The 55,768-nt window shown below is 31.9% G+C and overlaps 2 protein-coding genes across 6 annotated transcripts; both read left to right on the forward strand.

Moving 5' to 3' along the window:
- The first annotated feature begins 2,218 nt into the window (after positions 1–2,218).
- LOC139511313 (long-chain specific acyl-CoA dehydrogenase, mitochondrial-like) lies at positions 2,219–21,103 on the forward strand. Of its 2 annotated transcripts, XM_071297950.1 has the most exons (10): positions 2,263–3,211; positions 6,421–7,008; positions 9,091–9,303; positions 10,949–10,979; positions 11,344–11,450; positions 11,857–12,021; positions 13,978–14,209; positions 14,612–14,827; positions 15,834–15,961; positions 20,117–21,103. In XM_071297950.1, the coding sequence occupies exons 3-10, from the start codon at positions 9,200–9,202 to the stop codon at positions 20,292–20,294; spliced, it is 1,161 nt and encodes a 386-aa protein (XP_071154051.1). In that variant the 5' UTR covers positions 2,263–3,211; positions 6,421–7,008; positions 9,091–9,199; the 3' UTR covers positions 20,295–21,103. The 2 variants fall into 2 exon arrangements, with proteins under 2 accessions (XP_071154050.1, XP_071154051.1); XM_071297949.1 differs by lacking the exon at positions 6,421–7,008 and having other exon boundaries at positions 2,219–2,395; positions 9,154–9,303.
- A 9,631-nt stretch (positions 21,104–30,734) lies between these two features.
- Positions 30,735–55,427, forward strand: LOC139511314 (KAT8 regulatory NSL complex subunit 1-like). Of its 4 annotated transcripts, none has more exons than XM_071297955.1 (8): positions 30,735–32,620; positions 34,632–35,425; positions 42,336–42,435; positions 43,346–43,437; positions 45,012–45,128; positions 45,882–46,128; positions 49,172–49,229; positions 51,387–55,427. In XM_071297955.1, exons 1-8 carry the CDS (start codon positions 31,458–31,460, stop codon positions 51,957–51,959), a joined length of 3,144 nt encoding a protein of 1,047 aa, XP_071154056.1. In that variant the 5' UTR covers positions 30,735–31,457; the 3' UTR covers positions 51,960–55,427. The 4 variants fall into 4 exon arrangements, with proteins under 4 accessions (XP_071154056.1, XP_071154052.1, XP_071154054.1 ...); XM_071297951.1 differs by having other exon boundaries at positions 30,761–32,620; positions 45,885–46,128; XM_071297953.1 differs by having other exon boundaries at positions 30,761–32,620; positions 43,355–43,437.
- The last annotated feature ends 341 nt before the right edge of the window (positions 55,428–55,768 follow it).

Raw genomic sequence — 55,768 nt, forward strand, 5'->3', positions numbered from 1 at the left:
TACGAAATTATGTAACGATAATTTTCATTGGTAAAACGAAGAAAACCTGGGATCTCTAAGCACGTGAGCAACGACCTTTTTAAGCTAGTGTTTTGGGCTATTCGTCAGTTGCCATGAGATCTCAGTTGTAATAAAATATAGTTATTTTGGAATTCTTCGTTTTTACCAGGTAATTCATTATTAATATTTTAAAGCATTCTTTTTATGAAAATTACATTTCACATTTACTTTTAATTAAGTTTTATTTATTTAGTTCTATTTATTTAAAATGAGCGTTTTTAGTTTATTACATTACGATTAAATAGATGATTTTTTAAGTGAAATATACAGTAAACATAAATTCCGTAAATGTTATTTATTTCATTAATTTTCATTATTACATGCAAATTTGTTTACAGGAGATTTGTGAATTTGACGCATAATTTATTCGTAGTAAAGTTAAATTCTGTTATTTGGTTATATTTAATATTCAACGAAGTTTAAAGAAATCTTTGTTTGTCACTTTGGTTTACCTTGACAACGCAACAGAACACAAAGAAAATATTTGTTGTTTCATGTATATTGAAATCGTACCGATGCAGGATTGATCTCCAGAACAGAAATATTTGCGTATTACGTAATAGCAAGAAACATCTCATATATTACAGATTGACAATATTATCTATGTATGATGAACTATATATTGTGAAAAAAAATTTTTAAGGTTAAAGAAACATGGATAAAAACTAATCCATGGAGGTTTCATATTATTTTTATTTTTTTTATCTGTAAAGAGAAAGATTAAAGTTCGTGAAATGAATACGCAGACAGGACTGCCCCCTTCCGAAGACCAGTACTTCATTTGTCAGTCTACTTATCGTTTTTGGATTGTACTAATGAAGTTATATGCAATACTCAGACTCTGTTCACAAAAAAACTAGTTTACTAGAATTATTCCTTATTTACCTTCAGTGTCGCTTTTCCTTTTTCTGCAAGAGCCTGTTTTTAACTAAAAATCCATTATGATTATCGTTACTAGGTTAATGTAATCGAGAAACATCTCCCGTTGAGATGCTGAGTTATATCCAGGAAGAATAGTTTAAAAGGAATGATGACAAGTTATAAAAATCAAGGTTGAGACAGAACAACAAATGACTATTATATATATATGTATAAAAAAAAATCAGTGTCGAAATTTTAGTGAGGCAATTGCCTCACTTGCCTCAAGGGTTGCTACGGGCTTGGATATATTTGTATTGGGGTTGAATTAAGATATAGAAATTTTACAATAACAGATGATATGCACCATGAAAGTTAAACATCCTATGATAAAAGTTTTGCACATTATTTATGGAAACCGTATACATGTACTTCCGTCCAATTTTTCCTTCCTACATTACGTGCGACAGTAAGCACTGCATTTTTAGGTGAAATAACTTAAAAGGTAAACATTATTAAATCGATTTCCACAACTTGAAGTAATTTATGATAAAATGATATCACAAAAAGAACAGAACCAGAATCAACCAACAACATATAAAAAAACGAATAAAACTTGCAAAAATGAATCAAAGTCAAAAACCCTCTTTGACGCCGCATTTTTAGTGTAACGTCGTGTTGTAGGAACATCGTGCACAACGTGAGTATTTAAAGTAAACAAATTGGAATGTCTATAGGAAACATTTCAAATTACAAAAAATATGCGTGTTAAGAAGAAGTTTCGTAGGGGACAAAAGTCCCCTACGAAACAGTACACAAATTATGAAAATAATATCATTTTAAAGAATATTTAAGATTGCACTTTTTGTTTACAAACAGGTCTATGATAGAGGTATTCAAAATAACTCTTGAAATTAGATTTTAGACAAGTTGATTTTCCATTTTTTTTAGGTCTGAAAGTTACGCTTTCATTTAAGTCCGTCAGAAAATTAGTCAGAGTATAGGTCAGGCAGCAATGTGGTTATGACAAGCTTTGTCCAAAAATTTCCAGAGATAAGTTTTTATGCTCTTAAATAAATGGTGAAATCTTAATATTATAATATATCTGGTGAAGAGGAACCGTGAGGATCCTGTACCGGAAAAAATCATTAAGTTAAGTAAGTATTCAATTATGGAGATCTCGTTCTCGTTAATGGTGTAAACTGAATTCGTTGCGGTGCGTCGTTGTTTAACATTTTATATTAAGACTAGATGTTTCTGAAATGATACTGTCCAGCACTAATCTTGCTATACCTTTATCTTTTTAGAATTTTATGACCAAGATTTAAGCGTTGTCTCGACAGTGATTTACAGACGCCAGGGAGAACAACACGATGACTACGCTTGGAAAATTGACTCAAAACTTGACCCATGTCTTGAAAAACTTAAATACGACATCATGTATTTCTGCTACAGGTTTATCAAACCAACAGAAAAGGTCAATTATATAGCTAATATCACTTACGCGTATTTTCCCGCGAAACACACACACTGTGGAACAGGTCAAAGTCCAAAACTGTCAAACACGTATTACAAAAAAAAAATCTCCCAAAAAACTAACATAATTTGATCGAGCACAATTTTTTAAAAAGACATAATGCAGTAATTCTGCATTAACATGGTATTTAAATATTGTTTTAAGAAGTAAAATAACAATTATATGATGTATATAAAACTTTTTACTGTAGTAGCCACCAAATATTTTATTTACATAACTTGTCAAAAGCAGTGTTCCAGCTAGGCCGTTTTCAGAGGGGCAGCGCCCGCCCCGTGCCCTTATTACAGTCTTCAGGGTAACCTGCCTTTTTTGAAGATCGATTGTATATTATTTTGTTCGTATTGATATGATCCGCTAATTACTAAATTTTCCTGGCGAAAAATTTATGACTTTGTTTAGGACCCCAAGCTAATCAATGTTACAACTAGTGTCATAATCTGTTGTTATAGGTAATCCATATATTCATTCAAATAGAATCGGTCAGTCTGCAATTATATTTGAAGAAATGTACATACAACAATTTGGGCACAGTTTGCAATGTTTACCGTAGTTTCATGGAGAAAATATAATGACAGAAAGTTGAAAACCATAATCAACTCGTTGCAGACATCGTGTTACTTGTTTTCCATGAAATAAATAGCAAATTCACACGTATTTGTCATTGACTGCCCTCATTTTATAAGAAAATAACAAAATCAGCCGCCATATTGTTGATCATATAATTTACATCTTCTACGTACTGTTTATATTCCTCCGGTACCTCGAATGACCGAATAACACTGTTATTATCCAAATAACACATGTAATGACCGAATAACTCTTCAAATATCAATATTAACACATTTGAGTGACTTTTAAAGATATATTATTGAATAAAATTATAAAAGAAGTGTATTTTATAACCTAAAAATGATTTAAAAGTTGCAGGTAAGTTAATATTGATCATTATAAATTTATGGATATCGGTGTGTACTTCCAAGATGGCGACCAAGGAAATCGTATTGAATGAATAAAAGAAAGATTGCATATGCCTTCAAAGGAAAACGCTATGAAAATATAGTATTAAATAATTTACTGTATATACAGAGAATTGTCTAAGAGAGGGACGAAAGATACCAAAGGAACAGTCAAACTCATAAATCTAATAATTGTTTTTCAGAAAGGATTTGAAACTTTAATCAGTACATCAAAGCAATGCAATTACTCCAATCACTAATTACTTTTCATAACAATTTACTCAACATTAAATAAAATGTAATTAAGAATTTTCACATTGAGAATGTGTTGATTGCACCATTCAATGCAGTTGTTGTGGTCGTTGGGTTCACAGTGCTTGTGTCCCAATGGATGATGCATTGTTATTGGCCTGGTCAGATGTGTCTCTAAAGTTCCTGTGTAAGGACTGCTGCTTTACAGACAACAAGTATGACCTGGCCAACCGTTTATTATAAGGTATACAAATGTGAAATTGGGTTTTTATATTATTAATAGAGAACAAAACATGGTACTAGAAGAATAAAATAAAATATTTAATTTCAAAGAAGACAATCTTTCACTTAGTTTATAATATTTCATTTATTTCTTATTTCATTTAAAATGTATTAAATTTACTTAATTTAAGTTACTAAAAAATCAGAAATAAAAGTAATAAAAGGAAACTCAATTAATATTCTTCTAAAATTAGTATTTACGGTTTTTTTATTGCTACTTTCCTTTATTTTCATACATTGAATAAGTTCCAATAGTGAAATGTTCAGTACCAATTATATAATTTAAAAGTGATAATGAGTTAATTAGTCCCAATAAACAAAATAATCATTACCTCACACTTCTGTTATATTGTTAATTCGATTGTTGTTTACTGACACGTGCCCATTACATAATTAATCATTAAGAGATAATGAAATGTTTTCAGGTTGAACTGGATGAATATATTTTTTATATATATATAGTTATATAGACTTGATGATACAAGAATGTTGAGCAAAATTTGGAAATATTCGGCCCGTCGACGCAAAGGATGGACGTTCATGGTAAACAAACTGATAGAGAAGATTGATAATAGCGTAGTGTCTTGTACCAATTAGTTCATATCATATGAACTAATTGGTACAAGACACTACGCTATCTACAAAATTAGTGATGAAAATTGCAAATGAAAAACTCTCAGAATTGGACAATCAAGAGTGGCAAAAAGATATATTCAGTGACAAAGCCAACGAGATAAACGGCTATAAACTACGCACATACAGACTTTACAAAAACAATGTATCTGTGGAACCATATGTTCGGCAAAATTTAACTAGTTCGAAAAGAAGACTTATGGCTATATATATATATATGTTCCGCGCGGGTTCGTTACCGTTAGCGCTTGAAACAGGACGTTACTCCAGGCCGCCAGTACCGGTTCAAAACAGACTTTGTCAATTCTGTAATTTAAGCGAAGTTGAAACCGAAAAACATTTTCTAATGACATGTGACTTGTACAGTGATTTAAGATTTGAAATTTTTTATGAAGCTTCAAAACATATTGCTAACTTTCAAAATATTAGTATGGACGAAAAATTTATTGAAATTATGAATTGTGATACGATCCAACAACTATTATGTAAACAACTGCATAAATTTTTCACTCGAAGGAAACTGTATCTAGATATCTGATCTAAAACTTTTGTAAACAACCTTTTATCAAAGAATTAATATTTAAAAGTAAACAGCATATTTTTATTAACTAATTTATCTTGTTTAGTATTTTAAATGACAAGTCTATAAATTTAATTATGGAAATGCTCTGTCAATCACATGATTTTTAATATTTCTTTTCTTTTGTTAATTTTTTTTTTTTAAACCTGCAAATTTGCTTTTGTTAGCCAGTATTTTAAAAAGAATATTGATGAAACATTTCAATGCAATTTTTAAATGGTTATTTGTATACATGTTTATAACTTTGTAATATATTTTTACAGTGTCTCATAAGTCAATTTGTTTGGCTGGGTGTTGATTATTTTAAATATTGTATATGTTTTACTGTATATTGTTCAGCTGTTAATCAATACGTGACACTTTAATAAAAAAAAATATTTATTATTATATTTTTTAACAATTCTAAATAAAGTATTTTCGCGGACTATGACAGATAAGCCTGTGCCTTGTGCAGGATATTTTAATAGTTATAAATTTGTTACAATAAATTCTAAATAAAGTATTTTCGCGGACTATGACAGATAAGCCCGTGCCTTGTGCAGGATATCTTAATAGTTATAATTTTTTTACAATAAATTCTAAATAAAGTATTTTCGCGGACTATGACAGATAAGCCCGTGCCTTGTGCAGGATATCTTAATAGTTATAAATTTTTTTACAATAAATTCTAAATAAAGTATTTTCGCGGACTATGACAGATAGGCCCGTGCCTTGTGCAGGATATCTTAGTAGTTGTAATTTTATAGTTTTAAAGGGGCTTGGTTAACATCCATTTCTAAATTAAAAATATAATAATGTGATAAAGATAATATTTTTTTTAATAACTAAAATTAAAACAAAAATTAATTTAAACAGTTTACTATTCCATATTTTATTTGAAAAAAGGCCCACCCTCACATTGTTCATTGCCTTGAATTGGCGTGAGGGCTCCACTTTGGTGGTCTAAGATGAACACGTTGAGGGATTGTATGCAATCTTTCTTTTATTCATTATTCATTCCATACGATTTCCTTGGTCGCCATCTTGGAAGTACACTCCGATATCCATAAATTTATAATGCTCAATATTAACTTACCTGCAACTTTTAAATCATTTTTAGGTTATAAAATACATTTCTATTATAATTTTATTCAATAATATATCTTTAAAAGTCACTCAAATGTGTTAATATTGATATTTGAAGAGTTATTCGGTCATTACATGTGTTATTCGGATAATAACAGTGTTATTCGGTCATTCATGTTACCCATATTCCTCCAAAGAAGAAGCACACCTGAATAAAGAAAGATAACTCAATCTGATTTTTTCCTAGCATTGAGTAACCCACTTAACATACTTTTTGCTTAAGAATATAATGTTTAGGTATTTTGAGTTATGGGAATTTAAGTTAAAGAGGGTCTTAGTAGCAGTGTTGGTAGGGTGCCTTGGTCATCTGTAGTCTTTATTTTTAATACAAATTTTCACTGTTGCTATATCCTAACATTGTTCATTTACTGATCACAGCTGTTTTGTGCTGTATTGCCATTAAGCACAGCAGAGGTAGAAAGGTGAAACTGTTAAAGTGTGTCAGACCATAGAAACAGAATGAAGCAGGTCACCTTTCAAAACATACTGCATATAAAGCTCAACCGTGCCAAGCAATGATCTAAAAACTTGTGTGACAAGCTGCTTGAAAAGTTTTTCAGTCTAAAGTAGAAAGATAGAGTTTTATATGGGCTTATGATGTTGTTCTTGTATAACCAGTGATTCAACGAATAAACACAATGATTGATAAATATCTTTATTAAAACACATGCCCTTTTCATATTATCATATCACGTGTCAAATGTTCTTTTCAGGATTGGCACCCTGCCCTTTTGAAATCCTAGCTGGAACACTGAAAAGGCATAACTAAAATGGAAAGATAATCTTTCACAGAGTCAGGGGTGTCATTCGTAGCTGTTACCTGTTCTTCTCCTTTTGGGTTTTCAGTAGTCCTTCCTCTAGCTGAAGTTATTTACTGTTTTGGGCAGTGTGGCATATAGGAGGGGGGCAATAGGGGGTCCATTAACTTGTTAACAACACATGATTTTGGCAAAAACAGTTAACAAAAAATAAAAATTAAATTAAGTAATTCTTGCCAGCATTTTTTTTTTTTAAAGAATTTCCTTTTTAGCTCACCTGGCCCGAAGGGCCAAGTGAGCTTTTCTCATCACTTGGCGTCCGGCGTCCGTCGTCGTCCGTCGTTAACTTTTACAAAAATCTTCTCCTCTGAAACTACTGGACCAAATTAAACCAAACTTGGCCACAATCATCATTGGTGTATCTAGTTTAAAAATTGTGTCCGGTGACCCGCCCAACCAACCAAGATGGCCGCCATGGCTAAAAATAGAACATAGGGGTAAAATGCAGTTTTTGGCTTATAACTCAAAAACCAAAGCATTTAGAGCAAATCTGACATGTGGTAAAATTGTTTATCAGGTCAAGATCTATCTGCCCTGAAATTTTCAGATGAATCGGACAACCCGTTGATAGGTTGCTGCCCCTGAATTGGTAATTTTGAGAACATTTTGCTGTTTTTGGTTATTATCTTGAATATTATTATAGATAGAGATAAACTGTGAACAGCAAAAATGTTCAACAAAGTAAGATCTACAAATAAGTCAACATGACCAAAATGGTCTGTTGACCCCTTTAGAAGTTATTGCCCTTTATAGTCAATTTTTAACCATTTTTCGTAAATCTTAATTATCTTTTACAAAAATCTTCTCCTCTGAAACAACTGGACGAAATTAAACCAAACTTGGCCACAATCATCATTGGGGTATCTAGTTTAAAAATTGTGTTTGGTGATCCGGCCAACCAACCAAGATGGCCGCCATGGCTAAAAATAGAACATAGGGGTAAAACACAGTTTTTGGCTTATCACTCAAAAACCGAAGCATTTAGAGCAAATCTGACATGTAGTAAAATTGTTTATCAGGTCAAGATCTATCTGCCTTGAAATTTTGAGATGAATCGGACAACTCGTTGATAGGTTGCTGCCCCTGATTGGTAATTTTAAGGAAATTTTGCTGTTTTTGGTTATTATCTTGAATATTATTATAGATAGAGATAAACTGTAAACAGCAAAAATGTTCAGCTAAGTAAGATCTACAAATAAGTCAACATGACCAAAATGGTCTGTTGACCCCTTTAGGAGTTATTGCCCTTTATAGTCAATTTTTAACCATTTTTCGTAAATCTTAGTTATCTTTTACAAAAATCTTCTCCTCTGAAACTACTGGACCAAATTAAACCAAACTTGGCCACAATCATCATTGGTGTATCTAGTTTAAAAATTGTGTCCGGTGACCCGGCCAACCAATCAAGATGGCCGCCATGGCTAAAAATAGAACATAGGGGTAAAATGCAGTTTTTGGCTTATCACTCAAAAACTAAAACATTTAGAGCAAATCTGACATGTGGTAAAATTGCTTATCAGGTCAAGATCTATCAGCAACAACAAAAGAAAGAGAGTTTTTAACGACCTCAGCTGGCTATACAACCCTTGCACAATCAACTGAATTTTGCAGAAATCATTAATAGGATAGATTGCCCTTATATGATAATTTTTTATTACCTTTTTGGTTTTTTGGCAAAGTGGGGGGGGTTGCGCAACAACAAAACTACTTCACAACTTTCTCATTACTTTGCATTTCTTGTTAGATAAATTTTAAAAAAAATCTCCCCTGAAACAACTGTTGAATTTAAACAAACTTGGTTTAAATCACCACTAGGATATCCAGGGACCACTGTGTATGATGACCCTGCCTGCCCACATGGCTGAAATAAAACATAGGTTTCAAATGCACTTTTTAGTATCTAAACGACAGTACAACAGTTGCGTTTATCATGCAACAATTGTAAATAAAAATATCAGGTGAGCGACACAGGGTCCTTGGACCCTCTAGTTTTAATCATGTTAATATTGAATTTAAATTTGCATGATGAAAAATTATTATATATGTTTTCAGATGGACTGGAAATTTATCTCGTCCAGAAATTGCCCAAGCTGATAACATGATGGCCGTTGGGAACAGAAGAATATTTTCTGAAGAACATGACATGTTCAGAGAGAATGTCCGAAGATTTTTCCAGGAAGAAGTGCTTCCTCATCACTCAAAGTAAGATTTTATGTATGCTTGTAAATTGAAGATGGATGCATGGATGACTAGAAATACATTGTAAGGTATACTGTAAAAACATTGATTTCTGTAAAGTTAAAAATTATAGTTTATTCCATCGTACCTCAGTGACAGCATAATAGTAATAGTATGCTACTGTAGACATATTTTAATATTTCAGAAAACCTAAAAACATATTTCCATTTTAATTGCTTCCGTTCAATCTATGTTATAATTGTCTCAAATCTTTTTGAAGAGACTTTAAGTACAAAATATGTTAATGATTGAATGGAATTATAACAATAAATGTACAAGTTGAGTTACAGTACCTAAAACCACTGACAGGGTTTTAACCCTTTCAACGCTATACACGGCATATGCCGCGATGACATACGCCGTCCGCCACTGCTATTGGCGGCATATGCCGTGATGACAACGGATTTTTCATAAGGACTCTTAAAGCATTCGGTTTTCATTCCGGTCCTCTCTAATTTTTCCTTGTATGAATCGAGGATATGCAAGGTCTCATTTGCGCTTGAAATCCCGGCAATTTTTATTGTAAAATCATGCAGTAGAAGGAAAATTGAAGGAAAATAAAAACAAATATTTTGACAAATGCAAATGGCGGAAATCGGAAACGAAGCTGTAAATATGGAAATATTTCAGCATTTCTATGGCGAAACTGATGACGAGGATTAGTTAAAAGGTTTCTTGTTATCTCAATGTGTTTATTACATTCAATTCGTGTGGGAAATATGATTTGATCGATCATTACGAGATGTAGAAAAAGGGGGGAAAACGGAGGTTGACTGAAAATTTTGAGGACGGAGCCACTGATTTGTGCCATGATTACATAATACATTGTGTATGGTGCAATACGCTACGGAATCGAGCAATTGGTGTCTTCTTTATTATATGGCAGATAAAAAAAACAAAATAGATGAAGACGAAAAGTAGTTTTTATTCAAAATTCAACACAAATGTAACAAATTACACCTTTTACCTGTTAATTACCTGAAAATGCAGGTAACCTGATACAAATTTTACTGAAATAACTGCCTAACATTACAGTTCATACTCTCCTGAGCATTTATCATGCAATAACTTTTTCTGTATCTCTTACAATAAAAAAGATACAGCAGTCTGAAAAGAAATATACTGTTCTAATGAATGAACACAAAAAAAATGCAGTAGCAGCAGCCATTTTTCTATTTTTTTGTGTAGCGTTGAAAGGGTTAAACTGCCTCATTTATGTGTTTTTTACTTAGCCTTCTATTATTACATTGATCAATGGAAAAACAAAATTTGTATAGAATTAAAAAAAGTAAAACTCAAAACACTTTAATACATGTATTTGGATAACAGGTAAAAAGTAAAATATACTTAAATGCACCATACCAATGAATGTCTAGGGTTAATGAGCTCAAATTCATTATATCTTATTTGATGATTTAGAAACAAGTCAATATCTTCCATGGTTCTTCCGAATAGATGTCATACAATCAGACATGCCCATCTAATTTATTTGGATTTCCCTTCAGTGGTGTTATCCATTACTAAGGGAATTGCAGATTTTTAAGATAACTCCCATTTGTCATGCTGTAATTTGTAGGACTATTAATATTAACCTTATCTTTTTATTCAGATGGGAAAAAGAAGGACAACTCAGCAGAGAGGTTAGTTTTTGAATATAAAGTTGTTAAAAACAAACATATTTACAGGCTTGGCACAGTTTTGTCCTGTAAATATAAATATATAACACATTTTACCCTTCCATCCATAATTTTATCTTCTTATGTAAGAGAAATGTACTAACTTCCTGTCCACTTCTATTACCCAATGGAAAAAATCATGTGGTGTCTAAATCTCCCATAGATTGCTTCTCAAAATAGACTTTACTTGTAAACTACATGTAGTTAGGCATAAGAAAAAATGTGATAAAGATTGATGAATTGTTCTTAATATTGACACATATACCAATTAGATAAACAAAACCTAAATTGTTAACCTCCCAGCTATAACATTTTGGCTGTTGTTTAGGTTTGGGAGAAAGCTGGAGCCAATGGATTACTAGGAGTGAACACACCTGAGAAGTTTGGTGGTGTTGGCGGAGATGTTCTGTCAACTGCTATCACATGGGAGGAACAGTAAGTCATCAATCATACAACGAAGGCTACACATGACAAAACAAAACTTAGGTTGTTGCAGACTTTTCTATCAAATACAGCATGTTCATTTATTTAAAAGGGTACTGATTTTCATGAATAACTTTGCATTGATCTACACCATATTTATTTTTTTAATTTTCTTTATTAAGATTAATTTATCAGACTGACACAAGTAAATGATGGAATGAAGCCAAGATCCTCAAATTACTTACAGAATACAAATGATATAACCAAATAAAGAAATTTTTCTTTTTCAAGAAAGGGCCAATTATTTCATCACAATCGAGAAAATAAGGAGATGAGTAAACTGAGAGTTCATGAACTCATTCTCCTGTCAAAGATAATGTCTTAAATCTTGTTGTAATATATGTTTATTGGTTTACAGGATGTATGTAAATTGTTCAGGTCCTGGTTTTACTCTACATTCTGATATTGTGATGCCCTATATAACACATTACGGTACACCAGAACAAGTAGAGAAGTTTATACCCAGAATGGTAGCAGGAACATGTATTGGTGCCATAGCTATGTCAGAACCAGGGGCAGGAAGGTAAGCAGAAAAAAAATATCTTGCAGCAAAATTAAAGTTGATAATATTACATGTACATTTTTGCAATTTTAAGAAGAGCTGCACTACATTGTGCATCCAGCTGTCAACGTATATCTGTTCCGCCTAACAGAAGTTCCAATGGAAACTTCGTTATAAACATTGTCATAATATCTATTCCTGTTGGAACAAATATTCTATACCATTTATTCCATTAGGAACATATACTGTAATATTTATTCCTGTGGAAATAATATTCCAGAATATATTTTCCTTTTGGAACTTATATTATGAAGGAACTTATATTCCGTGACACTGCACTATACCATATTTTGAAAATGTTGCAGGATTAGACATTTACAATTTTTCCACAACTGCAAAAATCGAAAATTGTTTGGTCGTATATTGGTATTACGTTGGCGTCGTCTGATGACATTTGGTTTTCGCACTCTAACTTTAGTAAAAGTAAATAGAAATCTATAAAATTTAAACACAAAGTTTATGACCATAAAAGGAAGGTTGGGATTGATTTTGTGTGTTTTTGGTCCCATCAGTTTAGGAATTAGGGGCCAAAAAGGGCCCAAATAAGCATTTTTTTGGTTTTCGCACAATAACTTTAGTAAAAGTAAACAGAAATCTATGAAATTTTAACATTAAGTCTATGACCACAAAAGGAAGGTTGGGAATGATTTTTGGAGTTTTAGTCACAACAGTTTAGGAATTGGGGGCCAAAAAACAGGTCCCAAATAAGCATTTTTTTTTGGTTTTTGCACAATAACTTTAGTATAAATTAATAGAAATCTATGAAATTTTAACACAAGGTTTATGACCACAAAAGGAAGGTTTGGATTGATTTTGGGAGTTTTGGTCCCAACAAATTAGGGGCCAAAAGGGTCCAAAATTAAACTTGGGGTTCTTTGATATGCCAAATCTAACCGTGTTTTCAGATTCTTAATTTTTTGTCCTGTTTTCAAATTGGTCTACATTAAGGTCCAAAGGGTCCAAAATCAAACTTAACTTGATTTTAACAAAAATTGAATTCTTGGGGTTCTTTGAGATGCTGAATCTAAACATGTACTTAGATTTTTTATTATTGGCCCAGTTTTCAAGTTGGTCCAAATCGGGGTCCAAAATTATTATGTTAAGTATTGTGCAAAGGCAAGAAATTTTCAATTGCACAGTATTGTGCAATAGCAAGAAATCTTCAAAGCTGCGCCCTGCAGAGCATCTGGTTGTTATTATGAAGGAACCTGTTTAGTGTCAAAACTACTATAAAAAAAAGTCCGTTTGATTTCTATAAATCTTCAAAAATTAATTCTTAAAAACTAATTTTTACTAATAAATATTTTCTTTCTTCATGTGTGTTAATGTATGATATATACAAACTCTGACTATGAATATCATTATTTTGAACCAGTAATCAAAAAAGTTACTCATTGGCTCTCTATGTTACTTCTATTTTTTTAATACAAAATACTCAATGGAGTAAGTATGAGTAGTGTAACAGCCTTCCATTCAAAAAAAACATTAGACATGTGCTTTAAACCTGTTTTATTGTACTATGTGACTTTACTCATTTAAATAACTCTGGTCATGTGATTACTGAGTTTTCTGTTTGCATGCTTTTGTATTTCTCATTACATACAGAAAGCTCAGTAATCACATGACCAGAATTAAAGTCACATGGTACAATAAAACAGGTTTAAAGCACATGTCTAATGTTTTTGTTTTGAATGGAAGGCTGTTTATAGATTTATAGAAATCAAACGGACTATAAAATTAACACTTGTTTGGCCCATAAAATTAAAAATTCACTGGATAGAATGTTGGCTATTATAATTTTTAATGTTCCAGAGAAATTATGTTCCGTCCAGTTATATAAACAGGTGTACACTAAGTACTGATCTAAGCATAAGAAACACCAAGAGCACTTAAAATTGGAATTATATATTTTTTCAGTGATCTTCAAGGTATCAGGACCAATGCCAAGCAGGATGGTGATGACTGGATATTAAATGGCAGTAAAGTCTTTATAACCAATGGTTGGATGGCAGATGTGGTTATAGTCGTAGCTATCACAAATCCTACTGCCAAATCTGCTGCACATGGAATCAGTCTGTTTCTGGTCGAGGAAGGCATGAAAGGATTTGTTAAAGGAAGGAAACTGGAGAAGATTGGTTTTAAAGCTCAGGTATAAAGATAAGGAGATGTAGTATGTTTGATAATGGGACAACTATCCACCTGACATGGATGTTAGTAGCTTTAGGTCATTAAACAACCTTCAACGTTTAACATGCTCCTGACTTGAACAGGCAAAAAAAGAATGTGGTAGGGTTATATTTGTTTGTGAATACTTAATACCTCCTCCTTACCTGTGAGAGTGATGTAAGAACATATGGAATTGATTGAATTATTGATGCATATGATGAAAAACTGAATTAATCTTTGCTACAAGAACTGGAATAATGGGATAGCTTATTTATATTGAAGATAAAAAAAAAATTGATGTAATTAAAAACTTACAGATATTTATTTTATTAGGTAAAAAAGAGTACAGAAGAAAATTAATGAAAATTTTTTTGATTTCTTCTAGGACACTGCTGAGTTATTTTTTGAAGATATTCGATTACCAAAATCAGCCTTACTAGGAGAGGCAAACAAAGGTTTCTACTACCTCATGCAAGAATTACCTCAGGAAAGACTTCTTATCGGTGCTATGGGACTTGCTTCATGTGAATTTATGTTTGAAGAAACAAGAAATTATGTTAAAACAAGGAAGGCCTTTGGTAAAACATTGAGTCACTTACAGGTAAGAAAGTTCAAGGGAGATAATACATAATTAAAACTTATAATCTCCCATTTATGCCAACTGGACCCTGAAAAACTTTTCTTAAACTTTTTTTTTTTATGCCCCACCTACGATAGTAGAGGGGCATTATGTTTTCTGGTCTGTGCGTCCGTCTGTCCGTTCGTCCGTCCGTCTGTCTGTTCGTCCGTCTGTCCCGCTCCAGGTTAAAGTTTTTGGTCAAGGTAGTTTTTGATGAAGTTGAAGTGCAATCGACTTCAAACTTAGTACACATGTTCCCTATGATATGATCTTTCTAATTTTAATGCCAAATTAGAGTTTTTACCCCAATTTCACGGTCCACTGAACAAGGAAAATGATAGTGCGAGTGGGGCATTCGTGTACTGAGGACACATTCTTGTTTGCAATATTTTGATATGCGGGAAAAGATTTGAAGAAAAAAAATATGTTAACCTTTGTAAATTGTTAAAGTATTTTTTTTTATTTTGGGAATTCTATATTCATATTTTCATAGTTAACAATTTTTATAAGAAATTGATTTACACCAATTCTTTCTGTAATACAATTTGAATGGAAAGTTAGAAAATAACAGTTTAAGTAAATTATTAAAATTTTCAGGAACTAAGAAATAATATACAACAAAGATTTCAATAATTGTACAAGTTATAATGCAATTTTGTTAGAAGTCCATTGAATTAAGATTTCTTATAACATTAGCTTCTTTATTGCAGAATAAGGTTTAGTTTAAAAAAATGTCTGCCTCAAATGGCACAGAAAATAGGAAAAGCATAAAATCATTTTATTGTGACCTGATAATTTTGTTTATTTAACATGCTTGATAAATTAGGCATTTAGCAGAGAATGCTGTATATAGAATATTTTTGATCAGACATTTTTGTAAATAGCCAAATAAATACTTTTGACTAACTTTTAATAAAGATAGTACAGAAATATTTCCTTTTGTCTAATCAGTTTGAATTACAATAAATAAATTTATGTTTAATTTCAGACAATGCAACATAAACTAGCAGAGTTGAAGACAGAGATCAGTGTAGGAAGAGCTTTTATGGACAATTGTTTAGAGATACATAATGAAAAAGGACTGGATAATGTCATGGCTTCAATGGCTAAATATTGGTAAGACACCATATGAAACTGGTGATGAAATTTCTACTTGACCCTAGGTCCATTTAAGATCATTTAAATCACAGCTTACCACTAAAACTGGTGCTAAAAAGTTCTAGTAGAGACAGTATATTATTGGTCTAATTGATTCAGTTGATACTATATTTCTTTACTTCCTATTGAAATTACGAGGCGTTATATTGGTCACCAATTTATTTTCAAGATAAAAGAAGTTAACAGGAAAAAAATAATAATTGCAAATAAACTATATGGAGGTGAAATGTATTGGTGGATATGAAATAAATATGATCATATGGTTTCTCAGAGGTAAACATGGTTTTTAGAATCTTTTTTTCAAAATTTGATATATCATGCACCAAACAATAGAAAAACCATAAGACTTTGTGTAAGTTACCATGACCCAGATTGGTTACTATAGGGAAAAAACCTTGTGGTACATCAAAATAAATAGTTCTGCTGTCTACAATCCTAAAAAGAACAAAAAAATGGGTTATTGCAATGAAGTAGGAAATGGTTCACATGAAAATAATTTTTGAACTCATTGCCACAATTATTTTTTTTAAATCAATACAGAAAATTATCTACCTTAATTCTACATGGTATTTTAAAAATGCCATGTACGGTTTCCTTTTGTTTACTTTGGTTTATAGTATGCATCTTATCAAGTGAACAGCAAATTTTCTCCCTTGAAAGTTGTATTCTATCAAGTGAACAGCAAATTATCTCCCTTGAAAGTTGTATTCTATCAAGTGAACAGCAAATTATCTCCCTTGAAAGTTGTATTCTATCAAGTGAACAGCAAATTATCTCCCTTGAATGTTGTATTGGCCCGAGACCACAATTAATTCTCCTATCATTTCTTTATAACGTTTTGTCGCATTAAAAAAAATTGAATTGTTCTTTTTGTCTAATTTTTTGTGTGAGTAATGTACAGTTCAAGTCCCAAAACATATGCAATTTTCAGAAAAATTGCATGTTTACATCATACAAATTTGGCCAATACACATCCATACCCCTATAGGCAAGTCAAGAGATGTTCCGAAAAGTGTAAATATAACCTTTTTGCACCTGGCCTAATCACTCTTTCCTTATTAAAATCAGTTAAAATAAAACATCCAAAAGTTTATTTCAGCTCTCTTCTTTCATTCCCACCCCAGAAAAGCTAAGAAATGAATGAGAAAGGGAAAGAAAAAAAATAAAGAAAAAATACACTATAATTAAAGGGAACTATATTCGTGAACAACGAAAAGCGGGGTCATTAATTGTGGTCTTGGGCCTATTAGGGGCCAAAAACTTGACCAATTCCAATAAAACTTGGCATGATTTAAGCTTAGTGTTTTATGAGTCAGTTTACAAAGTTTCATAGCCATATGATATATATTTTAGAAAATGTGATATTTTTTATATCTCAACTTTGGTTGCTGAATTATGACGTATAGATAGAAAAATTTCAACTTTCAAATTTTGGCTTCAAAAATCCCCCCAAAACACCAAATTGCACTTTTTTATGTCTCAATGTATAAGATATTATCTATTCAAAGTAAAGGATAGCATACTTAATGTATGAGACTTATAAAAATTTGACAAAAGTTAATTTTATATGTGCCTATGCCAAAAAATAGAGGTTTTCAAATGAAGCGAGGCCTTATATGAAATGTAATATTTTCCACTTACAACAATTTTCTGAAGTTGTTAAGTTAAAACAAAACATTTAACATATCATAAATATTCTTTTCATGTAAATATAAGTTTCAAATAGTATAACACATGAGTTTTACTTGGTCTTAAGCAATGTCAAGCTTAAAATAACAAGTTGTCAATTTAGGCCGTTCCCTGTATTTCCATATTTAATTGCATATAAATGATATTGGAGATGGAAATATGCTTCTTTTTGCCCAAATCCTTGCTAAGATATGATCAAATATGAAGCATGGATGTAACAAGACTGTTGCTTTTAACTATATATGTAGACAGTATGGTCTGAAGCAAAGTTTTTTCAATTTACTGTTTAAAACCTGCATGAAATTTCAGTCTTAAAATGCCAATATTTTAACCACCAGCCATCCAAAAGAAGAAAATAAAGGTATTCTGTGAAACAGACAAGTTTGAACAACCAGTAATAAGTGCTTTTGATATAGATTCAGTGCAATCTGTTTAAAGAAATACAATTTTTAAGTGCATAGAACTTCATATTTCACTTGCTTCGTACGGACCGCTAGACCTAGACTATTAAAACAGCACATTTTGCACTCTTTTTATGCTTTTATCCACCTTTCTTTATGTTCAGAGTTCACAAATGAGTAAAACACATGAAATAAATACCACAAACACAAATAGATATCAGAAAAAAAATGTCAGAGAAAAATTAAGAATGCTGCTTTTGCAAAAATATTGAAAAAAGTGAAAAAGCTACTTTTTGGGCATATTAGCTGAAAAGTGACTTTTTTTACAAATTTCTATCAAATAAAAGTGGAAACCATTTCTTCTCATATAGTTTGACAAATAAATACCAATAGATCATTCAGAGAAGTTGTCAAAGTATAAATTCAAAATTTGCTGAAATGCACCTCTTAGGCCCGAGACCACAATTAATTCTCCTATCATTTCTTTATAACGTTTTGTCGCATTAAAAAAAATTGAATTGTTCTTTTTGTCTAATTTTTTGTGTGAGTAATGTACAGTTCAAGTCCCAAAACATATGCAATTTTCAGAAAAATTGCATGTTTACATCATACAAATTTGGCCAATACACATCCATACCCCTATAGGCAAGTCAAGAGATGTTCCGAAAAGTGTAAATATAACCTTTTTGCACCTGGCCTAATCACTCTTTCCTTATTAAAATCAGTTAAAATAAAACATCCAAAAGTTTATTTCAGCTCTCTTCTTTCATTCCCACCCCAGAAAAGCTAAGAAATGAATGAGAAAGGGAAAGAAAAAAAATAAAGAAAAAATACACTATAATTAAAGGGAACTATATTCGTGAACAACGAAAAGCGGGGTCATTAATTGTGGTCTTGGGCCTATTCTATCAAGTGAATAGCAAATTATCTCCCTTGAAAGTTGTATTCTATCAAGTGAACAGCAAATTATCTCCCTTGAAAGTTGTATTCTATCAAGTGAACAGCAAATTATCTCCCTTGAAATTTGTATTCTATCAAGTGAACAGCAAATTATCTCCCTTGAAAGTTGTATTCTATCAGATTGAAATAAACAATTAATTTCTCCATAGGCTACAATGATAGCCTTTTTTGAGATACAGACTTTAGAAAGTTGATTTTTTGAACGAAACTTGCAAAAATTACAGAAAAGTTATTCAGACAGTATATTTTGGTCCAAAAAATATAGGTTCATGTTGCTTTTCTTAACGTATTTTGTACTTATCTCCTATGTCTATCAATTTTGCACTTAAAAAAACGTGTCCTGTCCTAGCGTTGAAAAGACATCTCATTTCTGTTAGGGCTAAGGAAAATATTTTGTTTGACCTATGATATAATGCAGAATGCACAAAGTCTCTAAATAATAAAAAAATACGGGTGCACATATCAACCAATCAGAACTAGCCATACTCTTAATTCTGAATACCATGTTATGCTCATAAAATGGCTGTGCCCATACAATCTAATGGTGTATTGTAACCATCAAGTGAACAGCAAATTATCTCCCTTGAAAGTTGTATTCTATCAAGTGAATAGCAAATTATCTCCCATGGCTAAAAAACAATAGCTCGACACTTTATTAAAGTTTACATCCTTTATCTGGATACTACTTCAAATAAACTTGTATAATTTTTATAAATACCAGGAAGAAAATATTGTGAATATTGTACAAAAGATTTACAGTTTATTCTGAAACTACAAAAATATAGATTTTTAGATTTTGAAGGCTTTATTTGTATGTAATTTATCCTGAATTTTTGTAATTTTTCAAATTCTCATTTATATTAACACAGAAATTTCTGAATTTACATAATATGATCTCTTTTATAAGGTTATATCAACAAAGACGCATAAAATAAAAGTGTCTGAGCCATGAACAACATCAATTGGTTGTTACTCAGTATGTTGTTCTGTTTCAATTTCATGGCCCTAAAGGGAATTATGAATATTAACTCTCTAATAATATTATATTTTACTATTTTAATAGGGCATCAGATTTACAAAACAGTGTGGCAACAAGATGTTTGCAGATGCATGGAGGCTGGGGTTACATGTGGGAGTATCCTATTGCACGAGCCTTTGTTGATGCCAGAGTTCAACCTATCTATGGTGGAAGTAATGAAATAATGAAAGAACTTATAGCCAGAAGTATTGTTAGTAACTGAAGACAGAGAATTTGAAGTGTTGTGACAATCTTTTGTTAACATTTGAATGAATCACTTGCCAGGGATAATTCATTGGATGGTCTGCTACATATACTATTTATAAACTTATAAAAGTTGGGAGCTTGTATTAAATAAACAAATATATCCTTCATATCAATAAATTTAAAGAAGACTTTTGGCATGTTAGCTATTAATATCTAGTATATTACACTTATGATTGATTGTATACTATTGATAAATATTTTATGGTCAAAATATGAGTATATTTAAATCAGAATAACAGATATATTTAACTTTAGAATAACTAAACTTTTTATGGAACAAGTTTATAAAATATTGGTTAAACCTAAAAGATATGCATAAACACCTGTAAATTTTAATCAGGGAAGGCACTTTGAGAAACTTTTATGTTGAAATTGCAGGTTAAATATTACAATTTCCTCTTAAGATAAGTAACATATTTTTTGTCGTCAACATATTGTGTAATTTAAATGAATTAACCAATAGATTCTCTGTGTTCTGATCAATTATAAACGATGGGAACAGTGTTCCTAATTTCTGATACTTATAATCAGAGTTATTAGTTTATATATCCTAGAAAATTGTTACAAACTAATGTTACTTTATCTGTGATAGTCATCCTCTATTTTCTACATGCATTCTATTTCACTTCATAATATTTATATAGTGGTACAAAGCCAGACTCTTAATACTACAGTGTTTGTTAAACAATTGTATTTTGAGATGAAAATATAATTTATGTTACCTGTAATTATTCTTTAAAAGAAAATACAGAAAATTATGAATTCGTTCTTGTGTTTTTGTTTTTGAACCAGGGCATATATATTAGTACAATGTATATGGGTATTAATGAATGTGTAAATAACTGATGCATATTTAGAATTTGATATTTAATATATGGCATTATCATCATGAATCTTTTAAAATACATGTATCAGTCATCTTAAGAAACAATATTTTAAGTTATTTCATGAATGTGCTTTATAGTGTACCATTGATAGTTTGTAAGTTATTGTATATGGTTCCACTTATTTTAAGTTAGAAATGATAAAGCTGATGATAGACCAATTCCATCCAAGTTTCAGATCCATTTACATTGCTCATCTTGCATATTTTAAGGTGGTACCCAACACTTTCACTAAAATTAATTTGGCTCGTTTAATTTTCATAAAATTTTGTCAAAGTATTTTCTTTGACCCTTTAACAAAAATAAAAAAAATTCTAAAATTTTGAACCAACCGTTTTGTCAGTAAAATTACACTGGTTATATAGCGATTTGACAAACACCAATTTTGATCATTGAGATGCTTAATATTCCTTTTACAACACAGCGTAATTAAAACGTTTAGCTGACTTTACAGAGTTATCTCCCTGTAGTGTTAGGTACTACCTAAAGGTTGGACCTTCTATGTCATAATTTTTTTCATTTGACTAAATATCTTGGACAAAATAACTGGATTTATTATTTCCCATAAATTCATACAATTACATACATATAAAAAAGAAGATGTGGTATGATTGCCAATGAGACAACTCTCCAGTCTATCTAAAGGTTCTTTATTATGCTCCTAAGAAAGATTTGAGTGGAGCATATAGACAATACAGTAATTTTCTGTTTGTGTCTGTCTGAAACAATTTCCAGATAAAAAGATGATGGTTTATATGGAAAAGAGGGACGGAAGATACCAAAGGGACAGTCAAACTCATAAATCTAAAACAAACCGACAACGCCATGGCTAAAAATGAAAAGGACAAACAATCAACAGCACACACAAAACAACATAGAAAACTAGAGAATAAACAACACAAACCCCATCAAAGAACATGGGGTGATCTCAGGTGCTCTGGAAGGGTAAGCAGATCCTGCTCCACATGTGCTTATGTGATAATAAATCCGGTAAATAGTCTAATTCGGTAGGTCACATTCATGAAAGGGAATGGGATTGTAGTTACGACGTAAGGAACATATCCGATATCATTTGTGAAACGGTTATTCCATAACGGTCAACCAACTCATGATGGCGTCCGTAAAATTTACAAACGGATGATTTCAACTTCACCATTTGGAACTCTTGGTTTAATAGCTTCCTTGTGAGCAGCAACCCTCTATCAAGAAAATCCTGATAGGAAATGCAAGCATGGGAATATCGTATCAATTGGGAGATATATACCCTGTATGCAGGTGCTGCTGAAATGTAGCTACTTAGAAATGGAAAGTTCACAATTGGAAAGATGAAATCATCTCTTTTTGTCGTAAAGTTTTGTTTTCAACCGACCCTCATTGTCAATTTCTAGATGTAAGTCAAGATATGAGGCCGACTTAACTGTATCTGTAGTATCCTTTATCTCTAGCTCGATTGGATAGATGCGTTCCACATAGTCACCAAATTTTGAATTATTTAGTGAAAGAACATCATCTATGTAGCGAAAAGTAGAGTTAAAGGACATTGCTAACTTCTTATCTTTCTTCTTAAGAAGTTCCTGCATGAAGTCAGCCGCATAATAATAAAGAAACAAGTCGGCAAGTAGAGGGGCACAGTTTGTTCCCATTGGAAGGCCGACAGTCTGTTGAAAAACATGTCCTCCGAACGTAACAAATATGTTGTCAACCAGAAATTAAGCATCTTGATAATATCAGTTTCAGAGAATTTTTTGTTCGAATCAGAGTGATCTTTTACAAAGTAGGATTTATCCCTCCCTAAGACAAGATACTTGTATCTACGTTGGCCATTCTTTTTTACGAAGCAAAGGATTACCAACTCTTTCAATTTGTCTTTTAGTTTGGAATGTGGAATACTAGTGTAAAGAGTAGAAAAGTCAAATGTTTTAATACTGTTACAAGATGAAAGAGAGTTAGATTGTATGTACTCTAAAAGATCTTTGGAATTTTTAAGTATCCACATCTGATTCACGCCCCCTCTAGAATAGGCAGTTTCACAATAACTTTGAAGCCTGTCTTTGATTGCTGATAAAATAGATGATAATTTCGTAAAGGGGTTTCGTGGAGCACTTGGAAGACCCAGCAATATACCGTTGTTTGTAAGGACACTTATGTAGTTTAGGTATCCAATATAGTGATGGCAGATCCAGTTCTTCATCTTTGGTTGAAATTCAAAAGGAACACAGAACAGACCTATGATTATCCAGGATTTCCTCTTTGGTAAGTGTCGTTATGGTATATGTTGAGTTTCCAAGTGAATTGTCAATACCTAATTCGTTTATCAAGCAGTTACTGTAATGAGTTTTACACACAAAAACGATGTTGTTTGGGGCTTTATCTGCGGGTACAACAACATATTTGTCATTGAGGTAGGAAAGGTGTTTTGCAACATTTGGATCTTTAAAGATTGACGTAGCATGGGCATTGATAGACCCATTCAGTTTCATAATTCTGAACTTATAATTGTTTTACAAAAAAACACTTGCAATGAAATGCAGGGTCAATTTTGATTTCCACTGTTGCTGCTAAAACTATTCAGAGATACTTCCCTTGCATTGTCTTCAAGACTGCTTGAGTAATCAAGTGGATAAACCTCGTGTATAGTATAAATAAAGTTCATATAGCTGGCAAAACCCCTTAATGTAGAGCGATAGAAAACATAACTAATCTTACATTTTGATATCACCGAAATTTGTAGAAAAATCATGATTCCATAATTCAATTTTTTGTTATGACCAGGGCCTGTTTTAATCCAAATACTGCAAATTTAATTTTAACCACAACATCTAAATTCAAATGTGTAAATCGACATCATTAACATTACACAAATCTTGAATTCTTTATAGATTTAGCCGAAATGTGTTTAAATGTCTGAAGTCCTTTTTGTCAATATAAATAATTTAATACGACATCAAAACTACAATCTTGCATCATGATATATACAATAATTCAATTGGTGTATAAGGTATTTTGATCGGAGTCACCTAGAATTGTTTCGCCCAGTAGCAAAAAGCATGGCAGGGTTGGGCTTTTGCTAAGGCAAGACGGTAAATTACATGCCTTGTGTAAAGTGAATTGCACACTTTTATGCACCTTAAAGAAACACATCAACAACAGTTACTCTTTGATGTGTTTGTACGTATATGTGAAGCAGTTCCATGCTATAATGATCTATAATGCATGGCAATATGTTTGTCCCTATCCAACAACAATCCGATCAAAGAGCAAAACACAGCCCAAGGCCGCCAATGGGTCTTCGACACAAGAAAATCCTACACTCTGAGCTGGACTTCACTTGGCCCCTAAACATTAATATGTAATGGTTCAACGAAAATGGACGTTGCACTTAACTCTGAAATATTTAAATGAACCAAAATATAAAAAACAAGAATGTGTTCATAGTACACGGATGCCCACTTTCATTTTCTATTTGCAGTGGACCATGAAAATGGGGTAAAATCTCTAATTTGGCATTAAAATTAGAATGATTCATATCATAAGAAATATGTGTACTAAGTTTCAAGTTGATTGAACTTCAACTTAATCAAAAACTACCTCGACCAAAAACTTTAACCTGAAGCGGGACAGACGAACGGACGGACGGACAAACGCCCACACAGACCAGAAAACATAATTCCAATTAATGGGACATAAAAATACAAGACTGAAAAGGTCAGGTGCCCAGTTAAACATGTGTTGTGATACCTCAACCCTCTCATTGTACCTCTACAGGAAATGTAGAATCAACAAACACAGCAATACGCGTGTAGTAAAAGTCTGATGTTAGAATAGTTGACAGAGGAAACTAACGATAATAAATAATAAACAAAGGACCACAAACAGTTACTGACATGCCAGCTCCAAACCTCAATTAAACCAACGATTTTGTAAATCTCGTTAGTGTACATACTTAAGTCGTCAATATATCACCCAAATATCCGGCATTAAAGTGTTATTAAATTTTTGTATCAGATGTTGTTTCAATGGGTCTTTGCTGATTTGGGTCATTGTGTTTTAGTAGTGGCAGTACAAAGTTTTCCTGTAATATGTATTACCACTATTTTCCAGTCTATCCATTTTAGAGAAGCTAATTACTGGAGTTTTTGTTGATTTTTGATGTTGTTATAATTAAACCCTTCAAGATTTACTTAGACATAGAAATAGAAGCAATTCCTGGACGATTCTTAGCCTGCGTGCAGTAAAACCTTAAATGTTGTCGTATTGCCAGCGCGGGGGGTTATAAATATACTTAGACTAAAGTGAAGATCGACAGACATGCTTTCTGCACGTTAGTGTACCCTTTTCAAAAACTTCGAAAGTGGTCTATTGCAAAACTCAACTTCTGTCCCTGCCTAACTTGCCCTCTTACCCAAGTGTAGTAGAATTTTCTGCCATATATATTGCTCGACCCACTCGGCAGAATATGTTCCAATTGTTATCAGTGTCGTCCTGGATACCCATAACATATTTGTCGCTTGAATTAAGCAAACAGATCCACCGGTTTTTCTTCAATTAATGCATGGCACTAATGTCTTAATTTTTTTTTTTTCTTTAATTATGTCCAGTGTCAAGCATTTCATTAATATAATCCAAGACACTTCAAAAAGCAATCCAACAGGTAGGTTCTGCAAGGTATGTCGATATAGTCGAATGGCGGGAACTTAAACTGCCACAAAGTGAAGGATATATTGTGAAGACGTAAACTTTTACTTGCATAAGGCCATCAACGGACGCTGTTAGGGTTATTTTACATGCAGAGAGTGTGGCACTCGACCTTTATAAGATATCGGATTGATTCGGATCGACAAAGCCACGCCTGACACGGGATTTCAAAGGATTAAGTCAGACTATAGGACAAACCCTTGAGGCTTATGCATTGAATACAGCAACATTTTAGTAGTTATCCATCTAGAAGTCTAACTAGTGCGTACGGCAACATTTTAGTAGTTATCCATCTAGAAGTCTAGTGCGTACGGCAACATTTTTTTCCGAATTTTGAAACTCCCCTCTATTTTTTCATAGAGTATCATTTTCGATTTTTTAAGGAGAGGGGAGTTGCAAAATTTAGAGACATTTCGAAAAAACTTGGCATATTTAATTGCTTTTGGGTCGACTTCTTCTTCCTGAGTAAGAACTTTGCCAAGCCGGGATAATTGGTGTCGTTTTCAGCTGTGTTGACTGACTAAATACGATATTGTACCGGGTGTACAATATTGCGGTTTTTGGATTTTTTATACGAGTGCATGTAAAACAAATTTCGTTGTAGAAGGGTCTAAAAACAGAACAAACAACATTTTCCAAAAGACCAAAAAAGTGAAAAAGTATATTTAAACAAAACGCATTTGACTAACAGGTCGAACAACTGATGTTCTTTAACCCTGCTGACTGCCATTGGCGATTGCCAAATAAAATTGATCACAAGATGTAACAAAATGGATCTTACTGTAAATTTAATACTAAACAGAAATTTTTTTTTTTAACTTGTGGCCACGATGTTATGCCACAAACATACGGTGTCAATATTTTTTAGTACACCAGATCCGGATTTCGACAATAAATGTCTCTTCAGTGAGGTTTAGGATCGAAACGGTATTTGGAAGGCCATATAAAATGTACCCTCATTTTTAGATAAACTTTTGAATTTTAAGAGTCAATATAGGATGAACGGATCATATAAACCGGAGGGAAAATATGATACAAGCCCAAACGAAAAAATATAAACGAGTCTAAATTGAAAACTATGTTCAAATCTATGATTGCGTTGGATAAAAACCGCAACTTTTATACGTGTGCCTGTAAAACAAATTTCGTTGTAGAAGGGTCTAAAAACAGCACAAACAACATTTTCCAAAAGACCAAAAAAATGTAAAAGTATATTTAAACAAAACGCATTTGACTAACAGGTCGAAATATATGTATATGAAAACAGTTTTCCACAGGCCGTCTATGGAACCCTTTATGAAGAGTTTGTTGACTGACGTATTTAGAGATTAGTACTCTCACTTCACGTTTCTATACTTTCTAAAATGATCACATGGGTCCTAAAATCATCAGTTCAAACAATTTGTTTCCTATTATATAAAGGCAATATAAAGGCAATATAATTTACTTGGTGTAAAAAATGACGGAAAATGTAGTTTCAACTTTGCACATGAACATAACTGACTACATGCGCACAAAATGACAAAGTAAATAGATAAAGGAGAACACGTGCAAATAATCGACATAATGCAGTCATAATTGTGAAAGAAACATGTATTTTATTGACATTTATATATCGACGCAAGTTTTGCAGCGTGGGTCGACGATATGATATATTGCATAAATTTCGGCAATTCCTTTATTTATCAGTGCACAATTTCATGCTCGTATTCTTTTCCTTTGCTTTACTATGCGACTGTGTTTTAGAGATACAGGTATAGCGCAAAATAACATATTATATAGAGATTTATCAGAGGCGCCGTTTTACTATTTATTCACTATTTTCTGATATCAAAAATTAGAATTTTTGATATAAAAAAATCGAATTCCTGATATCAAATATTCTAATTTTTTTTTTGTATATATAAAAAAAAAATGAAGACTATTTTCTGATATAAAAAAAAAAGGATTTTCTGATAAAAAAAAAATTTTGATATCAGAAAATAGTGAATAAATAGTAAAACGGCGCCTCGTAGAGATTATACATAAAGACAAGAGAATAGTCATGTCAACAGAATTTCAAAATAAAATAAGAGAAAAATTAGGCCCTTTGAAATACTTACAGTAAAGCAAAAGAAAAATATGAGGTTTTTGAAGTTATCTATATTTTTTTAACAAAATAAATCAATGTTCTACACTAGTATTCGAGGGAAAGTGGGTACATCAATTAAATATGATTATATTCAATATATTTGTTTTGAGAATATCGGCAATGTGAACCCCCCCCCGAAAAAAAACCCCAAAAAAGACAATTAACAACCCTTAACTACACCATAATTATATATGATCTTCATTACATATAGGTTCGTGGACTTTTCAATGTTTTATTCCGTTCATAAGTTTAGTTAGAGTTATGTCCCCTTATACAAGAATTTACTAAAGATATCGATGACTCACGATCACGTTTCGTTAGCTCCACGTGTCAAGCGGAACATGTATTTCGAAAGACCATCTTTATTATGTGAAGCGAACGACGCTGTCGCCACCTTATGCATATATTTCCAAATGTATAGTGTTTCAACATTTTTACAAAAATCTATATCCAGATTAATATTACTTAACAGTATATTTATGTGAAGTATAGCTTTCAGACTGTTACATTTTGAATTTAGTTACTTTATTTTCAGCGAGATTTTCAGCAGTTTTCGGAGTGTTATGTCAATTTGAATTTTTGCTAATAAAGTTTGACATAAGATGTATACTGTCATAGCTAGAGAACAAATATAAAATTTAAAAAGCTCCTAATTTTAATATAACTGTATGTGTACCTTGTTTCCCTTTCTAGTCTCCAACTTCGTAACTGGGAGTCCCGGACTATTCTCAGGGACTATTATATATCTAGTTTGAATAAAGTCCAAGTTTTTAGCAATTGGATTTTTTTTTAATGGAATTAACTTGTCTTGGTGTAAACGATGTTTTATTATGAATTATATACATTTTTAGAATTATGATTCAGAAACAAAGCCTAAATTGAAAACAACGTTCAAACCTAGTGCGTTGGATGAAAACAGCATTTTTTATACGTTTGCATGCAATCACATTCATTTTGGTTATAAAGGGGTATAAAAACAGCACAAACAACATAATAAATAGTCATTTTCCAAAAAGACCAAAATAGTGAAAAAGTATACAATGAAACAAGACGTCATGCAAGTCATTAATTGTGATTTCCCGTAGGTACTTGAACAAGACTTTTTTTGCCCTCCTTTTTTTTATCCGTTATAATTGTTTTCTTATCTTTAATTTTCAATTATTATCACGGTGGTTCTGCGGATATATCTTACATGAAAATACTGTAAACCAGAGACGGATCCAGAAATTTTCAGAAAGGGGAGGGGTTCATAAAGGGGGCATTGACTGCTTAATTAAGAGGGGACCCGCTCCAGTCATGCTTTAGTGATTTCATAAAGTTCATAACTGGGGTACTGGGCCTCTCTGGAAACACTGCCGGTTACGGCATACTATCAATTGCTATTCAACTATCCACAGTAGCCTATATAGTCACTGATAATATAAATTTCTATAAGAAAAAAAAAACCAAGAAAATAATTTAGTGAAATACAAAATAAAAATAACGGATTTTGAAAAATGGGACTGGCCGACGCTTGTCCTGCCCCAAGTGCCTATGTTATTTGGCAATTGCATAAAGAATGGACTATATATGGTTGATATATACTGAACGGATGCCTTGCAGGCGTAGTCTTGTCGTGAAATATAAGTTCCAAATGGAAAAATTGTTCTTTAATGTCATTTCCATTGGGACACATTTTACAGTATTTAATTGTTCCTAACTGAATAAGGGTTATAGAATTCCCTCAAGAACAGATCTTATGGCATTGGTTATACCCAACTGAGTTTTCAGTGGAAAGTCTTATTGTATGTCTCAACAAAAATACGGTCAGGGTCAAATTGATGGTTTATTTGCTTCTAAGGAACATTGAAACATATGCTTTTTATGTGTTTTTTTTAGGATAGAAATTAACGGCCAGAAGTCAAGCCCATATTATTACATATTTGTGTATATATACTTATATATATACATTTATTCATCTTTGTATTCGTTTTTTTTTGCTGTTGTTATTTGTATTTGTTATGTTTTGTTTGGTTGTTGTTGATGTTGGGTTGGTCTTTTTTTAGGGTTTGGGGGGGGGGGAGGGGTGAGTCTATACTGATCTATATTTGGTGTCCGCCTAGTTCATTGAAGTTGATTTAGGATTAGCGAGTAACTTGTCAGGGTTGTTTTTATTGATTAAAATCTTTTGTCGATCATTGTTCCGTTGTTTTTACATTTCCAACATTTTTTTTTCTTCGGATCAAGTCTTTTTCTGACCAGTCTGCATAGATTTGCACAGTTGGGATAACTATAATTGGTAAATTTTGATGTATTTTTTATCAGCTGAAAGCTGACTTTAAAATGCATAATTTCTTTCCATGTTTAATATTTAATACTAATCAGTTTTCTCAAATATTTTTATAATTAAGTTATAATTTCATGGGTTTTGTCGTGCAATATCATTGGCATAATACACAAAACACGGAAGGTTGTATTGACGTAAAATTCGATAGCTGTTCCAAGAAGTTAACCGACAGATTGTTCTCACGTCCTACAAAACTAATTCCATTAGCATTATTCAAATCAAGCAAAGTAAAATTAATTTCAACTTATGAAAATATACATTTAACACATTTAATTCTAAATAAAAAACATTTCAATGCTTAAGTTGTTAAAATATAGTGTCAAGAACAGGCATATTGTAAGGAGTGCGTAAACTGAATTTACTCATCACCCGACAGAGTTTCGACCAATCACAAAATAGAGCTGAGAGGGGGATATGCGTAATTGTAAATAGAATCGAGGCTAGTTAGCCCGCATTTTTGTTGTGTGATGGCCCTTGTGTAAAGTGTACGCCATTACTGTGGTTTAAAACAATCAATGGGCGGACTATAAAACCTCATATTTCTCAGGAATGGTAACGTGATCTTTTAGGTGCTTTATATCAAATTGTTCCTTAATTTATTATCTACCAATTGCTCATAACTATTGGAAAAAATGAGCTCGAAAAAGGTACGATTTTGCAACGGAAAAATGGTCGGACATTAAAATTCATGCATGTGTGCATAAAGGACGTGGAGGAATCACGTGGTTTGTGTGTTACGATTTATGTTGATAATATTGAAGAAATATTAGACATTTATTCATCGTTTAGATTTGTCTTATGTGACAGTTCCTAGATAAATGTCATTGCATAGCCATTCGATACAGGTGACCTATTGACATTGCTTTGTTTTAACATTGTTTTGATTTTCACAGAGAAGTACTTGGGGTTGAAAATAGTCACGTGCTTCGAACCAAGTTTAAGGACAAACGGGCGCGTCGGGCTTGCGTCTGAGGTGTCACTCGATCGTACTTTCTGTACACTAAAGTTGACAACACTATAATTACATGCTTACAGGTGAGATTCTGCAATATCTATGATGTTACGTCAGCCAAACCATCGTGCATGTCTGTGCCTCTCTCTTTGAGAGTATGTTGCATGGCCGTTATGGCACCTGCGCTAACTGAGGCAGCCACTCAGTCCTGTATCAAAATATCTCCATCTTCCCCACCAGTGAATCCAGAGTTACATGTGCCATCCATTGGTGGTATTCCAAACGGAAAGAATAATCAGCCACATAGAGCAAAGCCCATCAGTGGGCTGACGTCCCATGTTACCATTGGAGAGCTTAAAAAGTTGCAACAGCAAGGGTTATTCCAAAGCATTGGTTGTCAAGAAATCAAATTCAAGTTTGAAGAATCAGACAACACAATTACAACAAAAGAAAATCTACCTAAACCGTTTCTCAACGGCAAACATTCATTGATTGCTTGTGAAAACATGAACCAAACAAATCATGTTATAAATGGCAATGAAGATATTGAAACAAAATTAAAGAGTGATAACGGACTAAAATTTGATTCTACAATTAAAGTTGTCGACAGTAAGATACCATTGGGTGAAGAAAATAATTTTGCTGATTCTGAACATAAATTTAAAACATTAGACAAAATGGTAGCTTCCAGTTCTGAAGTGGATGCTGTTAGCACTACAGAAGTGCCTAACATGGACACTGACATTCAAAGTCCTATTGATTCAAATTTGAAAGAGGAGGTTAAAAAGAAGCAACATACTTTAGAACGCAGAACCGAACATTTATTAAGACGCTTACGACGACTACAAAGTAAAGGGGTTGAATCGCACTTGCATTCACAACTCCGAAATTTCGTTGGATATCAGCATAAAAACCTACAGACAGTTGCAAAATCAATAAAGAGTTCAACATCAAATAATTTAAATGAAATTAAGACTGAATTGTTCAACAGTGATGATGTAAAAAGTTTATCAACAGCAGCTCTTGTGAATTTAGTAAGAAGACTACAGTCCAGTCAGTCGTCTTTATCGCTGAGTCAGCGTTACCTCAACTCTAAGTCAGACAGTGGACCAACTGGTGTTTTGACGATCGATAAGCTTACAGCAGAAGAATCTATCAGAGTATCTGGACTGTTGTCGAACAGTATTCATCATGCACAGAGTTGTTGTGATTCTGATGTAACAGAGAGTAGCTCTGGTGGAGAAAGTTGTGATGAAGATGACCCAACTTGCAAGAAATCCAAATCAACACTGTTGTAAGTATCATTTATTAGATTGGTTTGCAGTTCTATTTTACCGTTGTTTTTATTGACACAATTTGAGCTAGAGTTACTTCCCTTTTGTTGCTGATGATTTTGGAGATGTTCATAGACAAATTCCTTCAAAAATCAGCCAAATCGATTCCATAAACTGACCGCTAGGGGAAATAAAAGGTGTTTTCTGATCAATTTTAATTTCTTGTGTTTATTATCAGACTTGTTTGAACATAAGTACCTCATCATCTTTCGGTTAATCATACATGTTGATATGAAAATCAACCATTTACCCCTCCAAAATGGCCAAGGGGAATATCTTCACTCAAAATCAATCAAGAATGCACTTTATAAAGACAGGATATTGTTCTTTCATCTTGAGACACCCAGAGATCAATCACAAAATATATTAACTTGTGTGTCATTGTTGTTTGTCTTTGAATCTGCAACTGGTCCACACCATAAAAGTAAGTACTGATTCCATGAATAATCCCAAGTAGTGAATGAAAGGCAGCTGACAACAAATATGATCAAACACTTGACACAGAAAATTAGAGATTGAGCAACATATGTTACATACATGTAAGGAGGCTACATTTTGTACCTGTCAAAAGGGGAATAGTTTCCTTACAAGTAGCTACATGTGTATCCCTCTTTTGATGATTCAAGTGATTTTTCCATTGATTTTAAATAGAATATCATCATTGGGAAAAACAACTCACAAATTTTTGGTGCATTGTTTTCTGCTCATGTTTCTGTAATGTTTGCCCCAGCCCTTAATATACTTCAATTGTGAACAGCAATGTTCCAACAATCTTTGTTTTATGTGTTTATTTATGTTCCCCATATTGGAGACTTTCAATTACAAAATGTATCCAGTTGTACATGTAATATGTAGGTCACCTTGTGCTTGATGACATCAGTTTTCTAAAAATAGAATCTGGAATTCCCCAAAACATTTAATACTATTGGAAGCTGATAATCTGTCAGATTAACAGATTGTGCATATATACATGTATGTTTAATCCATTCTTTTTGTTTTCTACAAGGGATTGACAGTTACATGTATGCTATTCATGAGCCAACTCTCTTGAAACCCATAACAAAATATAAATCAATAATGGTCAATAGTATCTTGTTCAGTCTTAATTCCAAGACAAACACATTCTCTGTAATAACAGCATTCTGTTTTATTACTCAGCGACAGCATGATACAGGTCCTCACTAAATCTTGGTTATTCTGGAAAATTGATAACAATTGCATGTATAAAATGAAAACTAAGAAATTAAAAAGGGTTATATATATAATTAGACATGCATGCATGACTACAGGGATTTAGTCAGTTCATGCTATGTCAGTGAAAAAAATTAACTTAAGGCATGTGTGCATGGCTAACCCTCTTTAGTTGAGTTAGTTTTCATTATAGTTTCCTATCAATTTTCCAGAATTCAAACTCATTTCATATTCAAATAATTCCTTGTGAAAAGTGTAATTACAAATTATCACATTTTATTCCTAAACGCAAAAAAAACCCAAACAATGAAAAATGATTTAATAGTGCTGATTGTTAGTGTACAGCCTTACATGTTGGTCTTTGTAAACAAAAGATGATTTATTTGCTTAAAACCAGGTAGTATTCAATATACATATAACATGTACATGTTATACATGTAGTATAAACAGATGAGAATGCTGCAGTGTTTTACATGAAGTATTTGTCACCCTTTAATTTTTTGCGTGTATGTAATTCATATGAAACTATATTAATTTGGATTTTTGGCTATACAGTGTTGTAGCAGTTGTTGATTTCAGCTGTTTTCTACTTTTTGGTCGGGTTGTGGTCTCTTTGACACATTCCTAATTTCCATTATACTCAACATTTTTTTCTCAAGGTTATTAACAAAAAAATGTGTTTTGAATTTGAATAATAAAAAAAAGATTATTGATCAGCTATTTTGTATGCTATTCAGGATGTATATGAAATCAATGTTATAAATTCAATTACTTTTTCAGACACCGTAGAGCAGAATGGAAATGGGCCTCGGAGAGAGCTAATGTGGCTTCGCGGTGGACCTGGTTACAAGCTCAAGTTTCTGATCTAGAATATCGAATAAGACAACAAAGTGAAATTTATAAGCAAATTCGACATACAAAAGGACCAGTTCTTCTTGGTGAGCAGCCTTCTCCTGAAGATTTATTATGGCGAATCCGTCAGAACAGAGCAGGACAAAAGTTGTCACCTCTAGAACAAAAAATAGCAAATCTAGAACGCAAAAATGAAGCTTTGGCATCACCGTGTAATATATCTAATTTAATGATGAATGTAAATCGACAAGCTACAAAGTTGACTCAGTCTCTGGGAACAGTATCGCCTGCTCAGAGTACGTCTGTGATGGCAGGAGATACAAAATCAACACCAACTTCACAGGCTAAACATTTAAATGGTGTGATTGGTTCTAGTCACAGAGATGGTCAGAACGTTACAATTGGACCTGGTGGTGACGGGGATGTTACGCCACATTCATCTCCCATCAATCATGACATTACATGTCAGGCATCGCGTTGCCGTCCTGTGCGTAGTTATAGAAAACGTAAACTGTTACGGACAGCTGGACTACACAATGTTAGTAGGAAAGCTGCACGTCTATCAACTGTGAAATGTCAGTGTTATCCTCCAATCTCATCGTGTCCCATGTGTGGAGGACGCTACAATAATGTACAAAGGATTGATGTAGATAGTTTCCCACTGCAGGATAGAGTTGCCATTCTTGATCCAGCCTTTCATCCTGTGTTGTCTTTCAATCAAGGTGAGCTATGTTCACTTTTTACAGTATAAAAGATCTTTCTTCCTTACACGTTTTGTACTTGTAGGTTGATTAATTCACTGAAATAAAAAGTAAAATCACAAAAATACTGCACTCTGAGTAAAATTTAAAACGTCCCTTATCAAATGGCAAAATCAATAGCTCAAATGAATGGATACCAACCGTCCTATTTTGATACAGCCTAACAAGTATTTATTTAGAGTGAAACCACCCTGTCATGTATTTTAAATGAGATATGTTAGGGTGAGTCTTCCACATTTATTCCACGAGCAATAAGTGTTAAATTTTGCAGACAGGTTTTAACTGAATCATGTACCCTCCTTTGATAATACATGTACATGTGGTGTCCATAAATACAATGCCCACCATAATAGCCCTTTGTCCATCATAATACCACCTACTGCTTGATTAATATACAAGGTATTAGTCCAATCACCAGTCATGAGCAAGAGGGTGTTGATTGCAATTTAGCGATAAAATTAATTATCTTCCAGGTGAGGTTTAGGTACATTGTAAATATACATGTGTATATGATGAGTCTCAGGTAAATTACATGTGTTTGACAAATAGTGCTTGAAATAAAAAGAAGAAATATAATGAAATACAACTTATAATATATATACAACTCTGTCATTTGATTTTTTGAGGAGAGTTGTTTCATTGGAAATTATAAATGATCCTCATCTTATTTTTACGTTTTTTACATTACATATATATTCAGTAATTTATATAGGAATTGATGAACTTTTATGCAGAAATTGAGAAAATCATGAAATTTAATTTCCAGCCCCAATCCACCAAAAATTGGTATCCTGCCTTCAGGTTAAACCAAAGTCCTACAACCGAATCTTTTTAAATTGTCTTCATGGCTTGTAAAATTTTCTTCCGCAAACTACTCTTAAACTTTCATTCATGATTTAATAGTGTTTTTTGATAGTAAAATGTATACCGAGATTATTATATTTTCATTTATTGTTTTGATAATGAATTGTGAATTTTGATAAGTTTATTCAATATTGACAGTATATGTACTGGCTATTTAAATTCATAATTTTTTTTAAAACCTTTCAATTTCAATTTAGGCTACATTGCCTATGTAATACGGTTCTCTAGCTTCATATCAGCATCTATCATTCATATTTACAGGTAAAAAAATATGCTGTTGTCTACTCTTTGGTCGGGTTGTTGTCGCTTTGACACATTCCCCATTTCCTTTCTCAATTTTATTTGTAAAACAAATTCCCACCTTTATTTTGCAGAGGATGAACCCCTAAAATAAATATTATGTCTTTCTGCAATACACTTTTTGCTGCTTTTTGTGACAAAAATGTCGGTTATTGATTTGGGGATGTACGGCGGGCGGGCGGGCGTCACTCAAATGTTGTCCGTGCATTAACTCATGAACCGTTCAACCAAAGCTTTTAACATTTTAATATGTTGTTACTGACAACTAAATGAAGGTCAAGTTCAATAATGGCGATTTTGACTTTTACCGTTCAGGAGTTATGGTTCTTGAAAGATTGAAAAATGGAGTTTCCAGTCGTGTCTGTGCATTTACGCATGAACTGTTCTACCTAAGCTTCCCAAATTTTAATATGTTGTTACTGATGACAAAATGGAGGTCAAGTTCAATAATGACGATTTTGACTTTTACCGTTCAGGAGTTAAGGTTCTTGAAAGATTGAAAAATGGTGTTTCCAGTCGTGTCCATGCATTTACACATGAACTGTTTTACCAAAGCTTCCCAAATTTTAATATGTTGTTACTGATGACAAAATAGAGGTCAAGTTCAATAATGACGATTTTGACTTTTACCGTTCAGGAGTTATGGTTCTTGAAAAATTGAAAAATGGTGTTTCCAGTCGTGTCCGTGCATTTTCTCATGAATCATTCAACCAAAGCTTTTGAAATTTTTATATGTTGTTACTGATGGCAAATTAGAGGTCAAGTTCAATAATGATGATTTTGACTTTTACCGTTCAGGAGTTATGGTTCTTGAAAGATTGTGAAATGGCGTTTCCATTCACGTTGTTGCATTTACTCATGAACCATTCAATCTAAGCTTTTCAAATTTTAAGATGTTGATACGGATGACAAAATGGAGGTCAAATTTGATATTGACGATTTTCACTTTCACCATTCATCAATAATGGTTCTTGTGATATTGCCAGGACACAAATAAATATTAATAAATCCGGTTTGCTGTCGTTGTGACAGCCTCTTGTTTGAAGTTGTTTATTGGTTTAAAAAATCCATTGATGATTCAGATAGCTACCTGTATTTATCTTGAATACACTATGTAATAAAAGTGATACTACATAACATGTGTGTAACCTTGACTGGATCATTGGTGGGTCACACACATGTACTCTGTGATGACAGCTGAAGACTTTGCTACAATCACCCTATTTTAGTGCAGTGAAAACCTATAACTTTTATCTGCTAATGTACATTTATAATGAAGTAAAACATTTGTAACTAAAGATCTCTTAAAATTATAAATTATAGTAATATAATATAAGCAAATCCGAATCACCAATGAAGTATAAATTATTGTACAAACAAAGACATTGACCTTAACCATGTTAACATGATTGTAACCAAAATAAAGATCTAATTCAGGTTACTGTGTTATATTAAGTTAATTCTGATACTTTCCTTGTATGTCAATTTTGAATTTGTTATTGTGGTTTGATATTTTAATTTATAAGGAAATAGTAATATTAGAATTTCCCTTGTCACATTATGCTATATTCTACTAGAAAACTTCCGTTTTGTTCACCTGCTATCACAGTTGTTAGAATACTCATAGCGTGATGTAATGTTTTTTTTACTCCTGATTTTTCTTCCTAAGAAATATAAGTGTGAAATTATAACATCATAATTCAGCAGACCACAAGACTTGATTTTATTGATAAGTTTCTGATTCTTCAATTTGCAATGTCTACTAAGTATAAAAAACCTTCATGTAAGGCCAGACTTTTTTTATTATCTGTTTAACGAGAAAATTTGTAAAAAAATAGGGTCGAGGGGACGAAATAAAAAAAAAATAAAAGTGCAAAATTGGTCCAGTCGACACTAAAAATAAAAATAAAACCAATCTAAGTGACCTTTTTTTTTTTTTTTAAGAATTTATCAAAATACAAGAACAATGGAAGAAAACAGACCTCTAGATTGTGAGCTGGGCTACTAAAATTTTGATAAAATTTAGTTCAAAATACAAACATCATTTAGGAATAATTTGGTCTGGGCTACCAGCTTGAGTTTCCTAAGTTTTATTCTGGTGTAGGGTGCAAACGTGTACTGTAGGACGGGGAGGACAGGGAGACAGGGAGAAAGGGGGTAGGAGAAAGGAGAAAGAGGGTGAGAGAAAGGAGAAAGGAGAGGAAGGCTGGGAGAAAGGAGAAAAAGTTGAAGAAAGGAGAAAAAATAAAATATCTCTCCTTTTAAAAAATGATCTAATATTTCAAGAAAAAATATCAAAAGGAGATGTTTTATTCTAATGGGAGAAAGGAGAATGGGGGTAGGAGAAAGGAGAAATGGGGTGGGAGAAGGGAGAAGGGTACCCCCCTGTCCTCCCCCTCCTGTAGGGTGCGAAAGTGAAAGGGGGTGAACGTGAATAAAAAAAGTGTTTTTTCAAATGATTTGGTCCCATCCATACACAAAATTCAAAAAGCATTATTGATTTTAATTGATATCTTTGATACTATTTTAATATGCATACTACGATACTACTTCAAAGGAAAAATATAAACCCAAACTCTTCCAAAACGTTGACCGGCATGTCAGGTTCAACATCTGCCTCGTTGGTTATAATGCGGCTGATGCCAACATCTTCCGGTAACTCATTGGACAACATGACCCCGATTGCCTCATCTCTATTACACTTAACAAATTTGAGCGAACACGAACTTCTCTCTAGTGATCGGACTTAAAGTTTAATGTAAAAAAACGGTCCCTTCCAGGAAGTCGCCGTTTTGTTTGACCATGCGACAAGAGATAAATTAATAATCGCAGACCCGAACTCGTCCTTTTTTTTTTTTGAGGATTTCGTTACAGTCGGCGGAAAAAATAAAAATAAAAGTAGGAAGCACTACTTTTATTTTTATTCTGAAATCGGACAATGTGGAGTCGGCGGATCTCGTTAAACAGATAATAAAAAAAGTCTGGCCTAAAGCTTACGGTCATGAAAAGAATAATGCTGATCTTTTATTTCAAATCATGGTGAAACATAACAGTTGTGGTGTTCTTATTTGGGGGTTTCAGATATTGAAATAGTATTCTGTTTGGAAAAAGATTTGATATCTAATATTATATATACATGTATGTCAACTGAAAAATTTATTTGTTTACGGCAAACAAATTAAATCAGCTTTGAAAATAATTAGCAATTAAAAAGAATTTAGTTTTGAATGTCAACACATTAGAAAATTCTGAAGGATCCAGTAAATTTTAGATTGGGTCCCTAAATTTTATGTATTATACAGGGTTCATTTTTATGTTGTCAAACTATGGCAGGTTGCATTGGGCCCCTGGATGGAAAATGTTTCTTTTTTTTCCAGGACTTTGTTCTACCTTTCGTGTTTATTAGCTTTGACCAAAAATGTGTGTATCCTGTTTAATTTGGTTGAAATTTAGATTCATGCTAAAAGTCACTTTGGCAAATTTCTTTTCAGAAATTTATATAAAGCTCTGTTAAAATTTATAAGTATAAGAAGATGATTTTGTCATGAAAGAGAAACCCAACCCGCTGTCTGACCGATATATATTCAGAAATAACTGCAGCGTATTATTATAAACTTTAAAAAATAAAAAAATGTAATCTTTTTAAACAAAAAGTAAAATTTATGCTACATGTAGGTGTTGTTGTATTCATATACATGATCATTTAATATATAGAGCTGCAAGAATAATTAGTAGACTAATGGAAATATTCATAAATTCATAAGTGGTAAACCGTCTGATAGACATGATAGATGCTTGCTTGCTTTTACATTGTATTGGTACTATCTTGATTGAAACCACATAATAATACACACAAATTAATCAAATCGGCAGATAGATTTAGTGTATTTTATATAAAAATTAATTTCTACCAGCTGGTTATACAAAAACCATTAACCTGAATTGTGTTTATGAATTGATTTGCGAAGTCAATATCACATCTCAAGGTCACCATTGTATTATTTCACCTGTTATTATAACTGGGGCATAGATACAGGTAAAGGTAAACTTTAAACATTGTTCTATTTATAGACCAAATTCAATGCAGTCATGTCAACTCTATCAATATTGAGAAATAAGGAAGTTTCTCTTGTTTCAAGCATGATAGAGAAATTTTCCCATCAAATAAAAGGCAACCCATCAGGAAATCCTTTATAAATATCAGTACAGGATCTTACTGCAGCAAAATATGTGAAGCATAAAGTAGAAAAGGCCGTAATTACTGTTGGTGTTGAATTTCAAAGAATAAATAAGATAATACTGTTTTTGAATGCAACTTAAGGTGGTACCCAACACTAACTTAAATTAATTTGGCTCGTTTAATTTTCTTAAAATCTTGACAAAGTATTTACTTTGACCCTTTAACAAAAATACAAAAGTTTCTAAAAATTTGAACCAACCGTTTTATCAGAAAAATTTACACTGGTTATATAGCAGTTTGACAACCACTTATTTTGATCATTGAGAAGCTTATATTAATATTCCCTTAACAACACAACGTAATCAAAATGTTTAGCTGATTTTATGGAGTTATCTCCCTGTAGTGTTTAGGTACCACCTTAATAGTTAAAAAAGTGTAAAATAAGGGGTGGAACCATGCCAATATTCCTTTTTCTTAATATACAAAAATATAATGTTAATAATTCTGAATTAACCAGCCCTAAGAAAGGTCAATGTGTGCAATTATTTTAGGTAGATAGTCTAGACACCAATTCCTTTTTACATATCCTAATTTTCAATATATTTTGTACCGAGACAATTTCAAGTATGTGGTTGAATTTGTGGATTACCATTGAGTATAAATTTTTCTGCATTTTGTATAGAAACCAATTAATTTGTGATTGCCTTCTGGGAGTGATAATTAATTTCTCCAGAAATTCAATTCTTTGCAAGCATTTGAGAACTCCATAGTTTTTGCATCAATATCCTTCGTTTGCTCTTCTAAAACATCACAAATAATTAAACCAGTGATATTGTTGTCTTTTTTCAAAACTACCTCTACCGTTTTTTATTGGGAAAAATGCATATTTTTTATTGAAATTGGGAAATATTATTCTAAACACATCTCTGATTTTTTGCTGACCTTTGCTGTCTTTTTTGCACTGTTTTTTCATGTTTATTTTGGTTGTCAGACATTTTCAACCCAGAAGGTACTTTTCGGAGAGGGGAAAGAAACAGAAGCAATGATGGCACTTAATGCATTGAAAACCACATGTGTAACAAACACCATGATCATTCTGATCAGAAAAAATCAGATCTCAAAAGTGCTTTATAATATCAAAATAATAACATGAATACGATATTTACAAACATTACTACCAATGCCATCACTGTTTGGGGAAAATGTAGACCTTTTTGGGAGGAATTTTTAGCCATTCTTTTTTAGTAATTGGTTATTTTCTCTAGGGGAAAAGGCTGAATTTTGGCTGTTACTTGAGGCAAACAATATCACTGTAAACCCAGTCACTCACAGCAACATGTCCAATATCAATGCACAGAGATTTCTTGTGATGTGTTTATACATGTTATTCACTTTAAGATGCATTATGGGTCCAGGTGTTATTTTAAACATAAGCTGTAACTTATTGTACAATGCTCAATTAACAGAGGAATACTCTTAGTATACACTTTGAAATTTTAATATTATAACTTGATTTTATTTTTACAGAAATTCCATTAACAATCCGGTTTGAGTCACATTTAAAGAAAGGAGACTGGCAGAATGCTTCCTCTAGTAAAAGTGCTAAAATGTTGTCATCAGAAAAAAGGTAACAAACAAAAATACATTTAAAAAAAAAGTAAAGAGAAATAGTTTAAATGAATGAAAAAAGCTACCTATGAAACTTTCAATTTAGAAAATCAACTAAAACTGGACCTATATATCAGAAGTTCTTGACAATTGCTTGACAAAATACCACCAAACTTAGGTTCTTATGCAGGAAATGGAGTTGTGCACCTGCTATTTTACTTTTTTGTTATGATGATGAGTGATTTTTGAGGTGTAAATATCTGTTTTTGGTTTAATTGTAGACTCTAGGGACCAGGGGAAGATTAGTTTGTGGAAACTACCTCTTTGATTTAATAATTTATTATTAATGTATTTTAGAACAAGGTCATTTCTGCTATTGATATCATTCTTTTTATCTGCAACTTCTTCAAATGACAGAATTTAAGCTTTTGCTGAACATTATGCCATTTGATGAAGAATTTTGAATCAAATTTGTGAGCCTTTCTATGAAAACCAAAATATTGTCATTTCTCATCGCAGCAAATATAATGTCACACACTAATTATAATGTCACAAGGCAATCTGAGGCATGTAGAGTTAACCAATGGGTGATGAATCATTCTTTCAGGAGAATAAATGTTCTAAAACTAATTCATTGTCAGAACATGAAATGGATTCAATTTTTGTAATAAATATCAATAATGATTATGTTTCAACTGAATATATAAAACATGTCATATGCTGCACCTATAATAACCATCAAACAAAAGGGTTGTATAAACTTAAGTCAAGTCATATGAAGTTCGAGCATTACATTTATAACAATAATCATAATACAAACCAGAAAAATAAATTAAAAAAAAATGATTTTTTAATTTATAGCATTTACTAGATAATGAGGTAAAGTCCTAAAAGTAGTCCAACATTTAATTTACTTGCCTGTTTTTCAGGCATCAAAGATATCTTGCAGCAAAAGATAAAGCCAGAAAAACAGGAACAAAATATGCTAAAGGTGCCGCAGCAGCTCTTCTATCATCTGCAAGTAAGTAGTTACATATGGGGGAAATACAAGAGTAGTTATTCTTCAAAGTCTAAAGAATTTTTTTAGATATCAAATGCAAAATCTGGATCTTAATCAACACTCATACAGAACACACATTACAATCAATTGTATATACATACAAAACTTCATAAACATTACAATCAATTGTATATACATACAATACTTCATAAACATTACAATCAATTGTATATACATACAATACTTCATAAACATTACAATCAATTGTATATACATACAATACTTCATACAGAACAAACAGACCACAAATGCAAGATTTGGATTGATTTTGGGAGTTTTGGTCCCAACAAATTTGGGGCCAAAAGGGTCCAAAATTAAACTTTGTTTGATTTCATAAAAAAAATGAATTATTGGGTTTTTTTGATATGTTAAATCTAACCGTGTATTCAGATTCTTAATTTTTGGTCCTGTTTTTAAATTGGTCTTCATTAAGGTCCAAAGAGTCCAAAATTAAAATTAGCTTGATTTTAACAAAAATTGAATTCTTGGGGCTATTTGATATGCTGAATCTTTACATGTACTTAAATTTTTGATTATGGGCCCAGTTTTGAAGTTGGTCTAAATTGGGGTCCAAAATTATTATATTAAGTATTATGCAATAGCAAGAAATTTTCAATTGCACAGTATTCGCAATAGCAAGAAATTTTCAATTACACAGTATTGCGCAATAGCAAGAAATCTTCAATTGCACAGTATTGCACAATAGCAAGAAATATCTAATTGCACAATATTGCGCAATAGCAAGAAATTTTCAATTGCACACTTTTGGGAAATAGCAAGAAATATTCAATTGCACAGTATTGGCCATTAAAGGGCATAAAATCAGATACAATTGATTTACATAATATATGGGATTCTTCAATATGCTGAATCAAACCATGTATTTAGATTTTTAATATTTGGGCATGGTTATCAAATTGGTCCACATTGAGGTCTAAAGGGTCTAAAATTGAACATTATTTGATTTCATCAAAAATTGAATTCTTTGGGTTCTATGATATGCTGAATCTAACCATGTATTTAGATTTTTGATATTGAACCATAATTGGTAAATGTCCAATTTAAAATTTTTAAGTTTTAAGTTCTTGGACCACATTCATTCTGTGTCAGAAACCTATGTTGTGTCAACTATTTAATCACAATCCAAATTCAGAGCTGTATCAAGCTCAAATGTCGTGTCCATACATGTTACAACTGTTCAGGGTTCGACCTCTGTGGTCGTATAAAGCTGCGCCCTGTAGAGCATCTGGTTAATGAAGTTGAAGTCACATCAACTTGAAACGTAGTACACATGTTCCCTGTGATATGATCTTTTTAATTTTAATCCCAAATTGAATTTTTGACCCCAATTTCACGTCCACTGAACATGGAAAATAATAGTGTGAGTGGGGCATCCGTGTACTATGGACACATTCTTGTTATTCAATAAAACCTGTTCTATTAATGTAAAATTGTAGTTGCATAAAAAAATGTCTGCATACTTACATAGGGCTTTTAATTAATATTATGATATTATACTTCTTTGTTTTATTTAGAATTACGGAACAAATATGATAAGAGAACTCCAACTAAGCCAAGGTCAACACCAACAAAGAAATCTGATAGAAGATTGTATCGTAGTGAATTGAAAAAACGAAGAGCAGCACAGCTTGGTATTTATTTTATTGTTGAGCATTCACATACATACATTTGTACTTGCTTAAAGGAAATGATATTTTATTCACACACAAGTAGGAAGTGTGACCAAAATAACCAATTTGTCAGACATTATAAAAAAAAGAAGGATTTGTTAGTCTGCTTGCTAAGTTTGTTAGTTTTACCTGTAAACAGACAGAAAAATCTGCAAAATATATAATTAATTTGAAAAATTGTTCTTGGATTGTGTCCCTTTGTAAATTGAGACATTGGCAGTATTTGCCACATATTTGCATTTCTATAAATGTCAAAATGACAACTACTTTCAGGAATAAAAGAATATTATGAGTTGAGAAACATTTAACCAAAATGAAAACACTTAAAAATTATTGGACTTGAGCAGAGAACAATGTCTTTAGTTCACAGCTGTTCTTGATGAAAAGACCTAGTGAAATTACATAGTTATATTTCATCATCGGTAAAGGATAAAAGAGATCAAAATATGTGTGAATAAAATTGAAATGTTGTAAAGATTTTGACTTTAATGATCCGAGACATGTAAGTTTATTTCATAATATATGTCTTAAGTCAATTTAATTTTCACTGAGGATCATATCTGAAACCATATAGATAATGCATGTTACCTTTAGAATTGATGTGTACAATTCTAATACATGTATATCAATTATCTACAGGTTTATGATTTATATTGATTTATATTTATATATATTGTGTATTTATATAATTTCTTGTATGCTTATGTCTTATAGCAGCAAAGAAGAATAGATCAGCTTCAATACATGGAGATGAGTACCGAGCTATGACTCCATCACCAATGTCCACAGATAGTGACTTTGGACTCCTATCATCAAGTTATCCATCTTGTTCTAAAGATTCAGCGCTGCGGAAGAAGAAATTAGAAAATGCTTATGACATTAATAACATTGTCATCCCTTATAGTATGGCTGCATCTACAAGAGTGGAGAAACTTCAGTATAAGGAAATAGTAACACCCAAGTATGTCTTATAGTTCTATTGAATCAAAAGTTTAACTGCTTCCATTTATTGAGTGTTTCCAAAATTTGTTGGAGCTAGAAATTACTTTACATAATTCCTTTTATACTCATTTCAACCAATGCTTAGGGATTCGTTATGAAAATTTATCACTTTTTACATTGTAATCTAAATATTGAAACATGTTCAGTGTCAGCTTTTTCTTTTACTTTTGAGTTAATTGTGCCTTCAAAATTGTCAACTCTCTCGACAAGTTCTTGTGGGTTAATGTGTTTGTTTGATATATATGTAAATTTGGCCTTAAAAAAATTCTTGAAGTTTTGTTCAGATCTAAAAATTCTTAATCATAACTTCACTTTAGTTATATTATTACGTCAAAGATGCCCCAGACTAGTAAAATTTCATTCAGACTTTTTGCCAAATTTTGTTTGGCCCAATAAGAAAAATGTCAGAATATTGGTCTTTGGACTAGTAGTTCTAAAGTTTTTGGTGCAGACTGTTGTATCTGTAATACTAAAATAATGAGGTCCAACTTGTCAGCCGTCATGGGGTAAAAACAACAATTAAAAAAATTCAACTTTATATATAGCTAATATAGGACAATGGTGTTGATTAAAAATTACACCACTCCAGACCCTTTTGTTTTCCCAATAATTAACAAGTTCTGGGTGGAATCGTATACTGATAGCAATAATAAATTCCGCGTCTGACAGGCGCACCACCAAACAGTGTATTTAGGATTTGCTATATACACAGCTCCTAATCACTAGGATGACATTACTAAATTCTATCATTGTGACATTGTTTCCTATTGTAGTATTTTAATCAGTATGGCTTTAAAAGATGACAATACGAATACTAAAAATCTAGACTTAAAATAAGGCGTAAAGGTACAGTTTCCAATTTGTTAGCCTGCATGACGCAAAACAGAGAAACAAAGAAATCAACTTTATTTTTGGGATACGATTGCTTTCAAGCAATCTGTAGACTTATACTGGTGGCTCAGAGCAATTTCCCTCGCGTCAATCGTTTTATTCTAAACATTAAGGAACATCTCAGATTCTTATGATTGTCTTGCTTTAAAAGGTTTGCTTTAAAAGGTTTGCTTTAAAAAGTAAAAAACAAACAAAGGAATTGAACTTAATCAACTTTCCTATAATGTTCTTTTCATAATCTTCATGTTTGATAATTCCCTCGACTTCGATGCGTGTTTTTAAAAACACGGAAAATCAGAATTAAGCAGTATTTATATTTAGTGTAGTTATAAATTTAGAAACACGTCAGAGGGAATTCCCAGTTTTGATAAAATGCGAGAGTTCTCTGAATACCGATAAATCTATTTCTGTCATATAAGAACTGAAGTGGAGTTTTTCTTATATGTTACCGTTATGAAACTGATATTTGAGATTGTACTTCCATAAAGAAATTGAGAACCATCTAGGTCGTTTAATAAGCATTTGGAATATATCTTGCCACAGGGTTTGATTTGGAAATTATGCGCATGCGTATAGTTTTCTTGACTTTAAGGGGTTTTAGATTGAATGGTTGCTCTGGATTCCCCACTTAATTAATTAATTTATAACTCATGGGATCTTTTCTATGTATGTCTGCTATTGAGGGTTATTGTTGTTGCATAATTTTATTTCATATGCATCATTTAGATTAAAATAAATATATTCCACATTGTAGAACACCCCTTCAGGCGAAATGGAGTCTTCCATATTGTTGTTTCGAGTTGTCTCCCTTCCGGCAGTAACTTCCGTGAATTCTGAATATAAACAAGATGTCGAGTATTAGCTCGTTCTATCAATAAACATCGTATTATATTAAAAACGAATGCAATTAAAACCTATAAATGTGTACGGAAAGGAGCCATGATGACTGATCCAAAGGAAATTAAATATTTAAAGAGTTAGGAATGGGGTTCCTCCTAGAATTAACGTAGGGGAAAAGGTGATAAGATACGAATTGAAATCTACATCTACATCATACGACGATCCATCAGCACATTGATGACTATACGTCGGTGCATCGCTAACAGACACTTAATAAAATATAATAACCAATGAGTGAAATAAAATACCTTCTCTGAAATCTCTCCCTCTGAGTCAGTCAGTGACTGCTGTGGAAAGTAAACTTGGTATTGATAGTACAAAAATAAAACACAATAGACCTAATTACATTGTTCATACACTTTTATCCGGGTTTGGCTATTTTGTAACTATTTTACATGTCTGTTTGTCATTTGAATTAGTTTTGAAAATAATATTATCCAGCTACATACATACATGTGTCAATGAAACAATGGCAATCGTATCCCTCAGAGCAATCTGCTCTTTGATTAACTAATATTGGACAATGCTGTTGAAATATTACTCCATTCCAGGCCCTATTGTTTTTCAAATAATTAATATTACCAATAATTGATAAGTTCCAGGTAGACGGTTTCAAACAGAAAGATTTTAAAAGTAGAGAAAACTGTGCATCTTATATTCAGCAAGACTTTTTCAGATGGCAATTTCGATACTAAATATCCAGACTGAAATAAGGTTTACACATGGTTATATACTTTCATTCAGTCACGGATCAGCGATTTTATTGAAAATATGGAATTTCCATGAAAATTATTACTCATTCAAATGGATAAAAGCTTCATCTAAAAAACATATTTGGAGGAGGAATTTATTGTTGAGACAAATTTAACAAGTTAAGCAAGCATACAAATGACAGATTTTATAAAAATCAATATGGTTGTTGATCACCATGATTTTATACCTACTTAATACTATAAAACATTCTGGACAACATGTGATTGAGGGATCTCCATTGCAAAAAGATGAACACAATTTCATGGCAAACATAGTATAACAATTATTGAATATTGAATCATTTTTATAAGTTTAAAAGTTGGCTTTAACTTTATTATCTTTTTATTCATCTATGGAGAACCCTGATCATTGTTGTTATGTTACAAATTATATACAATCTATGTGAAGGAAATTTTTGATTATGAACATTTACTAAAAAAAAAAATTGTTTGTTTTAGATGGAGAAAGCTTGAGCCTGAAGAAATCTGTGATAGAGTTCCTAATTGTGATTACCAGGTAACTCGTCATTTATACTGAACAAAAAAAAAAAGCAAAAAAGCAAGACTTATCCTTAAGTTGTGAATTAAAGATTGACAAAAAAAAATGTTTTTCACAGGGATGATTCCAGGTGTTTTCAAATGGGTCCCTTAAAAATCAAATTGGGAATTTTTATTTTAATTGGGAATTATTTAAGCATAAAATCTAAGACGAAATAACATTATTTTCCTGTGAAAACAGAAAATGTATATTATTAAGTTTAACCTGTACACTGATATTCATGTAAGTTGTAACATTTTGAATAATTCTGGATGGGCTACTGTTATTACATAAATATCATTGAACTAGTCTATAATCTTAGCTATATATATATAGTTATCTAGGCCTATTACAAAAACATATATTTCAGCAATCATAAACCACTGAAAAAAATCATTCATCAGGTATTTTTTCAACAGCAGGTCATCTCTATAATTGATTGAAATGGATTTCAAAATGAACTGGTCAATTGTCATGATTGTCGAATTCAGAAAAGCAATTACAAAAGTTCATATACTTAATTGATAAGATATTTAAAGCATTGAACCAGTGTTCTTTAAAATTATTTGGATCATCTTTAAAACTTTTGAAATAGTTCCATAATGATGACGAGATCGGCGCCCATTAAACTTTATCCATCAATGTTATATTAAAATTTTAATTTGCTCTCTGCCGAGGTCTGCTTTAACACCCATTTTTATCAACCTGCTGGGCGATCTGCTTTTACAAGATCGAATACTCCCATAAGATATTAATCAATTAAATTCGACTGCTAAAATTGTTTGCCACATGTTGACATAATTAAATTGTTGTTAATAAAATTCGATCGTAAACAGCATTATTATCCGGATTTTAAAACGTTTTCACAACAAACTATGAAAAATTATAGTTGCCTTAATCGGTGACAGAAACTTTTCCAGAAATATCGATTTTTATTTTATTTTCCTCAATTGGGAATTCATTTTCATGTACATTTTTTTGAGGCCGCTGGCCGATTTAAGGGCCGCTAAGCAGCCCTAAACTATATAGTAGAATCATCCCTGTTTTGAACACTTGACGCAAGTGCTTTTTAAGTAACTTGAGATAAGTTCAAAGTCAAAACTTCATGAACTGAAAAATAAAGTATTTTATATTAATTTTATACTGAACCATGGGATTAACCTTTCTTAAAACAATGAAGAAGTGAGAACAAAACAATAAAAAAATGTTTTATGAAAAGAAATTATGAAAAATCTTATTACAAATGTTTATCAAAAAACTTCTTCTATAAACATTTTTTATGTTTGTCTCAACTGTTGAAGTTTATGAATATCATACTGAGGCAACACAAGAAGTAACTATACAAATCAGTTGGATACAAATACAAATGACAATGGGTTACATTTATTTTTTGAGATTCCTGTATTCAAGTTAATACAACACAATTTTAATAGGAAACTTAGATAGTCGTGTTGAATTTGTGGAATGTATAGCATATGAAGGGTTATACATATCATAAATCGGGTTCAAGTGTTGAATATTTCCCCAAAAAATATTGCATTTTATATTCTGGCCATGATTTTCACATTGTCCTTTTGGTCTTGAACATGTTACTGTCACACAAAGAGAGACAACTCTGATACATTACAATAGAAAATTTAGGAATGTAAAGTATACTTGTTGAAAAAAGTAGTTTGTTGATATTATGTTGACTTATAAGTAAAGTTTTGAAATAATAAAATAAATCTTTAAATGTTAGCACCACAAGATGTGGTTTTTACCAGCTTGAAAAAGTGTCTTGCCATTTTTTGAATGTCTTGAGATGAAAACCAAGGATTGATTTTCTGTCTAAAATGGAAGGAAAAAATCCAAATCTAACAATTTTCATTAAAGTCTCAATTTTTAGTTGTGTAAAATAAGTATGCTTTTTGATGTGATTGACAATATCGTTTCTTCGGCTGATCGAAAAATTATTTAAATGTAAACTACCATATAATGTCAAAAGTGACATTGAATTGATTTGATTTTTGGACAGTTTGAAAAATATATTGAAATCATAAACATGATAAACAAATAATTTGTTTGTTACAAAGGGTCTCCAAGCAATGTTACAAATATAATTTTCTGTTTATCAAAAGATGAATTTTGTATTTTTAGAGTGAAGATACATCAGACGAATCTTTTCTTTCCCGACATCATACCTGTGAAGTTTCTGAGAGAAAAAGATTATCAACTTTTGTTCAATATCCCAGTAGAAGAAGTAGAAGTTCTAGAACAGACAGTGGAACTACAGAAGTGTCACAAGATGGTTCTGATATATATGGGAAAGATGAGACATTCCGCAGACGAAGTGGTTCTAATACTATTCGTCGTATAAGTAGTAGTGTGTCATTTGATGATTCAGAATTTCTTATTCCAATGGACATATGTTTTGTAGAACCTTGGATTGAAAGAACGTTTCCATTATCTGAAGAAGAATATACCAAAATGTTAACAGACCAACCACCTGTTGTCGAGCCTCGGAAGCGTAGAAGTTCTACACGGGTTTCTCTCTCTGAATCATTTGGAGGTAAACCTGAAGAAGAGGCAGCGGCTGAAGGAGAAGCTATCACTTGCTCTCCTTTACCAAGCTCAAGTTCAGGATCTACTGCTAGTGATGAACTCAATGATCCCAATGATCCTGAGTGGTCAGCTGCAGACACAAATGGGACAAAAGTAACTAAGAGGTGAATTTGTGCAAAGTAATAGTAGCTTGAGGAGAGTAGTCAGGACTGTTCTGTAAGATTAAGAGTGCTCATGTTATAGTGCTGTGATGAAGAGAACTGAACAAATCGGCAGTCTTCACTCACAACTTTATATTCCATATAAACAATGTTACCGACCAGTAACCTTTTACAGGTTATAAAACATTACGGAATTTTTGTTTGTGAAGTTCTGCCAGTTTCAGTTGTGAGATTTATAAGGTTGGAGAAAGAATGTGACAAGTGATATGTAATGTAAAGAATTGTAGAACCATTTTACTTCTGTACTAAGAAAACAGATATATTTCTATAAAATGTAATACATCCTTGTAAGATCTTTGCACTCGGGTTCCAAATTACATTGGCATTGGGACATATGAATTGTGATTTGGATTAGAAATTGTTTCATAACTACTTTTGTATGTGTGATACTCTAGTACTGTATTTTTGAGCTACTGAAAATAGACCTGCATAATTTAGTACTGCATTAGTAAATTATTTTACTATTAGGACCAACATTTTACAGGACCTAAATTAGCATTGGAGTCATAATTGTTTAGGTACAATGATATAGTAATTGTACATGTAAAAACTTACTACACCAAAATTAAATTGCAGAACAAAATTTGTACTAAAAAATCAAGAAATTTGAAGATATTAAACAGGACTAAGGGGTTTAGACAGATTTCAGTATCTCACATTTATATGTACAAAATGTAAATGTACGCTGGCAAAAGTAGATGTGTACCTGATGAATAATAAAGATCTTGTTTCAAAGATCAAAGATGCAAAAATTTCCATAGTCAGGTTGATGGTAATTAGGATGCAGTGTTTTTGAATGCTCATGTTACACTACATTTTCAATTTTATAAATTGATAATTCAATCATGCTTATAATAATAACATTTCATTATTTTAATGTCATTTATGAAAAAGAAAAAAAGAAGAGGAGGTAATTTGTTAATTTTTAATGGAAGCTGGTGTAACATTTAACTAGATGAGTAATAATACAACAGGGATATTTTTCCAATTTATATACATACAAAGGCACATGTGCTTTTTGGGGTTGTGTTTTTGTAACAAAATAGTTGTCTGACTGCATTGATTTAGCTGTTAGATTATTGTAATGAAATGTACAAAAATACATCTGTATAAAGGACTGGATTTGTTGCTTTTTTGTAAGTTTCATTGTTAAATTTTGTATCTGTTATTACACATAAGTGGACTACTATTTTTTTTTTTCCTTTTGCTTTATCAACATGATTAGAAAAAAACTGGGCAGTCCGGTTATGGCAAACAGATATTTGTAATTCTGAAATTCTTCGCATAATAGAAATGCAATAGAATGGTGTTGACATACAAGATGGGAAAATGTACGCCTTTAAAAGATACAGAAGTGTAATATAGTAGGATACAGGAATAGGTAAAATTGTTATATTTATCATGTTTATTCATGAAGATAAAATAAAGAAAAAAAAAGTCTGGCTTTTTTCAACAACAAAAAATCTTTCCCTAAACATTAATATTATCAAGATACATGAAAATTATCATGACAGAGTTTTTTTCCTGGTAATATTTTTTGAAAGAGTGTCTCAATAGTCAGAAAAATAAGAAAGATTATCATATGAACTTGTACTTATAAAAAAGTCAGATCACTGTTAACATACTATTTGCACTAGGAGTATCTTTAGGGGAAAAAACAATGTTGAGAGCATTTTTTCTCACTAAATACATTTGTCACAATAATACATTTACATGTAGTTATAATTGTAATTGGGCCATATCACAATTTTTTATGAAATGTGCAATGTTGGGAAAATGTATGTAACTTTTATATTTCTTACCATCTATAGAGAATTAAAAATCTTTCAAATAGTAAAAATTGTTTTATATCACAACCCAACTTAAAGAGTTCCTGAAAAATGATATTTTATAAAGCCTGGTGAATTCAATTTCTAGTTACATTTCCTTGTATCTGGAGTCAGTCATTTATATACATGTACCTGTTACGTAAATATTTTGTAATATTTCACTTTGTAACAACCGGTGTTAGATATTACTAATATGGCCTGTTTATAGGTATACATGTAGCAAGGTTTTTAATACAAGGACAAATTTGGCCATAATAGATTAACATAAGTGCTATTATATTATATTTCCACTCAACTTGTATCCATTATACTAATTTATTTAAGTTCTGAATAATTTTGCTCTTCTTTTTTATGGAATTTAGCTTTGTCGATCAATAATATGTGATCAATTAGTTATTAGTTGTAACCTGTTCAGGACTGACTGTTTCAAACATTCATGGAAGGCATTTTTAAAAACAGAATAACCACCTTGGGAAGCAAATTAAGAATTATACCTACATTTTGACTGTTCTTAACATCGGCTCATAGTGGAGATTTGGAAGTGCATTCCCTGGGTTCCATGTATCTTTTATGGAAAAATCTCAAGTAATTTTTCAACATATAAATAATCTTGGTTGGTAACTGTTGAACTATTAATAATTTTGTTTACGATGTAGATCAACAAAAATAATGTTGTCTTTTTATCTTTGCAACACTTTTTTGTATTGTACTTTAAATAGTGCTTGCACTTATATTATAACAAGGATTCATTGAACATGTTAAGAATTTTAACTAATTTAAGTTTAAAAAAAAAAAACAAACTATCAAGGACTTTTATATTGGGTTTATATATTCCTATACAACTCAACTGTAGTAAAATACATTTTGGAAGTTTTTGTTGCCTTGTTAAACTTTAAATAAATGTAGTGTATATATATATTTGTTTAATGTTGAACAACTATGATAAAACAATAGCAAGATGTAAGTTTTGAAATAAAGTTTTATGATGAAATTTGAAAGTTTTGTTTGCCATTTATTTTGGATCATTGAATTTATTTTTATGGCTTTACCAGCTGAGAATTTGATTAAATAAATTTTTTATGACCATTGAAGCCAACACAAATGGCTATCCTCACAAAAGTACATTTATTGTAATAATAACAATATAGGGTGTGTTAATAAACAAACAAACACCAAGACCAATTCATAGATGTGTTTTTCTGACTGAAATTATGTTCAAAATGAGGTAACTTGCTGACTGTTTCAAAGGTTTCTGATGTTACTAAGTGTAGAAAACTTCTTATTCCACCACTCTTACAAAAAAGTTACTTACTTTTCTGAAAAGGGGTAAATTCTGATTTTTATGTCGCAAAGCTCCATGTGCACATCAAATTTAAAATCAACTTACATTTAATGTTGTTAAATAGTCCTGCAATCATTGATCATGTTTATCGCACTGAGGAGTTTATCTCTGATCATGTTTATGTAAAATCTTTGTTAATTGTTTATTTGTTTATGCTGTATATTACTTGTACATTTCCTGTATAGTTGTACAAATGTATATATTGTTTCTCAGAAATTTGTAAAATAAAGCCCTACTGAAATTAGTTACAAGATTTTTTTATTCACTCATATAACCCTGCTTTTGTCCAATTGTCATGTTGCAAGAAGCAATCAGAAGTAGTTTGAGTTTTATAGCCAAAAAATGTAGTGAATATTAAAATCCCACTTATTCATACACAATTATCAATAAATAGTAATATTTTGGAACATATGAAATATGAGTTTCACAGAGACGAACAGTCTGCATGTTGTTTTTTTGTACAAAACTTCTGTTTTTGACTTGGCTGGTCATTTCCTGGCAAAAAAAAAATGGCAACATTGGTTGAGTTCTCTGTTCAAGTCAGTTAAATAATGAACTTATTTTATTACATCAAATTTTTCTATA

This window comes from Mytilus edulis, chromosome 2, assembly GCF_963676685.1.
Source record: "Mytilus edulis chromosome 2, xbMytEdul2.2, whole genome shotgun sequence".
In the NCBI taxonomy this organism is placed as follows: domain Eukaryota; kingdom Metazoa; phylum Mollusca; class Bivalvia; order Mytilida; family Mytilidae; genus Mytilus; species Mytilus edulis.

Bases quoted from the DNA above. Each gene is read 5' to 3' on its own strand.
- LOC139511314 (XM_071297955.1), top strand. From the start codon at position 31,458: ATGTCTGTGCCTCTCTCTTTGAGAGTATGTTGCATGGCCGTTATGGCA. The intron at 42,436-43,345 runs GTAACAAACAAA...CCTGTTTTTCAG, and splicing joins ATGTTGTCATCAGAAAAAAG to GCATCAAAGATATCTTGCAG. The intron at 45,129-45,881 runs GTATTTATTTTA...TATGTCTTATAG, and splicing joins ACGAAGAGCAGCACAGCTTG to CAGCAAAGAAGAATAGATCA.
- LOC139511313 (XM_071297949.1), top strand. From the start codon at position 2,292: ATGACTACGCTTGGAAAATTGACTCAAAACTTGACCCATGTCTTGAAA. The intron at 2,396-9,153 runs GTCAATTATATA...ATATGTTTTCAG, and splicing joins TTATCAAACCAACAGAAAAG to ATGGACTGGAAATTTATCTC. The intron at 9,304-10,948 runs GTAAGATTTTAT...CTTTTTATTCAG, and splicing joins GTGCTTCCTCATCACTCAAA to ATGGGAAAAAGAAGGACAAC.